Source organism: Salmo salar, chromosome ssa11, assembly GCF_905237065.1.
Source record: "Salmo salar chromosome ssa11, Ssal_v3.1, whole genome shotgun sequence".
In the NCBI taxonomy this organism is placed as follows: domain Eukaryota; kingdom Metazoa; phylum Chordata; class Actinopteri; order Salmoniformes; family Salmonidae; genus Salmo; species Salmo salar.
In genome coordinates this window covers 67,042,604-67,114,692 of record NC_059452.1, presented here as the reverse complement: position 1 = coordinate 67,114,692, position 72,089 = coordinate 67,042,604, and positions in this window count along the sequence as shown.

The following is a 72,089-nucleotide window of genomic DNA, read 5'->3' as shown; positions in this document are numbered from 1 at the left end:
CTGTGCAGCAACGCTCCCCTTCCAACCTGACAGAAATTGAGAGGATCTGCAGAAGAGAATGGGAGAAACTTCCCAAATACAGGTGTACATAGTTTGTAGCATCATATCCAAAAAGACTCAATGCTGTAATCGCTACAAAAGGTACTTCAACAAAGTACTGAGTAAAGGGTCTGAATACTTATGTAAATGTGATGATTTCAGTGTTTAATTTGTAATAATTTAGGAAACATTTCTAAAGACCTGGTTTTGCTTTGTCATTATGGTGTATTGTCTGTAGATTGATGAGGAAAAAATAACAATTTAATCAATTTTAAAACAAAGTGGAAAGACTTGAGGGGTCTGAATACTTTCTGGGAACTTGAGTCAACTTGATACTTTTCTTAAGCTTCCTATACACAAGTGTACATAGAAAGACTATGGGACTTGTGTAGAGTGTGATGGCTTTTCACTGTTTGAGCTCAAGGTGACCTCCAGGGGAACAGCAGTCATTTTGGAATGGGTGAGATGTCCTTACAGCCCAACTATTCCCTAGAATTATATATTTGTCCTGTTGAGACTTTAGCCATTGTTCTAACATCTCAGTGAAATGCCTCGTTAGCTTTGTGCTTGACTTGAATTGTGCAAATGGTTTCTGTCATGATGGCTACGTTTTAGATTTATTTAATATTTCTTTCCTGTCCACTTTCTCCCCTGCTCAGTTTTGCCTTCATGGTCACAGACTTTGGAAGTGGAACTCACAGCCCACCTTCAAGTACGATATGCAGGCAGGTAACTTCATGATGGCAATCAACATTATGATTTCTGGAAACAACTACGCCAAGATTGCACTACTTTTCAAGTTAATGAACATGGGAAGTTTTGGGGGAAGCCGAGGGTTGACTTCATTGACCGCCTGTGAACAACGGACCATGGTGTTGTCCTTGGTGAGATTTTGATGTTCATGTGTCATCCATAATGAAGCGGTACTAAACTCAGCAAAAAAAGAAACGTCCTCTCACTGTCAACTGCGTTTATTTTCAGCAAACTTAATATGTGTAAATATTTGTATGAACATAACAAGATTCAAGAACTGTGGCATAAACTGAAAAAGTTCCACAGACATGTGACTAACAGAAATTGAATAATGCATCCTGTGGCCACCAGCTGCATTAAGTACTACAGTCCATCTCCTCCTCATGGACTGCACCAGATTTGCCAGTTCTTGCTGTGAGATGTTACCCCACTCTTTCACCAAGGCATCTGCAAGTTTCCCGGACCTTTCTGGGGGGAATGGCCCTAGCCCTCACCCTCCGATCCAACAGGTCCCAGACCTGCTCAATGGGATTGAGATCCGGGCTCTTCACTGGCCATGGCAGAACACTGACATTCCTGTCTTGCAGGAAATCAGTCACAGAATGAGCACTATAGATGGTGGGATTGTCATGCTGGAGGGTCATGTCAGGATGAGGCTACAGGAAGGGTACCACATGAGGGAGGAGGATGTCTTCCCTGTAACGCACAGCATTGAGATTGCCAGCAATGAAACAAGCTCAGTCCGATGATGGTGTGACACACTGCCCCAGACCATGACGGACCCTCCACCTCCAAATCGATCCCGCTCCAGAGTACAGGCCCCGGTGTAACGCTCATTCCTTTGACGATAAATGCGAATCTGACCATCACCCCTGGCGAGACAAAAAACGTGACTTGTCAGTGAAGAGCACTTTTTGCCAGACCTGTCTGGTCCAGTGACGGTGGGTTGTATAGGCGATGTTGTTGCCGGTGATGTCTGGTGAGGACCTGCCTTACAACAGGCCTACAGGCCCTCAGTCCAGCCTCTCTCAGCCTATTGCAGACAGTCTGAGCACTGGTGGAGGGATTGTGCATTCCTGGTGTAATTCGGGCAGTTGTTGTTGCCATCCTGTCCCACAAGTGTGATGTTCGGAAGTACCGGTCCTGTGCAGGTGTTGTTACACGTGGTCTGCCACTGCGAGGACGATCAGCTGATGTCCTGTCTCCCTGTAGCGCTGTCTTAGGTGTCTCACAGTATGGACATTGCAATTTATTGCCCTGGCCACATCTGCAGTCCTCATGCCTCCGTGCAGCATACCTAAGGCATGTTCACATAGATGAGCAGGGACCCTGGGCATCTTTCTTTTGGTGTTTTTCAGTGTCAGTAGAAAGGCCTCTTTAGTGTCCTAGGTTTTCATAACTGTGACCTTAATTGCCTGCCATCTGTAAGCTGTTAGTATCTTAATGATAGTTCCACGGGTGCATGTTCATTAATTGTTTATGGTTCATTGAACAAGCAGTGTTTAATCCCTTCAGAATGAAGATCTGTGAAGTTATTTTGATTTTTACAAATTATCTTTGAAAGATAGGGTCCTGAAAAAGGAATGTTTCTTTTTTTGCTGAGTTTATATTTTATGTCATCAACATAGTATTATATTTGCAATGTATTTTGTTCTGGCTTATTACTTTCGATGTTTCATTCTCTGATTACTGAAAAAAAAATGGTGTGTGTATGTGACATCCACACTGCCACGGTGGATAAGCGGGAGACGCAGAGGCACTCTGTCGTGATGGAGAAGCAGGCCTTTATTAGGACAATTAACCAGCTCCTCTTGGAGGTATAGTTGAAGGAGGTCTGCACTGACGCACATATGCAGATTTCGGCCCTAATGAGTAGGTGCTTCAACAAAGTACTGAGTAAGGGGTCTGAATACTGATGTGAATGTGGTATTTCAGTTTTCTAAAAACCTGTTTTGCTTTGTCCTTATTTGCTATTGTATGTAGATTGATGACAAAAAAAAACATTTAATCCATTTTAGAATAAGGCTGTAACGTAACAAAATGTGGAAAAAGTCAAGGGGTCTAAATACTTTCCGAATGCACTGTATGTATAGTGCATATACAGTAATGCAAACTCAATCAATATTGCTGATTATTCTGTGGTCTCCGAAAGAGTCATTGATTTTGTCCAACCCTACATTAAGAGATAAAAGCATTGCAATGTAAGTGAGATGACTGTGCTGTTATGCTCTGATAGTAGACTTAATCGTTAGCACATGGTTCTGATTTTGACATTGTCATTTAAACAGTTTGGAATACTCCTTTCCTTGTTATGTAAATTGCATATTTTAATCATGAGCAGTATGATGATTGTGGGCCAATAGCTGCTGATGTTTGTCTTTGTAAACACAAACTATATTCATACCAGGCACTTAATAACATTTCATTAGTAATGCCGATTTGTTTTGGTGGTGTCTGGGTAGAAGGGTGCTCATGTGTACTGGACTTTCTCTCCCTGGCAATGTCTGTGTCACATCTGCTCCTGCCACGCCCTCTATTGCTCATCCAGTGTCTCCTTGACCTGCCGCCACTCCCCCAGTGCTCTCTCCCACTCACTCTCTCTCTGTGTGTGTGTGTGTGTCTGTGTGTGTGTGTGTGTGTGGAGACAGGTGTGCTGAAGTCAGAGCAGATCCCCACCAGCTGCAACCTGTTTCATAATAAAGACCTCTACAAATACTCAGTCCTGCCACTTCCACACGGCAAGATCATAATCTCTAGCCGCTCTGACTCTGTACCCTGTCTCCAGTCCGAATTCTCATCAGTCCTGCTACGCTGTCCTGGATTCCCCACTCTATGCTCCTTTGGATTCCCCTCCGGACCTGCTTACCCTGTCCCCACACCACTCGCTCCAAACTCAGCCTCCGCACCTGGTTTCCAGCAACCCGCCCGAGCTTCCCCTGGCCTGCACTCAATCTTCTCCCCGTGTTTCAATAAATACCTTGGTTACCTCATCCCAGTTTCTTCTTCTGAGTCTGCTCTTGGGTTCACCTGTTCCACTCCGCGTGACAGTACGATCTGGCCCAAGACCATGGACTCAGCAGACTCTGATCCTCTCCACCAAACCCTCGCCGGCCAAGGTGCCCTGCTCGAGCAACATGACCAAACCCTGAAAACCTTTCTGGAGCACATCAAAGAGTTTTCACGGAGCCTGCCTAACCTGCAGGGCCGAAACTTCCACCGGAGCTCACAACCAGCCCCTAGTACGCCTCCTGCCCCGATTGTTACGATGGCAACCTCGGAGCTTGCAGCGCCTTTTTGTTACAATGTTCGCTGGTAAACGAGCAACAGCCATACACTTATGCTAGCGAACGGGCCACGTTCCTTCCTGATTGGCAGCCTTTGTGGAGCAGCGTTTTCTTGGGCCACGGCTGTGTGGGAGAAACTCCTCCAGCTTCACGGAGGAGATGAGGAGAGTCTTCAACCACCCTGTCTGCGGTAAGGATGCTGCAACTCCTGTCCCTCCATCAAAGCTCCCATAGTGTCACTGAGATGGCGATCGGGTTTTGCACCCTCGCCGCTAAGAGTGGTGGGAGCATTCCAGAACGCTCCCACCAAAACCATCAAGGATCAGTTGGTGTCCAGGGATGAGTCTGATGGACTCGAGGAGCTCATCTATCTCGCCATCCGCATCGACAACCGTCTCCGTGAGCGTCGGAGAGAGAAGGCAGAACCCAAACCCATACGGCTCGATCGGGCACGTCTCTCTCCTGAGGAGAGGCAGCAGCAAGTCAGCACTAGGAGCTGCCTATACTGTGGCCAGGTTGGTCACTTTGTCTTCACCTGTTCACTGAAGCCAGCTAAAGGGGGTGGCTCGGCTGTTGTGGGGGATATACTGTTGAGTCAAAGCGCCAGTCCATCTTCCCCCAGATCATTGCTAGGCGGCACTCTTGTATGGCAAAGCCAGGCTTTTTCTCTACCTGCCCTCATCGACTCGGGTGCTGACGAGAGTTTCCTGGACTGAGGTGTTGTTACCCAGTTGGGTCTGGACACTTCCACTCACCCATCGATGCCAACGCTCTCAATGGACAGCTCCTCGCCTGTGTCAGTGAGAGAACCGTGCCGGTCATCCTGTGTCTCTCTGGGAATCACCAGGAAAGGATCAGTCTCCACATAATCGACTGCCCTCGCTCTCCAAAGGTTCTTGGCCATCCTTGGTTAACCTGTTGGGGATAGGGGGCAGTATTTGCACGGCCGGATAAAAAACATACCAGATTTAATCTGGTTACTACTCCTGCCCAGTAACTAGAATATGCATATAATTAGTAGATTTGGATAGAAAACTCTAAAGTTTCTAAAACTGTTTGAATGGTGTCTGTGAGTCAGAACTCATATGGCAGTCAAAACCCTGAGACAAATCCTAACAGGAAGTGGAAATCTGATGTGTGGAATCACTTTCAAGCCTTTGCCATTGAAACACACAGGGACTTATTAATCATTTAGCACTGCCTAAGGCTTCCACTAGATGTCAACAGTCTTTACAAAGTGGTTTGAGTCTTCTATGGTAGAAACTGACCCAAAGAGAGGCTTGGGAAGTTGGTCACAGGGGGAGGGCCATTACTACTATGACGCGGGCGCCCATGGGAACCCTTTTGTTCCGAAACGTTTAGTAAGACAATGCAATCGTTCGCCTTGAATATTATTGAAGCTCTGGTTGAAAAAGGCCCTAAAGATTTATGTTATACAACGTTTGACATGTTTGAACGAACGTAAATATATATTTTTTGCACATTCGTGATGACAAGTAAGCGCATGTATTGCGCTTCAGTACGTTATGAGTAGCCTTCGGAACGCGCTAACAAGAAGGAACTATTGGGACATAAATTATTCACTTTTTCGAACAAAACTACATTTGTTGTGGACCTGGGAATCCTGGAAGTGCCTTCTGATGAAGATAATCAAAGGTAAGGGAATATTTACAATAGTATATTTGATTTTAGATGGTTCCAAGATGGCGCTAACATGTATCGCCTAGCCTATTTTTCTGAGCATACCACGTCGTTAATTGCAAAGTGTGATTTCCCAGTAAAGTTATTTTTAAATTTGGCAATGCGGTTGCATTCACGAGATGTTGATCTATAATTCTTTGAATGAAAATATTACATTTTAACAATGTTTTCAAATAGTAATTTTGTAAATTGTAGCGCTAATTCACCGGAAGCATTTGAGGGAAAATATTTTCTGAACGTCACGCGCCAATGTAAAATGCTGTTTTTATATATAAATATGAACTTTATCGAACAAAAAATGCATGTATTGTGTAACATGATGTCCTAGGAGTGTCATCTGATGAAGATTGTCAAAGGTTAGTGCTGCATTTAGCTGTGTTTGGGTATTTGTGATGCATGCTAGTTGCTTTGAAAATGGCAGTGTGATTTTTTTTGGCATGGTACTCTCCTAACATAATCTAATGTTTTGCTTTTGCTGTAAAACCTTTTTGAAATCGGACAACGTGGTTCGATTCAGGAGAGGTATCTATAAAATGGTGTAAAATAGTCATATGTTTGAAAAATTGAAGTTATAGCATATAGAGGTATTTGTATTTCGCGCGATGCGATTCCACTGGCTGTTGACTAGGGTGGGACGCAAGCGTCCCACGTTACCAGACAGGTTAATGACATTCTGAGGGATGTGATTGGATGCTTCGTTTTTGTCTATATGGATGACGATCACATTTTTTCTAAGGACCCTGAGGCTCACCAGCAACACGTTCACCTAGTTCTCCAACAGCTATTGGAGAATAAGCTTTTTTTAAGGCTAAGAAATGTGCATTTCATGCATCCTCTGTATCCTTCCTGGGTTACATAATTGCACAAGGACAGTTATGGATGGACCCTGCCCAGGTCAGGGCCGTCACAGAGTGGCATGTGCCCTCGAATCTGAAGCAGCTACAGCGTTTCCTGGGGTTTACCAATTTTTACAGACGTTTCATTTGTGATTACAGCCATTTGGCAGCCCCTCTCACCACTCTCACCTCCACTGGTCCCCTGAGGCAGAGGCAGTGTTCCAGGAACTCAAGCGTTGCTTCACTTCCGCTCCAATCCTCACCCAGCCAGACCCAGAACTCCATTTTGTCGTCGAGGTGGACGCCTCCGAATCCGGGGTAGGTGCTGTTTTGTCTCAACATTCCCCCTCTGATCAGAAGCTCCACCCATGTTCTTTCTTGTCCTGCAAGCTCTCACCTGCAGAAAGAAATTTTGACATAGGTAACCGGGAATTTCCTGCTGTGAAGCTAGCTCTTGAGGAGTAGTAGCATCGTTTATTTACATATTAGGGTAACTGAGGATTGATTTGACTTGTTTGGATGAAGTTTATTGGTAACTTTTGGGATTCCTTTGTATGGTAACTTCCTTTTGGATTCCTTTGTATCAGCCTGCTTGGTCTGTGCCCGGAACAAAACCTCCACCAAACCCAATTCCGGTCTGCTTCACCCTCTTCCCACACCCAGTCGCCTCTGGTCACACATAGCTCGTCACTGGCCTTCCCCCATCTAACGGTAACTCAGTCATCCTCACCATTATCGACAGATTTTCTAAAGCATCTCACTTCATTCCCCTCTCCAAGCTTCCATCCTCCAGGGAGACTGTGGACCTGCTGGTATCCCATGTGTTTCGGCTGCATTGCATTCCCACTGACATTGTTTCTGACAGTGGACCCCAGTTTACATCCCAGGTATGGAGATCCTTCTGTTCAGCACTTGGTATTAATGTTAGTCTTTCATCTGGATATCACCCCTAGACCAACGGCCAGACCGAACGGGCCAACCAGGAGCTGGAGACTGCCCTACACTGTGTGACTTTGGCTAACCCTTCCCCCTGGCGTGCTCAGCTACCCTGGGTGGAATATGCCCACAACACCCTCGTCAACGCCTCGTCAGATATGTCACACTTTGAGTGTGCTCTGGGCTTTCAACCCCCCTTGTTCCCTGCCCAAGAGGTCGAGGTAGCGGTGCCCTCAGTCCATGATCACATGCGCCATTGTCATCGCACCTGGAGGGCCCGGGCTGCCCTTCACCGTGTCTCCGCCAGGACCCAATCCCAAGCTAAATTTCGCTGTGCCTCAGCTCCAGTCTACACTCCAGGCCAAAGGGTATGGCTCTCGTCGAAGGACTTGCCCTTGAAAATGGCTTCCAGGAAACTTGCCCCCGATTCATTGGTCCCTTTGAGATTGATCGTGTCATTAACCCCTCTGCTGTGCACCTGAGACTCCCAGGCTCTCTAACCTCTTACATCTAGACGTTCCGCTAGCGGAACACCACTCCAATATCCAATGATAGGGCGTGGCGCGAAATACAAACTGCTCGAAAATCCGAAAACTTCAATTTTTCAAACATATGACTATTTTACACCATTTTAAAGACAAGACTCTCCTTTATCTAACCACACTGTCCGATTTCAAAAAGGCTTTACAACAAAAGCAAAACATTAGATTATGTCAGCAGAGTACCCAGCCAGAAATAATCAGACACCCATTTTTCAAGCTAGCATATAATGTCACAAAAACCAAAACCACAGCTAAATGCAGCACTAACCTTTGATGATCTTCATCAGATGACACTCCTAGGACATTATGTTATACAATACATGCATGTTTTGTTCAATCAAGTACATATTTATATCAAAAACCAGCTTTTTACATTAGCATGTGACGTTCAGAACTAGCATTCCCACCGAACACTTCCGGTGAATTTACTAAATTACTCACGATAAACGTTCACAAAAAACAAAACAATTATTTTAAGAATTATAGATACAGAACTCCTTTATGCAATCGCGGTGTCCGATTTTAAAATTGCTTTTCGGTGAAAGCACATTTTGCAATATTCTGAGTAGATAGCTCGCCATCACGGGCTAGCTAATTTGACTATAAGAAAATTTAACTATAAGAAAAATTGGATTACCTTTGCTGTTCTTCGTCAGAATGCACTCCCAGGACTTCTACTTCAACAACAAATGTTGGTTTGGTTCCAAATAATCCATAGTTATATCCAAATAGTGGCGTTTTGTTCGTGCGTTCAAGACACTATCCGAAGGGTAACGAAGGGTGATGCGCGGATGCGTGTCGTGACAAAAAAATTCAAAATATTCCATTACCGTACTTCGAAGCATGTCAAATGCTGTTTAAAATCAATTTTTATGCGATTTTTTTCGTAAAATAGCGATAATATTCGGACCGGGAGTCGTTGTTTTCGTTCAAAGACTGAAAAAGTTAAATGGACTCTTCACGTGCACGCGCACGCCCGTCTCATTGTTCTCAGATCGACCACTTACCAAATTCGCTACTGTTTTTCAGCCAGTAACTGCAGAGTCATCATTCAATGTTCTGGCGCCTTCTGAGAGCCTATGGGAGCCTTAGAAAGTGTCACGTTAAGGCAGAGATCCTTTGTTTTGGATAGAGATGACAAAGAAGTCCAAGAAATGGTCAGACAGGGTACTTCCTGTACAGAATCTTCTCAAGTTTTGGCCTGCCATTTGAGTTCTGTTATACTCACAGACACCATTCAAACAGTTTTAGAAACTTTGGAGTGTTTTCTATCCAAAGCTACTCATTATATGCATATTCTAGTTTCTGGGCAGGAGTAATAACCAGATTAAATCGGGTACGTTTTTTATCCGGCCGTGAAAATACTGCCCCCTATCCATAACAAGTTAAGATCCACCCAACCTTCCATGTGTCCCTGATTAGCCTCTTTTGGCTAGACGTGCCACTAGCAACACACCTCAATAACATCCGGTGAAATTGCAGAGAGTGAAATTCAAAATACCAAAATTGTAATATTAAACATTCATGAAAATACAAGTGTCTTACATTTACGTTTAAAAAGCGTAACTTCTTGTTAATCCAGCCGCTTTGTCAGATTTCAAAAAGGCTTTACAGCGAAAGCATACCATGCGACTATCTGAGGACAGCGCCCCGCGTACAAAAGCATTAAAAACATTTTCCAAACCAGCAGAGGCGTCACGAAAGTCAGAAATACCAATAAAATAAATCCCTTATCTTTGAAGATCTTCCTCTGTTTGCAATCCTAAGGGTCTCAGCTACATAACAAATTGTAATTTTGTTCGATACAGTCCTTCTTCATATCCCAAAAAAGTAAGTTTATTTGGCGTGCTTGATTCAGTAATCCCCGTTCCCTTCATTCAAAATGCATACAAAGGAATCCCAAAAGTTACCAATAAACTTCGTCCAAACAAGTCAAATCAATCCTCAGGTACCCTAATATGTAAATAAATGATACAATTTAAAATGGTGAATAGTATGTTCATTATTGGAGATAAATAACGAAGTGCGCGCCCACATCCACGCACGCCACAAGACTACAGTCAAAATGAGAGCCACCTAGAAAAACTACAAATTCTAGCTCGTTTTTCAAAAAACAAGCCTGAAACTTTTTCTAAAGACTGTTGACATCTAGTGGAAGCCTTAGGAACTGCAATCTGGGAAGTATTCCTTTGATTTTCCCATAAACAATAATTTGAATGGGCAGACACCTAAAAAAAAAATTATCCTCGGGTTTTTGCCTGCCATATCAGTTCTGTTATACTCATAGACATTTTTAACTTCAGAGTGTTTTCTATCCGGTACTACCAATTATATGCATATCCTAGCTTTTGGGCCTGAGTAACAGGCAGTTTACTTTGGGCACCTCAGTCATCCGAACTTCCGAATACTGCCCCCTATCCCGAAGTGAACAGGTCATTAATTAATCTAATAATGGAATCAATACTGGAATACCTATTATCATGCTATTACACACACAGACACAGTCATATTTTTACACCCACGCACAAACCTTCTCCATCTTTCAAAAACCAGCTGATTTCTGAATATTCACCATATACCTTCCACTCCCATACTCTCATTGCGCAGCAGTGAACATCATCATTAGTCGGACCCCAGTCCAATACCTATAGTGCATTCGGAAAGTATTCAGTCCCTTGACTGTTTTCACATTTTGTTATGTTACAGCCTTATTTTAAAATAGATTATATTAAATGTTTTATTCATAAATCTACACACAATACCCCATAATACACCAGTCTATATAAAGTTCTACAGTTGACAGTGCATGTCAGGGCAATAACCAAGCCATGAGGTTGAAGGAATTGTCCGTAGAGCTCAGGACTGTGTCAAGGCACAGATCTGGGGAAAGGTGACAAAACATTTCTGATGCATTGAAGGCCCCCAAGAAAACACTGGACTCCATCATTCTTAACCTCTTATGGCTAGGGGGCAGTATTTTCACGGCTGGATAAAAAACGTACCCAATTTAATCTGGTTACTAATCCTACCCAGTAACTAGAATATGCATATACTTATTATATATGGATAGAAAACACCCTAAAGTTTCTAAAACTGTTTGAATGGTGTCTGTGAGTATAACAGAACTCAAATGGCAGGTCAAAACCTGAGAGATTCCTTTACAGGAAGTGGCCTGTCTGACCATTTCTGGAACTTCTTTGCCATCTCTATCTTTTACAAAGGATCTCTGCTCTAACGTGACACTTCCTACGTCGTCCATAGGCGCTCAGAGCCCGGGAAAAACCTGAATGTCGTCATCCCAGCCCCAGGCTCAAACACATTATCGCCTTTCTCAAGTGGCCAATCAAGGGACTGTGGGCTTAGGCGCGTGACCTGGCCGCCCCCGTCTTTGTGATTTTTTCCTCTGTTTGCCGAAAAGGAGATTCCCGGTCGGAATATTATCGCTTTTCTACGAGAAAAATGGCATAAAAATTGATTTTAAACAGCGGTTGACATGCTTCGAAGTACGGTAATGGAATATTTAGAATTTTTTTGTCACGAATTGCGCCATGCGCGCGACCCTTCTTTACCATTCGGATAGTGTCTTGGAACGCAGGAACAAAACGCCGCTATTCGGATATAACGATGGATTATTTTGGACCAACCCAACATTTGTTATTGAAGTGGCAGTCCTGGGAGTGCATTCTGACGAAGACAACAAAATGTAATCAAACTTTTATAATAGTAAATCTGATATTGGTGAGTGCTAAACTTGCCGGGTGTCTAAATAGCTAGCCCGTGATGGCTGGGCTATGTACTTAGAATATTGCAAAATGTGCTTTCACCAAAAAGCTATTTTAAAATCGGACATATCGAGTGCATAGAGGAGTTCTGTATCTATAATTCTTAAAATAATTGTTATGCTTTTTGTGAACGTTTATCGTGAGTAATTTAGTAAAATGTTAGCAAATTCCTCCGGAAGTTTGCGGGGGTATGCTAGTTCTGAACGTCACATGCTAATGTAAAAAGCTGTTTTTTGATATAAATATGAACTTGATTGAACAAAACATGCATGTATTGTATAACATAATGTCCTAGGTGTGTCATCTGATGAAGATCATCAAAGGTTAGTGCTGCATTTAGCTGTCTTCTGGGTTTTTGTGATATTATATGCTAGCTTGAAAAATGATTATTTCTGGCTTGGTACTCTGCTGACATAATCTAATGTTTTGCTTTCGCTGTAAAGCCTTTTTGAAATCGGACAGTGTGGTTAGATAAAGGAGAGTCTTGTCTTTAAAATGCTGTGAAATAGTCGTATTTTTGAGGAATTTGTAATTCGCGCCACGCCTATCATTGGATATTGGAGCAGGTGTTCCGCTAGCGGAACGTCTAGATGTAAGAGGTTAAATGGAAGAAGTTTAGAACCACCAAGACTCTTCCTAGAGCTTGCCACCTGGTCAAACGGAGCAATCAGGGGAGATGGGCCTTTATCAGGGAGGTGACCAAGAACCTGATGGCCACTCTGACAGAGCTCCAGAGTTCCTCTGTGGAGATGGGAGAACCTTCTAGAAGAACAACCATATCTGCAGCACTCCACCAATCAGGCCTTTATGGTGGAGTGGCCATTCTCTTTGCTCATTTGAGCTGTTCTTGCCATAATATGCACTTGGTCTTTATATCTTCTGTATACCACCTGTACCTTGTCACACTGATTGGCTCAAACGCATTAATACTTCTTATGGATGGGTGGCAGTATTGAGTAGCTTGGATGACTGATGTGCCCAGAGTAAACTGCCTGCTACTCACGCCCAGAAGCTAAAATATGCATATTATTAGTAGATTTGGATAGAAAACACTCTGAAGTTTCTAAAACTGTTTGAATGATGTATGTGAGTATAACAGAACTCATATGGCAGGCAAAAACCTGAGAAAAAATCCAACCAGGAAGTGGTTTGTAGTTTTTCAACTGATTGCCTATCCCAACTAAAGTGTCTCTGGGGTCATTTTGCACTTCCTAAGGCTTCCACTAGATGTCGACAGTCTTTAGAACCTTGTTTGAGGCTTCTACTGTGAAGTGGGGAAGAATAAGAGCTCATTGAGTGAGTGCACTGCCAGCAGGGCATTAGCTTCAGACATGCGCGCGCCTGTGAGAGGTTGCTCAGTTCCATTGCATTTCTGAAGACAAAGGATTTCTCCGGTTGAAACCTTATTGCAGATTTATGATAAAAACATCCTCAAGATTGATTCTATACATCGTTTGACATGTTTCTACGAACTGTAATGGAATTTTTTTAGTTTTCGTCTGACCTGGACGTTGTGAATTTGGATTTGTGAACTGAAGACGCGAACAAAAAGGAGGTATTTGGACATAAAGGATGGACTTTATCGAACAAAACAAACATTTATTGTGGAACTGGGATTTCTGGGATTGCATTCTGATTAAGATCATCAAAGGTAAGTGAATATTTATAATGCTATTTCTGACTTCTGTTGACTCCAACATGGCGGATATATTGTATGGCTTGTTTTTGTGTCTGAGCGCTGTACTCAGATTATTGCATGGTGTGCTTTTTTGGTAAAGCTTTTTTGAAATCTGACACAGCGGTTGCATTAAGGAGAAGTTCATCTAAAGTTCCATGCATAACACTTGTATTTTCATCAACATTTATGATGAGTATTTCTGTAAATTGATGTGGCTCTCTGCAAAATCACCGGATGTTTTGGAGGCAAAACATTACTGAACATAACGCGCCAATGTAAACTGAGATTTTTGGATATAAATATGAACTTTATCGAACAAAACATACATGTATTGTGTAACATTAAGTCCTATGAGTGTCATCTGATGAAGATCATCAAAGGTTAGTGATTAATGTTATCTCTAGTTCTGCTATTTGTGACTCGTCTCTTTGGCTGGAAAATGGCTGTGTTTTTTGTTTATAGGCGCTGACCTAACATAATCATATAGTATGCTTTCACCGTAAAGCCCTTTTGAAATCAGACACTGTGGCTGGATTAACAAGAAGTAAAGCTTTAAAATGGTGTATAATACTTGTATGTTTGAGGAATTGTAATTATGAGATCTTTGTTGTTTTGAATTTGGCGCCCTGCACTTTCACTGGCTGTTGTCATATCGATCCCGCTAACGGGATTCCAGCCATAAGAAGTTTTTAAGAAGGAAAGAAATTCCACGAATTAACTTTTAACAAGGCACACCTGTTAATTGAAATGCATTCCTGGTGACCACCTCATGAAGCTGGTTGAGAGAGTGCCAAGAATGTGCAAAGCTGCCATCAAGGCAAATGGTGCCAACTTTGAATAGTCTCAAATATAAAGCATATTTTGATTGGTTTAACACTTTTTTGGTTACTACATGATTCCATATGTGCTATTTCATAGTTTTGATGTCTTCACTATTATCCTACAATGTAGAAAATAGTAAAGAAAAACCCTGGAATGAGTAGGTGTGTCCAAACCTTTGACTGGTACTGTACATTAGGCCATTTTCTACCCCAGGTAGAACACTATACCATAACCATGCCCTAATTTTTTGAGAATATAGTATGAACATGGTGGCACTGCAGAAACATCGCTGCACTCCTCACTAAAAGGTTGCTAGTTCAAATCCTCAAAGAGTTCATTTATAATCTAAGTCCTTCAACACTGCTCGGGTTATGTTTGTGGTGATAATCTGACAATTATTTACTTGATTTTGGGCAACTTTTAGCAAAGTGCAGAAATTCATTCTTGCCAATAAGTTTGTGGCCATTTCTCTTTCACACTCACAGATTGAGTGCTGTAGCTGCATTGTAGCTGGACATATCCGGTTGTTAGCGACCAAGAGATTATGAGTTACCATTTCTTGGATTGCTGACCACCATAGGCTCCCTCCCTCCCCCTGCCGGTTTTATTACACTATGATCAGAGCCGGCTGCAGACAATATTAGCTAGTGGAAAATCCGATTTTCAACATTTTGATGCCATATTGATAATTATATAAAATATATGCAACAAGTTTTCCACAAACAGGTTTCTGTGCCAAGTGCTGTCACAGTACAAAATTATACAATATTGTTTTACACAGCCTGTCATTTTATAGAAATAACACCATTAAGTTGTTGTATATATGAACTTTATTTTTACTGCAACTTTAGGCAAAGTGCAGACATTTATTCTTGCCAACCTCCATTATATACACTGACCTGGTGTTGCAGCAGGAACTTCAGGTAGCTAGTAACCAAACGGTTGTGAATTCAAGTCCCAAGGGAGGTTGAGTCCCAAGTAAGCAGCATAGGATATGCATATACCAATTATATGCATATCCTAGCTTCTGAGCCTGAGTAACAGGCAGTTTGCTTTGGGCACCTAAGTCATCTGAATTTCCGAATACTGCCCCCTATCCCTAAGAAGTTTTAAACCTGTCTACTCCAGTCTCCTGTCTCCTCCTGCAGCAGCTCCTCCACCCCCTCGGCTCATTGAGGACCATCCTGCCTATACCATCTGGCGGCTTTTGGATGTGCGCCGTTGGGGTCGCGGATGGCAGTATCTGGTGGACTGGGAGGAATACGGACCTGAGGAGCGCTGCTGGGTGCCCGCCGTCACATTCTGGACCCCTCTCTCTTACGGGATTTCTATACCTCACACCCAGATAAGCCTGGTCAGGTGGTGCCCTTGGAGGGAGGGAGGGAGGGAGGGTGGTACTGTCACATACTAATTTTGCCTTCCTATTGAACATACTACTTTCCGTATGAAATATTATAGTATATTTACATTTCAGAGTACCTGAGGATTAAATAGAAACATCGTTTGACTTGTTTGGATGAAGTTTAGCGGTAGCTTTTTGGACTCCTTTGTCTGCATGTTGAACGAGTGGATTACTGAAATCGATGGAGCCAACTAAACAGACTTGTTGGGATATAAAGAAGGATTTTATCTAACAAAATGACCATTCATGTTGTAGCTGGGACACTTGGGATTGCAAACAGAGGAAGATTTTCAAAAGTAAGTGATTTATTTAATTGCTATTTGTGATTTTGTGAAGCCTGTGCTGGTTGAAACATATGTTGCTGTGGGGCGCCATCCTCAGACAATCGCATGGTATGCTTTCGCTGTAAAGCCTATTGTAAATCGGACAACGCAGTTAGATTTACAAGCTTTTAAATTATATAAGACACTTGTATGTTCCTGAATATTTAATATTACAATTATTTATTTGAATTGTGCGCCCTCCAATCTCACCGGATGTTGTCGACAGGTGTCCCGCTAGTGGGACGCCTATCCATAAGGTTATCTTCAAATAGGTTTTATTAGGGTGTAATCATCTGCCTCTGATTCCAAAGGTTCAAGTTCAAATCCAGCTATAAAAAGTTGTTTTTGAGATTCTTGTTTTAAGCCTATCCCAAACTTTAACCCTAACCTTTACCATTCAGAAATAATGCCTAACCTTAAACACTTTGACATTTGAGAAACATGTATGAACATCTAATTCTGACTTGAGACTGTGAGCGCTAGTTTACAAAAGTGTCAGTGCTCAACAAGTTGACAGCACTCACTGTTGCCCCTAGGGGTCGGTTTCCACGTCATCTTCCAATGTCGTCAGACATGGATGGACTTCAAATACTGACTTGTATCACGGGTGACCTGGCTGATTTTTGTAGCTTTAATAAGGCTTACACAAGAGTATGAGTTCTGTAAGTGCCTATGCATATTCCAGTGTTGGGATAGATACCGCTTAAAAATAAATACAATTAATAACATTATTTATGTTAAAATATGTGCGAAAATATAGATGAACATTGACATTTTGGATGAACATTAATTACATTTACTTTCACAGGTGGTCCAATAAAACTATCTGAAAGCCACAACCCCAATAGACCATGCCTTTGGATGACCAAAACATGGGTTAACCTAAACATTAACCCCAGCAGATGGGTCTTTTTTAATGTAATCCATAAATTATTTTAATTCCTATTCATCATATTATGTTTCTACACTGCAAATTCAAATGTGCCTACAATATTTTTGTACATTACATAACAAATTGGCAGCTATCCCAAAATTGGTATGCACACAGGCACTTGAGGTGGACCGTCGTTGTAAAATTTAAATTTGTACTTAATTAAAAAAATAAATCTGTACTTATGTAAGCCTCATTAAAATACAAAACGTTCAGTATTTAACGTTAACATATGTAGACAATACAACAGAACAGATTAACCTCTCTGGGGAATGTGGGACGCTAGCATTTCAACAGCCAGTGAAATAGCAGGGCGGCAAATTCAAAACAACAATCTCATAATTCAAATTTCTCAAACATACAACTATTATATCCCATTTTAAAGATACACTTCTCGTTAATCCAACCACATTGTCCGATTTCAAAAAGGCTTTACGGCGAAAGCATAACATTAGATTATGTTAGGACAGCACCTAAACAAGAAAAACACACAGCCATTTTCCAAGCAAGGAGAGGCGTCACAAAAAACAGAAATACAGCTAAAATTAATCACTAACCTTTGATCTTCATCAGATGGCACTCATAGGACTTCATATATGTTTTGCTCGATAAAGTTCATATTTATATAAAAAAAACATTTTACATTGGCGTGTAATGTTCAGAAATGTTTTGCCTCCCAAAACTTCCGGTGAATGAGCACATCAATTTACAGAAATACTCATCATAAACGTTGATAAAATATTCAACAGTTATTTAAAGAATTATAGATACACTTCTCTTTAATGCAACCGCTATGTCAGATTTCAAATTTTGCAATAATCTGAGTACAGTGCTGGCAAGTCATATAAATACCCGCCATTTTAGAGTCAACAGAAATGACAAAAATTACATTATAAATATTCACTTACCTTTGATGATCTTCATCAGAATGCACTCCCAGGAATTCCAGTTCCAGAATAAATGTTTGTTTTGTTCGATAAAGTCCATAATTTATGTCCAAATACCTCCTTTTTGTTTGCGCGTTTAGTCCACTACTCCAAATGCAGGAAGCGCGCACAAATTGTCACGACAAAAAGTCAAAAAAGGTTATATTTACTTTTGTAGAAACATGTCAAACGATGTATAGCATCAGTCTTTAGGATGTTTTTATCATACATCTTCAGTAATATTCCAACCTTCAAAAAAGAAAAGGAACACAGCTAACTCATCTGAGCGTGCGCCACTGAACTCATGTCATTTTCTCAGTCGTCTACTTCTCTCCCTATTCACAGTAGAAGCATGAAACAAAATTCTAAAGAGTGTTGACATCTAGTGGAAGCCTTAGGAAGTGCAAAATGAACCCTAAGTCACTGTATACTGTATAGGCAATCACTTGAAAAACTACAAACCTCAGATTTCCACACTTCCTGGTTGGATTTTTCTCAGGTTTATGCCTGCCATATGAGTTCTGTTATACTCACAGACATCATTCAAATAGTTTTAGAAACTTCAGAGTGTTTTCTATCCAAATCTACTAATAATATGCATATCCTACTTTCTGAGCCTGAGTAGCAGGCAGTTTACTACGGGCATGCCTTTCATCCGGACGTCAAAATACTGCCCCCTACCCTAGAGAAGTTAACCAGAATTACAATCTCTCTCACGGGTGGCCAAACATAACTATCTGAAAGCCACGCCCCTACTAAGCCATGCCTCAGTCTTCTGACCTTACCTCAATAAGACAACTAAGTGACCCAACTTGCTGGGTCAAAAATAACCCAACGTGTGTTCTGCCCACCATTTACCCAGAGCTGTGTTATTTTTGACCCAGCATTTGTGCGTGTGTGTGCGTGCGTGCTTGTTAATATGATAGGACTGAGGTACTGATTGGATTGATCCCACAGTCTGTCCTGTACACTGTAAACCCTAGGGCATTTTTTACTCAAATACGTCTAGTAAGTTGAAGTTGAAGTCAAAGTCAATGAAAAGTCATTATTACTTAAAATGTTTTTGTGGGACCTTTGCCTCTCCCGAGCCCAGTGGGGAGTTTCAGCGATGAGACAAGATCAGAATTGGATCGTAATAGGATATCAGGAATTTGTGGAGAAAAATGGGGTAAAATACAAAAATAAAAAAATAAAATGTTTTTGTGGTACCGACTAAAACTAAATCCCTCAACTAAAAAAATTTAAGTTATGATGGCAATTGTTTTTAATATGTGCTTTTGCATGTACATTGAGTGATTGATTAGTCTTATGCTACACAAAGATAAATACCTAATCAAATCATTTTGTTAGATTTTTTGCACCCGTGACTGATATGATTCTTCCAGTTTAAATGCTGTAGTTAGTCTCCTCACACTGTTCCTAACCCTGGCAGTCTATGAAGAAAGGTTGGGGGTGAATAACAATTTGAAATGTTGAATAGCTGAACTCCGGCTGGATTCCAATAGGAATAACACATTTTCCAGAAATACTGGTTGGAAGAGTCCTGGAATTTGAGGATATTTACTGGAATTTTGCAAAACTTCTTGCAGGCCTGATGTGGACTGTAAACAATGTCAGAGTGGCATTGACTAGAATGCAGTAGAATATAGTGTATTATATATATATATATATATATATATATATATATATATATATATATGAAACGTGTAAAACAGTATGTAAACATTAGTAAAGTGGCCAGTGTTCCATTATTAAAGTGACTAGTGACTCCATGTCTATGTACATAGGGCAGCAGCCTCTAAGGTGCAGGGTTGAGTAATCGGGTGGTAGCCTGCTAGTGACAGTGTCTAAATTCAGGTCAGGGTACTGGGCGGAGGCCGGCTAGTGATGGCTATTTAACAGTCTGATAGCCTTGAGATAGAAGCTGTTTTTCAGTCTCTCAGTCCCAGCTTTGATGCACTTGTACTTACCTTGGCTTCTGGATGATAGCGGGGTGAACAGGCCGTGGCTCGGGTGGTTGAAGTCCTTGATGATCTTTTTGACCTTCCTGTGACATCGGGTGCTGTAGGTGTCCTGGAGGGCAGGCAGTGCGCCCCCAGTGATGCGATGGGCAGACTGCACCACCCTCTGGAGAGCCCTGCGGTTGCGGGCGGTGCATTTGCAGTGCCAGGTGATAATATAGCCCAACAGGATGCTCTCAATGGTGCATTTGTAAAAGTTTGTGACGGCCACGCAGTCATGGGTGAACAGGCAGTACAGGAGGGGCCTGAGAACACACCTTTGTGGGGCCCCTGTTTTGAGGATCAGTGTAGTGGAGGTGTTGTTTCCTACCTTCACCACCTGGGGGAGGCCGTCTGGAATTCCAGGACCCAGTTGCACAGGGCGGGTTTTAGACCCAGGTTCCCGAGCTTATTGATAAGCTTGGAATGTACTATTGTGTTGGAGGCTGAGCTGTAGTCAATGAACAGCATTCTTACATAGGTATTCCTCTTGTCCAGATGGGACAAGGCAGTGTGCAGTGCGATGGCGATTGCATCGTCTGTGGATCTATTGGGGCGGTATGCAAATTGAAGTGGATCTAGGGTGTCAGGTAAGGTGGAGGTGATATGATCCTTAACTAGTCTCTCAAAGCACTTCCTGATTATAGAAGTGAGTGCGACATTGATGTTACGTTTGATACTGGAACTCCGAGGCATGCGTCGAAAATTGCTAAGCAGTTAACTGCAAAGCAGTGTGCTGACGGGTCTATCACTTTATCGGAAGTACAGTACCAGTCAGAAGTTTGGAAACACCTACTCATTCAAGGGCTTTTCTTTATTTTTGCTATTTTCTACATTGTAGAATAATAGTGAAGACACCAAAACCATGAAAAAACACATTTGGAATCATGTAGTAACCAAAAAAGTGTTAAACCAATCAAAACAATGTAATATTTTAGTTTTTTCAAAGTAGCCACCTTTTGCCTTGATGACAGCTTGCACACTTTTGGAATTCTCTCAACCAGCTTCACCTGGCATGCTTATCTAACAGTCTTGAAGGAGTTTCCACATATGCTGAACTGAGCGCTTGTTGGCTGCTTTTCCTTCACTCTGCGGTACAACACATCCCAAACTATCTCATTTGGGTTGAGGTCAATTGATTGTGGAGGCCAGGTCATCTGATGCAGCAATCCATCACTCTCCTTCTTGGTCAAATAGCCCTTACACAGCCTGGAGGTGTGTTTTGGGTCATTGTCCTGTTGAAAAACAAATGATAGTAGCACAAAGTGCAAACCAGATGGGATGCCGTATTGCTGCAGAATGCTGTGGCAGCCATGCTGGTTATGTGTACCTTGAATTCTAAATAAATCACTGACATTGTCACCAGCAAAGCACCCAAACACCATCACACCTCCTCTTCCATACTTCACATTGAGAACCACACATGCGGAGATCATCTGTACACCTACTCTGCGTCTCACAAAGACACGGCATTTGGAACCAAAAATCTCAAATTTGGACTAATCAGGCCAAATAACATATTTCCACCAGTCTAAAATCCATTGTTCATGTTTCTTGGCCCAAGCAAGTCTCTTCTTATTATTGGTGTCCTTTAGTAGTGGTTTCTTTGCAGCAATTCAACCATGAAACCGTGTTTCACACAGTCTCCTCTGCACAGTTGATGTTGAGATATGTCTGTTATTTGAACTTTAGGACCATATATAGACAGGTGTGTGCCTTTCCAAATCATGTACAATCAATTGATTTTAACACAGGTGCACTCCATTAAAGTTGTAGAAACATCTCAAGGATGATCAATGGAAACAGGATTCACCTGAGATCAATTTTGAGTCTCATAGCAAAAGGGTCTGAATACCTATGTAAATGTGCTATTTCTGGGTGTTTTTAACCATTTGCAGACATTTCTACGAACCCGTTTTTGCTTTGTCATTATGCGGTATTGTGTGTAGATTGATGAGGATACTTAAAAAAAAATACATTTTAGAATAAGGCTGGAACTTAACAAAATGCGGAGAAAGGCGTCTGAATACTTTCCAAATGCACTGTAGGTTACTAAAGCCAATGACTTACCTCTGAGCCATGGAGTTTTGATGAAAACAGTGGTAAAAAAAACCTGTCTATCTGATAATCACACGCTGCTATTTATAGCTGACCATCATATGTCACTAATGTGCATTGTAAACAGATAATGAAGCTCCTAGTAATAAACAGTTTTCGGCACAATTTGGTGAAAGTGCCGCCACCTTCAGAAAACCTCGGTTTCCCATCACTACTGATTTAGACCTGGGACACCAGGTGGGTGAAATTAATAATCAGGTAAAGCAGAAAACTAGCAGGCTCTGGACCCCGTAGGGTAAGAGTTGAATGTCACTTTGACCCTGTCGGGCAGGGGTAATCTGTTTGAGTAATGACTACAAAATCACTTTAAGTAACTATACTCAAATATTCTATGTGCAACGAGTTTCGAGTAATGACAGCCCCGATGCACTGTAAACCCCGATGTGCTGTCATTACAATTTTTTTTTGAGGAAACCTGTTGGAATCCAGCCAGAGTTAAAAAATTGAGCGGTAACCTGTATTCATAATAACTGCCAGGGTTAAAAACAGTGTGAGGAGACTACCTAAGCTATTTAAACTGGAACAACCATTTCAGTAACAGGAGAAAAAAAATCTACTAAATGACTGGATAGGTTTAGAAGAATGTATGTTGTTTATATTTGTGTATCATAAGATTAATCAATCTATCACTCAACACAGATTTAAAAAATGTATTGGGGTTTACAGTGTGGGGGACAGAGAGGGGGGAGACTGTGGGGAGATTCGGGGAGTCAGGAGGGAGACAGGATAAGAGCCCATGGTGAGCGTTTGTATAGGCTTTTTGCACACAGACGCCTAGCTAATAGAGCAGATCGATCAAGTGCAGCTGGAACAAATCGTACCTCCACCCCCTCCTCTAACCTCAGCTCTCTCTTTCGCGCTCTCTCTCGTCCTCTTTTCCTCTTCACTCTCCTCATCTCACCCTATCCCCCACCTCATCTCTCCTGCCATCCCATACCTCGTTCCTTCTATCCTTCTCTCCATATTGCAAACCTCATCTCTCCCCTCCATCCCTTTCTTTCTTACTCTCTCGCATCTTCTGTGAATGCAATCCCATCCCTCCTTCCTCATCTTTTCCTGTCTTCTATTTAATGGCAGATTAGCCAGTGAGATGTAGAGAGGTAAAGAGATGAGGTTCTGTGCTGATGCTTTACCCCTCTGTAATAGTAGCACTAATGCTATGCATTATCACTTTCATTCTGTACCATTTCCTCTTCTCCCTCTCTCTTTCTCCCTCCTCTCCTCCTCTCTTCATTCCTATCCTCGCTCCTCTCTTCTCTCCCTCCTATTCTATCATCTCCCCTCTTTCTTTCCTTTCCTCTACACTCCTCTCTCTACCACTCATAATGTTCCAATAATTCCCTTCTCTCTCCCATCCACCTATCTCCACTGCCCCTGTTCAAGGGTACCGTGGTCGTGATAAGTGCTTAGATAAGCTGTACTTTGTCACAGCCCCGTTTTTACTATCTCAGTGTGAGATATATTAGAGAAACTACAGATACATTATCAGGCTCTCATTATGTGTCAAGCTATGAGAGACGTACCCTCTCTCCTTTAATCCATTCATCCGTCCTTCCCTCTCGCTCCCTCTCCTTTCTCTCTCCATCCTCCCTTCCTCTCCCTCACTCCATCCCTCTCTCCCAAGGGGTTTAATAATTAATAGAGATTGATTGACATTGTCTGGCTAGCAGTAATTCGTGGAACTGCTGAAGGAATCCTTGTCCCTTGTAGGCTATGTTAGTAATGGGTCAGTGTTATAAGATGGCTGTCCTGTCCTTGCCTGGCTGTGGCTGAGCTCTAGTCTACTGCTTCAGGGAGAAAGGACAGACTCAGGCTGCTTCTGAAATGGCACACTAGTCTCTATATAGTGCACTACGTTTGAACAGAGCCCTGGTCAAAAGTAGTGCACTATATACACAAAAGGGTGGCATTTTCTGACTCTGAAGCCATAGCATTACAGTCAGACCTGATCTCAATGGACTTGTTGCATTTAATTATCCATTATGTTCCATCTTGTAATGACAAAGATATTAGGCTACATAATTCATGTATTCTTTTTATTTAACCTTTATTTAACTAGGCAAGACAGTTAAGAACAAATTCTTATTTACAATGACAGCCTACACCAGCCAAACCCGGACGACACTGGGCCAATTTTGCGCGCCCTATGGGACTCCCAATCACAGCCTGTTGTTATACAGCCTGATATTAAACCATGGTGTCTGTAGTGATGCCTCAAGCACCGAGATGCAGTGACACACACGGTGACACACAATTGGCTCAGCGTCGTCCGGGTTAGGGAGGGTTTGGTCGGCAGGGATATCCTTGTCTCATCGTGCATTAGCGACTCCTGTGGCGGGCCGGGCCCAGTGCACGCTGACCAGGTTGCCAGATGTACGGTGTTTCCTCCGACACATTGGTGCTGCTGGCTTCCGTGTTGGATGTGCATTGTGTACATTAGAATGTGCCGTTAAACCTTTTATAACGACCTAGTTAATCATGTGAGTAGAATGTGAATTAGCATCTATTAATAACTCTAATTTACATTAGTTTTGTTTGCATCCCAAATGGCACACCGTTGCCTATAGTATGGAGTGCACAACTTTTGACCTGAGCGCTATGGGCCCTGGTAGAAAACAGTGCACAACATATAGGCGGCTGTTTGGGATGCAGCTCAGTTGTGTGATAGGATCATTACTCAGATTATACACACACAAACAAATTGTTCTAAATTGTACCAGATAGGGGTTCTTTAGCTTGTAACCATGGGTGAGAAGCGATTCAGGGAACAGAACTGAAAACTGGAAAATAATGAATTTATTTGAGGAACAGAACCCGATGCTAAAACAAAAGTGATGTATACTGTTCTGGAACATAACTGTTATTATAAATAATGGGATCCGGTCAATAATGTTATTTTACGTACCAGGCATTTTTTTCCAGTCCCACAAAAATCACAACAGAAGTGTTTTTAATTCTAGTGCTGCCTACATAAGCTTGTTATTAACTAGCTAGCTAACATTTGCTCTGGTCCAATGTTAAACCAACTCAGAAGTTCAAAGACATTCAAAGTTCCTCCATAGAAGCCGCTCCTCCGTAGGTACAATTCTGTGGGCCTAATTCAGCGCGTGAAGGCAAGCTTTCTCCATCCTCTATCGTTCTCTCCTCACCCTCAAAATTTCAGTTGCATCTCACACCCCTACACTGTGACTGTCAGCACATTGTATGTGTTTGATTTTTATTATGATTAAACCACGCTGTTAGGGCAAAATACTATTTGCTCTTAATGACTTTCCTATTCAGATTAAATAGCTTACTTGCTCCACAGCAAGCTGCTCTATCCCCGCTGATTGTTGAAGTAATTTGAAGTCGAGCTTAATGTAAAAAAAATAAAAATATTTCAGAGGTTTAAAAAAGAACAGAAAGGAATGATATAAACCGGTATTTTTTTTCTGTTCTAACCGGTTCAGTGCTTTATTTTGTTGGTCGGAACAGTGAAACAAAACAAAATAAATTATGGTTCTGTTCAGAACGAAACAATTGCAAAATAATTTTTGTCCAACCGCTGCTTGTAAACATAGCGGCAACCTTTTTGGTGCTATATAGAACCCTCAAAATCAATTTGTTTTCATGAAATTAGATCTACGTATGATTGTAACTAACATCGGAGAAGGAATATTTGCAGAGGTGTGTGGTTTTATTTTGACTCTGAGGTATCAGACATTTGAGTTATTTAGCAGACAGTCTTATCCAGACTGACTTACTGGAGCAATTAAGGTTAGGTGCGTTGCGCAAGGGCACAAACAGATTTTTCACATAGTCGGCTCGGGGTTCAAATCGGCGACCATTCGGTTACTGGCCCAACACACTTAACCACTAGCCTACGAACACTGTAGGTGTCAACAAACATAGTTCAATGTTTAAACTATTCAATTTATTGCATGAAATGATTTTACTGCAACCCTGCTTACTGCATCCAAGTTTCTTGACATAGGCGTTTTAAAAACCTGTCAGTCAAGGTGAGCTCATGAATATAACGTCCCCGCCAACTCAGACTGTCTTTTCAAACATAGTTATTGTTAGCCATGAGAGAAATGTTTCTCCAATTTTTAGCAATTCCCCTCAAAAAGCTATTTTACATGGCAATCAGAATGACTGTTCAGGACCTTTTAATAAAGAACCATACTCATAAGGTTCTAAATGGAATCTGTAGGGTGCTATAAAGAACCCTTCCTATGTTTCTATGAAGAACCGTTTAAACAGGATCTATATAGCTCCAAACAGGATGCATCTAAGCTCAATTTCGAGTCTCATAGCAAAGGGTCTGTACATGTGATATTTCGGTGTTTTATTTGTAATAAATTAGTAAACATTTCTAAAAACCTGGTTTGCTTTGTCATTATGGGGTATTGTGTGTAGATTGATGAGGAAAATTATATTTTAAATCGATTGTAGAATAAGGCTGTAATGTAACAAAATGTGGAAAAAGTCAAGGGATCTGAATACTTTCCAAATGCACTGTATGACTCTTTTTTTATGATTATTTATAGAACCTTTATGGAGAATGGTTCTATAAAGAACCTTTCTCAATCTGAAAGGTTCTTTGTAGATCCTTTTGAAGAATCATACAGGTTTTTAAATTCTGGTCAGCCATATTGTGTTAATTAGCAAGTTGAATCAAGTGAGCTACATCTGGAACAGCTGGGGGTCCCTAAGAAGGCAACCATTCTCAATTAACACAAGGTCATTTTATTAGTTTTTTCCTAAATTCATTACAGTTTAAAATGTTCAATCAGTTTATTAAAAGGAAATTCACATTATTAAGGTACATTTCAAAATAAAAGACATTTCAAACAGTAAGTAATCAATCCAACTTTGGCTAATCAAATGATTAAATACTAAGAACAAAACAAATATTTGTGTTGGTTGGAAGGGGAAGGGGTGGGGTCTGGGCTGTCAGTTGCTGGATGGAGGTGGCAGTTATGGTTGGTTGGTGCTGTGTCCAGGGTTGGTGTTGTGGCTGGGACTGGGAAAACCTGAGTTCGTACTGGTGTTGGGGCTAGGAGAGGTTGTCGTGCTGGTAATTGGACTGGTGCTGGTACTGTGGACCGGGAACAAGGAACCGGGAACTGGGGATACTGCAGGTGCTGGGTCATGATCTGGGTCTGTAGAGGGGAGGAAGGGCAACCGGGGGAGCAAGCTGACACACCAAGGAGCCCCAGACCCAATGGTAGTCAATGGTAGTACTCCGCTGTGGCCTGCTCGCATCCGGGTGAAGGTCTGATCTGGTCCATCCTTGTCTGGTGCTGGGACTGGTTCTGGAAATCGGGATCTCTATTGGGGCTGGGACTGGATCTGCAGAGGGGAGGAAGGACAAGCTGAGGAGCAGCAGGCACACAACAGAGCCATTTTCCCGGGGGTCAGTGGTGGCACTCCCATGTGGTCTGCTCGCTCAGAGTGAAGGTCTGGTGTTTGGTCCCTCCTCTGTAGCCTCTTCCGGTGTTCTGGTGCTGGAACTGGGTCTGGTGCGAGAACTGGTGTTGGATCTGCAGCGAGGAGGAAGGACAACCTGAGGCATGAGCAGGCACACTTGGAAGCCCAGGACAGAGTGGCCAGTGATGGTACTCCCCTTTGGCCTGCTCACTTCGAGTGTAGGTCTAGATTTTTGGTCCTTCCTCCATGCCTCTTCTGGTGTGGTGACAAATGGTTCCTGGTTCTGATCTGGTTCTGCGAGAGGGATAGGTGTAGAGGGAGGAAGGGGGAGAGAGATGGAGAGGGAAAAAAGGGGTGGTGGATGGTATGTCCATCGGCCTGGGCTGGTGCTGGAGGAGGAGCGATGCAGTGGCAAGGCAGGATGCTGGAGGACAGAGGTAACAACATCTAGTGGGTTATTTGTGTTGTTGGGTGGTTCTTGGCTATTCACTGGTATTGGCATGCCTCCCCACTGACTTCCTGTTGGCCCAATGTACTGACTTGGGGATGATGGGAGGGGTGAAGGCGGTTTGGAGGGTCCAGGGGGTCTGGACTGAGGCTGGCTGGATTTGCTGCTGGGAGGGCTAAGGGGTGTCTGGGTTGATAAATAGCAGGGGGGATGAGTCAGGGGCATTAGGGGGTATGGGAGGGGGGTCAGCGGCAGTTGTTGGTGGGAGGTGGGGGTCAGGGACAATGAGGGGCGGGGATGAGCGATCAGTGGTAGTAATGCAGGGCCATAATTATAATATATACTGGGGGGGACACATACCCCCAATATTCAAATATGCTCAAAATGCCCCCCCCCCATATATTGAGATATATATCTATATAAAAAATTGCTATGCTATGACAGGCAACCATGCACCGCCATCCAAAATAATAATTAGCAAAGGTAATCATAATCATAACTAAACATAACAAATTGCCATTATTATTACTACTGGCTCTAGTATTACGGTGTACTACAGTTCTGCGTGTGGTTGTCCAAGTGGTGTTGCTGTACCCCAGCAGATGCCATTGCTTGACTGCTGTGGGCAGGTACAATCAACGTCAAACACTGTACTGTCTCTCTATTTCATTACTTTCAAATGTATTAAAAAGTGGAAAACTAGAATGTAATATGAGTGTTACGTAGGCTATATCACTGTCGATTGTGATAGTTTTTACGTCAATACATCCTTTTGCGCTGGAACTGTAATTGTGGAAATCCAAAATATTTTGCTAATAAGTGTCAGTAATTGCATAGAGTGGAAACAAATGTTTTTGGTGAAAACGCGCCGATTTGCGAGTGCCAATTAATCAACCATCACTAACGTTAGCTATCATAGCTAAGTTATCTGGAAAGTTAATTAGCCACACATTCACCCAGCGACCAACAATGGTGCTCACGGGCGTATTCAACTAACGTTAATGTATTTATTACGTAATATTTGTCAGAAAGCCCACGTGAAGTTTGGGTAAAGTGTCAATCATTTATGTTGCGCTGCATGTGTAATTTATGTAGACAGTAGTAGCTTTCATTTATTGCATGTTCATATAGTATACTGTATAGCTGTACTTGCTTATGATTAATAGCATTAGCATTATTAGTGTTTATTTGATTAAAGTGCAAGCAGTTTTATTACAGTCAGCTTTCAGTCAGTGAGTGTCATCATTAACAAGAGGAAGGGTGGCAGTGGCATTCGTCACTTTTTTGGGCAGCATCAGAAATAAGAGCAGTGAGACAATGTGTACCAGTCAGATGATAGAAGTATACAGTAGTACAAGAGATGAGTCAATGTTTCTTGATATAATAAGACGAAAACCTTGACAACACCACAGTGCCTACTTGCTAAAAGTCTGGCAATGTTCCAAGCATCAGCTCAGAGACATCAAGGGTAATTCATGTCAAAACACAATAACAAATCGATGAAAACATTTTGTACAGACATTACTAATGATGACTTAACTTCATTAAGTGTGTGTGTACGAGAGAGAAAAATACAGTATGTGTGTGTAAGTGTGTGTGTGTGTGTGTGTGCGTGCTTGCGCGATTGCTTACTTGTGTGGACTTGGCTTGAGTCTGGCAGTATTAACATAATAGGATAACTATAATCAGATTCCAGGCTGTTGTTTTTCTCACCGGTTACTCTTAATACATCCTAAACTCATTCAGCTTCCGAAGTATTGTGGCAATCATCAGAATACAACTTTGTACTATTCAAATAATTTAACTTTTAATGAATTTGTTTTACTTATACAATTCAGTCAGTCTGTGTAGGTCATCATCTGTATGCTCACTAATTTATCAACTAAATAATTTATGCCTTTAGAAATATTGACAAAAATTGCTTTCACACATAAAAAATGCTGGGTTAAAAACCACCCGTGCTGTGTAAATAGAGGACAAAACACACATTGAGCTATGATCCAATGGGGTACGCAGGGTACACCAAATAAAAATGTGATTTTCTTCACATTTTCAAACAATCCATTTATATTTTCCAATGGGGCTATACATTTGGGTGAGGTTTTTTTCTCACCTGAGTAGCCTTGTTTCACTGCCTAAAATAAAATTAAACCATCTAGTGTTCAGCAAAATAACAACACAATGTCAAATACAGGTAACCTAGTCAAATAATTAACATCCAATCACATTAACCGTTGCTCTCTCGCGGGAATTCCACTAACGGTCCGTATGTAGCCAAACGTAGCTGCTGCTCATGTTGGTATCTGTACTGATGGCACAAAACCCATGATATCGAGAGATAGTGGAGTGGTAACGCGCGTGCAAGCAGTTCCTCCCGATGCCACTTGGGTACACTGCAGCATCCACTGAGAGGCTCTTGCTGCAAAGGGAATGCCTGACAGCTTGAAAGATGTTTTGGACACTACAGTGAAAATGGTTAACTTTGTTAAAGCAAGGCCCCTGAACTCGTTTATTTTCTGCACTACGCAATGATATGGGCAGCGACCATGTAACGCTTTTACAACATACAGAGGTGCGCTGGTTATCAAGGGGCAAAGAATTGACACATTCTTTTTAATTGAGAGACGAGCTTAAAGTTTTCTTTACTGACCATCATTTTAGCTTGTCTGACCGCTTGCATGATGACGAGTTTCTCACACGACTGACCTATCTGGGTGATGTTTTTTCTCGCCTTGAATGATCTGAATCTGTCATGAGCGTCGTAAAGATTGGACCAAGGTGCAGCAGGTAAAGTGCTCATCTACTTAATTTATTACAGAACACTCAAAACAAAATAAACAAATGACGATAACAGTTCCATAAGGCTCCAACATTTGTTATTGAAGTAGCAGTCCTGGGAGTGCATTCTGACGAAGACAACAAAGGTATTGAAACTTTTGTAATAGTAAATCGGAGTTTGATCAGGGCTAAACTTGGTCGGTGTCTAAATGGCTAGCCGTGATGGTTGGGCTATCTACTGAGAATATTGCAAAATGTGCTTTCACCAAAAAGCTATTTTAAAATCGGACATATCGAGTGCATAGAGGAGGTCTGTATCTATAATTCTTAAAATAATTGTTATGCTTTTTGTGAACGTTTATCGTGAGTAATTTAGTAAATTCACCGGATGTTTGCGGGGGGTATGCTAGTTCTGAACGTCACATGCTAATGTAAAAAGCTGTTTTTTGATATAAATATGAACTTGATTGAACAAAACATGCATGCATTGTATAACATAATGTCCTAGGGTTGTCATCTGATGAAGATCATCAAAGGTTAGTGCTGCATTTAGCTGTGGTTTTGTTTTTTGTGACATTATATGCTAGCTTGAAAAATGGGTGTCTGATTATTTCTGGCTTGGTACTCTGCTGACATAATCTAATGTTTTGCTTTCGCTGTAAAGCCTTTTTGAAATCGGACAGTGTGGTTAGATAAAGGAGAGTCTTGTCTTTAAAATGCTGTGAAATAGTCATATGTTTGAAAAATTGAAGTTTTAGTATTTTTGAGGAATTTGTAATTCGCGCCACGCCTATCATTGGATATTGGAGCAGGTGTTCCGCTAGATGTAAGAGGTTAATTTATTAAAGAACACTCAAAACAAAATAAACAAACGACGATAACAGTTCTATAAGGCTCCCAGGCTATACAGAAAATAACCACCCACAAAACGCAAGTGAAAACAAACCCAACTAAATATGGCCTCCAATTAGAGACAACGACAACCAGCTGCATCTAATTGGAGGTCATTGCCAAAAACCCAACATAGAAATAGAAAACTAGATAAACACAAAGAAATAGAAAATATAGAACATAAACCAAAAACACCGAACCACACAAAACAAAAACCCCTGCCACGCCCTGACCAAACTACAATGACAAATAACCCCTTTTTCTGGTCAGGACAGAATCTAGGATTACAGGGACTAACTAAATACATTTAAACACAGTTTTTCACAATGCCTGACATTTAATCTTAGTAAAATATCCCTGTTTTAGGTCAGGTAGGATCACCACTTTATTTAAGAATGTGAAATGTCCGAATAATAGTAGAAAGAATGATTTATTTCAGCTTTTATTTCTTTCATCACATTCCCAGTGGGTCAGAAGTTTACATACACTCAATTAGTATTTGGATGCATTGCCTTTAAATTGATTAACTGGCGTCAAATGTTTCGGGTAGCCTTCCACAAGCTTCCCACAATAAGTTGGGTGAATTTTGTCCCATTCCTCCTGACAGAGCTGGTGTAACTGAATTAGGTTTGTAGGCCTCCTTTCTCGCACACACTTTTTCAGTTCTGCCCACAAATTTCTATAGGATTGAGGTCAGGGCTTTGTGATGGCCACTCCAATACCTTGACTTTGTCCTTAAGCCATTTTGCCACAACTTTGCAAGTATGTTTGGGGTTATTGTTCATTTGGAAGACCCATTTGAGACAACTTCCTGACTGATGTCTTGAGATGTTGCTTCAATACATCCACATCATTTTCCTCCTTCATGTTGCCATCTATTTTGTGAAGTGCACCAGTCCCTCCTGCAGCAACGCACATGATGCTGCCACCCCTGTGCTTCACGGTTGGGATGGTGTTCTTCGGCTTGCAAGCCTCCCCCTTTTCCCTCCAAACATAACGATGGTCATTATGGCCAAACAGTTCTATTTTTGTTTCAACAGACCAGAGGACATTTCTCCAAAAACTGCTATCTTTGTTCCCATGTGCAGTTGCAAACTGGTTTTCATTAGCAGCTTTGAGAATTTCCTTGTATATTATGCTCTCCCATCAGAGGGTTCTGGCTTTGTAGGACCAACCCTGCCAGGCAGGCTCAGAATCTTGAGGGTGGGCAGTGCTGCTGTAGTAGGTCTCTGACCACATTTATCTTTCTGTTTTAGCTGCATATAGGCAGCTTACAGCAGACCAATAAACAGATACTGTAGGGACTTCTCTTTAGTGTATGGGTCGTTCAGGTGGGTGTCTAGGGTATAGGGTTACCCCCTAGCCCAGACAGGTTAACAGATCGCTTTCAACACTTACCAGTCCCAGTGGTGAAAAGCACAAATCGTTTGTATCCATCGAGGAGTCACATTTTCTTTTGGAAATTGATTCTCCACGTTTACTCTCCATCATGTTTGGGTGTTGCTTGTTTTCATAATATTTGTCGATACATTTCTCTAGCCTTATGACTGAAGCTGGAATGTGAGTTAGCCATTGACGAGGCAAACAAGGAAGCCGCATCAAGGAAACACATGCCAGCTTCAGTCTGTCATGCTGTGAGAGCATCCACTCATCCAGTGTTAATGCACCATCGCCGCCAGGCTCATTCTCAGTCTGGAAGTCAGGCGGCAACCTTTGGGTCTCCGGCGAACATTTGATAAAATGGTGGGTAGACAGTCGAGCTGTGGAACGTGGCTGTTGTAGGCCATTATCAGCTCAAGTGTAACGGCTGTCTTCTGAAATGAACCAAGGCGCAGCAGGTATGTGAATACTCAATTTTTAATTACCCAACAAAAGGAGTAAAGCATCCACAGGAAACAATAAACGTGACAGCAGCAACAGTTTGCAGGCTAAAAAACGCAGTGCAAAACAACCACCCACAACCTCAAAGAAAAACACGCACACCTATATAGGACTTCCAATCAAAGGCAACTCAACACACCTGCCTTCAATTGGAAGTCCCAATCAACAATACAAACATACCCAACACAAACATGCCACGTCCTGACCAAAACTAAAACACTAGCTCCATCTGCTGGTCAGGACGTGACAGTACCCCCCCCTCAAGGTGCAGACCCCAGAATGCACCTACCAACAGAAAAACACCAACAAAAACCCATAAACAATAACCCCTAAACAATAAGGGAGGGAAGGGAGGGTGGCTGCCGTCACGGCCTGCTACACCCTCCCTCCCCAACCCACCTATCCTGGAGGTGGCTCAGGTGCAGGTCGTGGACCTCGCTCCACCTTCGGCGTCGCCCACTTTGATGGCGCCGATAGCTGCGCCGGGCAGACGGGCCACTCGGGCTGGGCCGGAGGGCAGGAGGGCCACTCGGGCTGGGCCGGAGGGCAGGAGGGCCACTCGGGCTGGGCCGGAGGGCAGGAGGGCCACTCGGGCTGGGCCGGAGGGCAGGAGGGCCACTCGGGCTGGGCCGGAGGGCAGGAGGGCCACTCGGGCTGGGCCGGAGGGCAGGAGGGCCACTCGGGCTGGGCCGGAGGGCAGGAGGGACACTCGGGCTGGGCCGGAGGGCAGGAGGGACACTCGGCCTGGGCCGGAGGGCAGGAGGGACAGTCGGGCTGGGCCGGAGGGCAGGAGGGCCACTCGGGCTGGGCCGGAGGGCAGGAGGGCCACTCGGGCTGGGCCGGAGGGCAGGAGGGCCACTCGGGCTGGGCCGGAGGGCAGGAGGGCCACTCGGGCTGGGCCGGAGGGCAGGAGGGCCACTCTGGCAGTTCAGGGCAGGAGGGCCACTCTGGCCACTCTGGCAGTTCAGGGCAGTCTGGCCACTCCGGCAGTTCAGCGCAGTCTGGCCACTCCGGCAGTTCAGCGCAGTCTGGCCACTCCGGCAGTTCAGCGCAGTCTGACCTCTCTGGCGACTGTTGACTGGCGGGCAGCTCTGACGACTGTTGACTGGCGGGCAGCTCTGACGACTGTTGACTGGCGGGCAGCTCTGGTGACGGTTGACTGGCGGGCAGCTCTGGCGACTGTTGACTGGCGGGCAGCTCTGGCGACTGTTGACTGGCGGGCAGCTCTGGCGACTGTTGACTGGCGGGCAGCTCTGGCGACTGTTGACTGGCGGGCAGCTCTGACGACTGTTGACTGGCGGGCAGCTCTGACGACTGTTGACTGGCGGGCAGCTCTGACGACTGTTGACTGGCGAGGCTGGGTTGACACACTAGACTCCTGATGCGTGGGGCTGGTATAGGACGTGCCAGCCAGGAGACACGCACCTCCATGCTAGTGCGTCTGGCGGGAAACACCGGACCGAAAGGGCGCGCTGGCGGTCTTGATTGTAGGGTTGGCATCACCCCTTCTGGCTCGATGCTCCCCTTGCCCTGGCACCTGCGGGGCGCTGGTACTGGGCGAACTGGGCTGTGCGTCCGTATCGGCGAGATGGTGCGTACCACAGTGTAATATGGCGCCCTCCACCTCAATTGCACCTCCCTGTAGTCACGGGTAGCTGGCTTACGGCTCTTCCCTGGCCTGGCCAAGCTACCCGTGTGCCCCCCCAAAAATTTTTCTTGGGGGTGCCTCTCGGGTTTCCTTAGCTCCCTTAACTTGTCCGCCCAGAATTTTCTTTCGTCCTGCCAGGTCCATTCCTCCATTTTCCTCTCCTGTGGCTTCCTCCTCTTCTGCTGATTGGTCCTTAGGTGGGTGGTTCTGTAACGGCTGTCTTCTGAAATGAACCAAGGCGCAGCAGGTATGTGAATACTAATTTTTTAATTACCCAACAAAATGAGTAAAGCATCCACAGGAAACAATAAACGTGACAGCAGCAACAGTTTGCAGGCTAAAAAACGCAGTGCAAAACAACCACCCACAACCTCAAAGAAAAACACGCACACCTATATAGGACTTCCAATCAAAGGCAACTCAACACACCTGCCTTCAATTGGAAGTCCCAATCAACAATACAAACATACCCAACACAAACATGCCACGTCCTGACCAAAACTAAAACACTAGCTCCATCTGCTGGTCAGGACGTGACATCAAGCAGATGTCTTTCAATCTTCTTTTATTGTTGTCAGGCAAAGCCCTGAGCATCTCGTGCATGGTCCTATTGAATCACTTGCAGATTATGTTCCCCTGGGGATGGTAGAGAGTTGTTCTGCTTTGGGAAATTCCATACAGAGAGCAGAGCTCATTAATAACACTAGCCTCGAAGCTCCTCTCCTGATCTGAATGTAGGCGGGCTGGACATCCATAATAAGCAAACCAATGCTTCACCAGTGCCTGAGCTGTTGCTCTTGCAGTGTGGTTGCATGTGGGAACTGCCACGGTGAGTCTGGTGAACATATCACTTAGAACCAGTACATTTTCATGGCCCTCGCAGGGATCCAGTAATGTGTAAACCATGGACAGGACTTAACGCAGGGCGCAAACTTTGGAACAGGTGAGGTGTGTCCTGTTCTTAGGAATAACATCAAGTGCAAGCGTGCAACACTGCTGGATCCACTTCTGAACATCCAGATTCATTCTGACCCACTAGTATTTTCTCTGTAGTCTCTCAAGCGTACCCTTCAGGCCAAAATGACCATGGCATGCTTCAAACACTGCAACTTTCAAGGTCTCAGGCACAACCAGTCACATAGTATCCTGTCACTCTTTTGGTTGAATAATACTTCTGTTCTATACCCCCTGTTTTGTGGGTAACCTAAACCACTCTCTGTGCAGTCAGGTCCATTTAGGGGTGAAACTCCTAACCTCTGACCATTTTGTCTTTACACCACATTCCACAGCTTTGAACAATGGTGCAATGTTGGGATCAACAAGCTGGAGGTCATGAAAGGGATTTCAATGAGTAGCCCATCTCCTTCACCTCTTGGTCACATTCCAACCTGGTTGTTGTTGTATCTTCTCTTTGTGGCCACAGACGAGCTCGAACCTCCCTTGGTTGAATTATGATGAAATCTCCTCCAGCATAGCCTCAGGCTCCACTGGGTTCTGTAACCTTGACATTGTGTCTGCATTCTGAGTGATTCTTCCTGGTTTGTAATGGATCTCAAAATCAACCTCAGCCAGCTTGGCAGCCCATCTCTATTTGGTCAGGTTAACACTGTCTAGATACTTGAGAGAATTGTGATCTGTGTATGCCACAAACTTTGAGCGCAAGAGGTATTCCCTGAACTTACTAGTCACAGTCCATAAGGGCATAAGGCTCCAATTTGAAGTCCCCGACTGCTGTACGCCAATACACTCTCTACTCCATCTTGCTGTTGGCTTAACACAGCACCCAGGCCATTTAAGATTGCATCTGTGTTCAAGATTAGGGCTGTGCCAGTCTCACAGTAATTGACTGATAATTAACATAAACACATTTAGCATCTCCTGGCTTCCATGTATAGCCTGTAAGCCACTGATGCAGACCTTTGGAACATCTACATTTAAAAAGAAAGTCTAAATCCACGTAATATAGCCTACACCATCACAATAAATCCCTTATTCATTTTAGACAGGTTTAAAGAAACATGATATGAAGAAAATGTAGTCTATTTCACAAGAACAGAGTAGTATTCTCTGAGTTGTCCTTATGTTAGGCCCTGATCTAGCTATGCCATATGGCTGTGGCCTACACTTGTTCATTTAGCAGACAAGATTTGCTTAGAATTCCGTGCATTATTTTATAGTATGAAGAATACTATTGAACATAGCTGAAAAAAATAGCAAGGACCTTTTCTCCAAATGATTCGAGGGAGTGCGCACATGCCGCTATTCTCTGTTGTGTGGATAACAAAGAAACAGGTTGTCCTATATGCTTAATTTAGAATTATTTATGCAGCGTTAGTTGTGATACAAATGTTGGGCCAGTTGCGTAGCTTCAGCCGGTGCAGTCGCACCAGGGCCCACGACATACTGAAGGGCCCGGATCTGCAGTGCCACAGGCCCCCTATGCAATTTCAATACCACCGCACCATGCCCAAGTATTAATTGTTGACGCGGGTCCATCACGTCTATAATTAGACGAGAAGATCTTTCTTTAACATAAACTATATGATAAATGATCCCTCTAATAGTTTCGCCAACAAAATGTTTTTTGGACACTACATAAGTTAGCATGATATTTTAGTGCGTTGGTGACAATAAATCAAATTAATTTGCTAAATAAATCCTATTATTCAATAGTTTTAATACCATGAAATAATAATAATTAATAATTAATGATAATGAAATGCATTCTGGGATTCATTGTGCAAATACTTTCTTCAGGATAGGGTCTATTTTTCTCCATTTCCACCTGATTGACGTGCCCAAAGTAAACTGCCTGTTGCTCAGTCAGGCCCTGAAGCCAGGATATACATATAAAAAACACTCTGCAGTTTGTAGAAATGTTTAAATAATGTAGAAGACTATAACACAATAGATATGGTAGGAGAAAATCCAAAGAAAAAACAACCAGATTTTTTTTTGGAGAGAGCCGATGCTCTTCCAATGGAACGTATACCGTAATTTCCGGACTATAAGCCACAACTTTTTTCCCACACTTTGAACCTCGCGGCTTAAACAATGACGCGGCTAATATATGGATTTTTCCTGCTTTCAATTTTTTTTCTCCAAAAAAACACATTCTGTGACGTGCTCAGTTTTTTGGCGGCATGAAGCTTTCATTAGACCAATGAAATTGCCGAACGGGTTAAGGTCAAACAACTTCTTTGTTTACTGTTTAGATTAAATCGAGCGCTCTCAAACTTCCCATCATTCTGATTACGGTAGTCATTTTGTCACCCTTATCATGGCAAAGACACGGAGAAATGCATATGATGCAGCTTTCAAGTTGAAGGCGATTGATCTGGCTGTTGGAAAAGGAAATAGAGCTGCTGCACGGGAGCTTGGTCTTAATGAGTCGATGATAAGACGTTGGAAACAGCAGCGTTAGGAATTGACTCAGTGCAAAAAGACAACTAAAGCTTACTGCAAATAATTTTTTTGTTACAAGCCGTGTTTCGTTAAAGCCTATTTATTTTTGTTACAAGCCGTGTTTCGTTAAAGCCTGTGTAAAGTTAATTTGTTTCAATGTACCGGTAGGCACCTGCGGCTTATAGACATGTGCGGCTTATTTATGTTCAAAATAATATATATTTTTTAATTCAGTGGGTGCGGCTTATATTCAGGTGCGCTCAATAGTCCGGAAATTACGGTAGGTAAAAAATGATATCTAGCTCCCAGTATGCAATTCCTATGGTTTCCACTGGATATCAGTAGTTTTTGTTCAAGGTTTCAGGCTTGTTTCTTCCCAAACGAGGAAGAATAATGAGTTTTGATACAGGGACACGGACTTAGAAATCAGTGTATGCGCGCGATGAAGAGGACACGCACCTGCTAATATTGTTTTCCTATTGAACATACTTCTTTCCGTATGAAATATTATAGTTTATAACATTTTAGGCTATCTGAGGATTAAATAGAAAAAGCATTTTGACTTGTTGAAACAAAGTTTAGCGGTAGATAGCGGATACCATTCTCTGCATGTTGAACAAGTGGATTACTCAAATCGATGGTGCCAACTAATCGCTATTTGTGAATTTATGAAACCTTTGCCAGTGGAAAAATATTTTGATATCTGGCGCCATCCTCAAACAATCACATGGCATGCTTTCACTGTAACGCCTACTGTAAATCGGACAGTACAGTTAGATTAACAAGAATTTAATCTTTTAACCGATATAAGACACTTGTATGTACATAAATGTTTGTTTTATGATTATTTATTTGAATTGCGCACCCTCCAGTTTCACCGGAAATTGTCCTGCTAGCGGGACCCCTAGCCTTAAGAAGCAACAGTTGAGCTAGCTATCAAGAGACAAAGGTCAAAAAAATAAAGAGAGAAAGTCGAGAATAGAAAATTACGGATTTAAAAATCAGCAATGTATCAACACAAAAGTGGAGCCCAAAAGAGGAAGGCCAAAAATGAGAAAGCAAAGGAGGTATCAAAGTTAGTTAAATTAGATTCATTTTTCAAATGCAGTTCAAGTGCAGCCATTGCTAGCACAAGCAATGTAGCAGGACCAGAAAAGGATGTAGGTTTATCATTGCCAGCAGCAGCTTTTAGTGGATCCAGTGAGCCAAGGCCAAGCTGTTCCATCGTGCCAGAAGAAGCAACTTTGACAGAGGAGGATACGACCCTGAGCACAAGCCAGGCCGGACAAATTACCCCCCGGGCCGGGCGGGGAGGAAGAGGCGCAGGGCGAGGCTAGAATCGTGGCGGCTGAGGAAACCGGTGGAAGTGGGACAGACGGCCTTTTTACCTATCCAACTGATGGGGCATTATGCAACAAATGTGGATGCAAAAGTTAAACGGCACGTTATTGCATTAGGCTTGTGTAAGCCTACTGGCCCATTCCCAAGAGATGACGAAAGGTGGTGTTTTTCCGAGTCGTATTACACCACTACAACCAAGGCTGGAATCAAATTACCACGTACATTGCTATATTATTCGGCCAAGCTAGATTGCGTGTATTGTGAGCCTTGCTGGATGTTCGGAGATCGGAGTGCCCCTTTCTTCTCTGATGCATGGGTGAATGGGGTGAGAAATTGGCACCATCTAACATCCAAAATAGCATGTAATGAGACATCCCAGATTCACAATGGTGCCTGTTTGGTATATGAGCAATGGAAGCTCAATGGCACCATTGAAGCAGAAATGGAAAGAGGCGTGCGTAACGCAGCAAATACCTGGCGACAGGTGTTGGAGTGCATAGTTAATGTAATTCTCACACTTACATCATGTAATTTGGTGTTCAGAGGGCACCGTGAAAATCTTGGGCAGGCCAACAGTTGGAATTTTCTCAGTATAATTGAACTGCTGTCATTTTACGACCCAGTTCTGAAATAACTTTTAGAACGCCCTGCAGGATCCGTTAGCTATCCCAGTCCTCAAATCCAAAATGAGCTGATTTATATCTTAGCCGAGCGAGTTTTTATTTTATTTTTTTATTTCACCTTTATTTAACCAGGTAGGCTAGTTGAGAACAAGTTCTCATTTGCAACTGCGACCTGGCCAAGATAAAGCATACCAATATCGACACATACAACTACACAGAGTTACACATGGAATAAACAAAACATAGTCAATAATACAGTAGAACAAAAGAAAACAAAAAGTTATATACAGTGAGTGCAAATGAGGTAAGTTAAGGTAATAAATAGGCCATGGTGGCAAAGTAATTACAATATAGCAATTAAACACTGGAATGGTAGATGTGCAGAAGATGAATGTGCAAGTAGAGATACTGGGGTGCAAAGGAGCAAGATAAATAAATAAATACAGTATGGGGATGAGGTAGGTAGATAGATGGGCTGTTTACAGATGTGCTATGTACAGGTGCAGTGATCTGTGAGCTGCTCTGACAGCTGGTGCTTAAAGCAAGTGAGGAAGATATGAGTCTCCAGCTTCAGAGATTTTTGCAGTTCGTTCCAGTCATTGGCAGCAGAGAACTGGATGGAAAGATGACCAAAGGAGGAATTGGCTTTGGGGGTGACCAGTGAGATATACCTGCTGGAGCTCGTGCTACGAGTGGGTGCTGCTATGGTGACCAGTGAGCTGAGATAAGGCTGGGCTTTACCTAGCAGAGACTTGTAGATAACCTGTGTGACAAGTGTGACATTCAGGGAGAGATGCAGGAAGCCCCATTTTTTTCTATTACTATGGACACCACACCGGATGTATCCAAAATAGACCAGTTAAGCCAAGTTTATTACTATGTGAGAATGATAAGGGATGCAAATTATGTCGCCACAGATCTGACCATCACAGAGTCGTTTTTGGAAGATTTCTGGAGACTGCTGACACATCAGCAGCTGAGCTTCAACATAAGGGGGTATGATGGAGCTGCTAACGTGAGTGGGGTCTATTCGGGTGTGCAGGCCAGAATAAAGAGCCGCTTGCTGTTTTTGTGCATTGCGCAGCGCACAATCTTAACCTGGCTCTCACCGACTCTGTCAAAAATGTGCCAGAGATTAAACAGTTTTATGATACTGTTGAACTGTTATACACCTTCGTCAGGAATAGCATAAAGAGATGGTCAATGTTGAGTTGTATATTTGATTTTGCATCAGAAAAAGAAAATGTAACTCTAAAATGACTGTGTCTCACCCGCTGATCATCTAGATTTGAGTCCCTTGCCGCCCTGAGATACAGATATGTGGACGTAATGAAGGCCCTCACCAAGAAGGACGAGAGAGATGATGCAGCAGCACTGAAAAAGAAAATGGAAAAATGTACTTTTATTTTTTTTGTCATTCTGCAGATAACGGTTTTAGAAAATGTGAACGTCGTCTCCAAAATGCTACAGGCCAAAGACCTGCACAGGGCAGTCAGCAAATATATATATATATATATCGTATTGCAAAATGTGCTTTCACCGAAAAGCTATTTTAAAATTGGACACCGCGATTGCATAAAGGAGTTCTGTATCTATAATTCTTAAAATAATTATTATGTTTTTTGTCAATGTTTATCGTGAGTAATTTAGTAAATTCACCGGAAGTTTTTGGTGGGTATGCTAGTTCTGAACGTCACATGCTAATGTAAAAAGCTGGTTTTTGATATAAATATGAACTTGATTGAACAAAACATGCATGTATTGTATAACATAATTTCCTAGGAGTGTCATCTGATGAAGATCATCAAAGGTTAGTGCTGCATTTAGAGCTGTGGTTTTGGTTTTTGTGACATACATGCTAGCTTGAAAAATGGGTGTGTGATTATTTCTGGCTGGGTACTCTCCTGACATAATCTAATGTTTTTCTTTCGTTGTAAAGCCTTTTTGAAATCGGACAATGTGGTTAGATAAAGGAGAGTCTTGTCTTTAACATGGTGTAAAATAGTCATATGTTTGAAAAATTTAAGTTTTTGCATTTTTGAGGTATTTGTAATTCACGCCACTCTATACCATTGGATATTGGTGAGGCGTTCCGCTAGCGGAACGTCTGTCCCTAACAGGTTAAAATAACTCGCACTCTTTCACAGTGCAGCCGGTTCATGCTAGGTTACTGACCTTGTCTGGTATCTACAGAGTTTCTCTGAGATAGAAATGACTGGGGTACTCAGTTTCATGCACTCAGTGAATGTGCAGAGAACCAAAATATTAAATCCACATTTGTTTTACATGTAGACATTCTCTCTGTCCTCTACCATCACACCAAGATGGAGATGGTTCCGCAACAGTCATAACAATGTTAGGCTTCATGCATGAAAACTGACATCCTCAAACTGCCCCCACTCTCTGTGATCTGTACCTCTGGGTGTGCTGGTTGGACTTGGTGTACATAACTCATCATAATCCTCCCACTCTCTCACAGTGCAGCAGATTCATGCTGGTTACTGTACATCTGGTTTATCTGGCCATTCCTCTGAGAAAGGGAGCACGAGAAAGAGAAGGAGAGAGAGAGAGAGAGAGAAAAGGAGAGATATTGTAGAGCGAGAGATACACAGTGAGAGGGGGCAAAGAGAGACATACAGAGACAGAGAAACAGAGCGATACAGAGAGAGAGATGAACAGAGAAAAGGAGAAAGGTGGCAGATAGAGAGATATAAAATACAGAGATGCTGAGTAATGAATTAAAGAGGATTGAGGGCCTTCTTCTCCTAGCTCAGATGAAACAAAGGATCTGTACATACAAATCGCCTGTCTCCCCCCATATCAGCACATTCATCAGGTCCTCTAGGATCACAGCTAACAACCATGTCTGCCGTAGGGTAATACCAGAGAAATAACGAAATGAAGAGAGTGAGTAGGGAGAAAGGTAGAGGGAAAGAGAGGGAGGGGGAGGGAAAGGAAGAGCGACGAGTTAATATATACAGTAAACCTGTTGTAAAACGAAAAATAAGCTATGGTGTGTCGTCAGGCAAGGGGGAGTGGGCCTGGGTATCCAGAAGAGAACCCTCCTGAAAGTTGAAATGTATCTGTAGACGAAACACTGACCCAGATCCAGTGTGTGAATCTCATTGTGAATCTCGTAACTCCACCACAGAATCCCACGCCCATAATAGAACAGAGAAGAACAGAAGAGAAGAGAGAAAGGGACAACAGGGGTATAGCTAAATGAAGGGCTGTGTGATTAAGAGGTCACGAGAAAGGAGGGCAAGAAAAAAAACACAAAGGAGGAAGAAAAGTTGGGTATCACAGGAGAGAATAAGAGAGAAGAGAGATAAGGTAAGAAAAAGAGAAGGTTTTATGATAGACCACCCTGTGAGTGTGGTTTAAAGCAGCCACAAACCACCTTAATGTTAATGCTGATCAGTTCCACTCTACAGGGACCACATTATACTATAGACCTTGTTTACACCAGGTTTCTCTCACTCACTCACACACACACACACACACACACACACACACACACACACACACACACACACACACACACAGTCTTGTACAGTTAACCTTGTGGGGACACACAATTCAGTCCTATTCAAAATCCTTTTTTCCCTAACCCCCAGACCCTAAACCTAACCCATACTCCTACCCTTACTCTAACCCTAACCTTAACCCTAACCCTAGCTCCTAACCCTTAACGTAATTCTAACCCTAACACTAATTCTAACCTTAACCCTAAACCCCCTAGAAATAGCATTTGACCTTGTGTTGGTCAAATTTTTGTTTGTTTATTGTTCTTGTGGGAACTTCTGCTCCCCACAAGAATAGTTAAACACGGCCGTGCACGCGCACATGCACACACGCACACGCACACACACACACACACACACACACACACACACTTCTCTCTCATACCAGCACTAATGATCAATCTAACAAGGCAATCAGAGGGTGGGAGGAAGTCCACACATCTGCCTGGTATTCAAATGCATCCCATGACAATATGTGAGATGGTGAACCACATCATTAATTTAATGTGTTGATGTGTCGTTATTCCCACCGCTGCCATTATGATTTGGTGGTTCAAAATCCAGACTAACAAGGTAGGGAGTGGCAGTAGCCACTGAAGTCTGTGGAAAACAAGTGCTGAAACTTGTTTGACTTTTGATTTAACCTTTTCATGTGTGTGTTCCAAATATCTCTAACGGTCGCCCCAGTGTGAGTTTTTTTTACACCACAGGACTAAGGATCCGCCCCTTTTAATACATTTTCGCCAAAAATGACATACCCAAATCTAACTGCCTGTAGCTCAGGCCCTGAAGCAAGGATATTCTTGGTACCATTTGATAGGAAACACTTTTAAGTTTGTGGAAATGCGAAAGGAATGTAGGAGAATATAACACAATAGATCTGCTAAAAGATAATACAAAGAAAAAAACAACTGTGCCCAGGTGCAATTTAGATTTTGGCCACCAGATGGCAGCAGTGTATGTGCAATGTTTTAGACTGATCCAATGAACCATTGCATTTATGTTCAAAATGTTGTATCAAGACTGCCCAAATGTGCATTATTGTGCACTCTCCTCAAACAATAGCGTGATATTCTTTCACTGTAATAGTTACTGTAAATTGGACAGGGCAATTAGATGAAAAATAAATTAAGCTTTCTGCCAGTATCAGATATGCTATGTCCTGGGAAATGTTCTTTTTACTTACAACCTCATGCTACTCGCATTAGCCTATGTTAGCTCAACCGTCCCGTGGACAGGGCATCGATCCCGAAGAAGCACGCTGCCCTCAAACCAAAGCACGCTACCTGCTAATTATCTATAGGCTATGTTTCAACAAGATTTATTTTCTAACAGTTTTAATTGAGGTGTGTTCCGCCTCTTCATTAATTCACATAGAAGTAGCCCATTTCACTGTTGTGAACAATTTATGTTTGAGGCTTTACTGAACCTTTCAAACTTCTCTCATCGAGGAGAGCCCAAGCACTGATCAAGTATGCACACATTTGTGCAGTCTGGCACAATCGTTTTCCCCCGGCACATTTTCTGGCTGGCACTCGCATTGCCTTCATTGTTGTTTTCCTTATAAATAATAACAGTGTGCCTTATTTTCTGTATATTGTTTTGTTATTTCTACTGAAGCATACCAGTCAAAAGTTTGAACACACCTACTCATTCAAGGGATTTTCTTTATTTTTACTATTTTGTAAATTGTAGGACAATAGCGAAGACATCACAACTATGAAATAACACATATGAAATCATGTAGTAACCCAAAAAGTGTTAATCAAATAGATTTTAGATTATTCAAACTAGCCACCCTTTGTCTTGATGACAGCTTTGCACAATCTTGGAATTCTCTCACGCATCTTCATGAGGAATGCTTTTCCAACAGTCTTGAAGGAGTTCCCACATACAGTTGAAGTTGGAAGTTTACATACACTTAGGTTGGAGTTATGAAAACTCATTTTTCAACCACTCCACAAATTTCTTGTTAACCTCTCTAGGCTAGGCGGGACGAATTCGTCCCACCTACGTAACAGCCACTGCTATCCTGTGGTGCGATTTTCAAAACCTTAAAAATCCTATTACTTCAATTTCTCAAACATATGACTATTTTACAGCCATTTAAAGATAAGACTCTCGTTAATCTAACCACACTGTCCGATTTCAAAAAGGCTTTACAACGAAAGCAAAACATTAGATTATGTCAGCAGAGTACCAAGCCAGAAATAATCAGACACCCATTTTTCAAGCCAGCATATAATGTCACCAAAACCCAGAAGACAGCTAAATGCAGCACTCACCTTTGATGATCTTCATCAGATGACAACCCTAGGACATTATGTTATACAATACATGCATGTTTTGTTCAATCAAGTTCATATTTATATCAAAAAACAGCTTTTTACATTAGCATGTGACGTTCAGAACTAGCATACCCCCGCAAACTTCCGGGGAATTCGCTAACATTTTACTAAATTACTCACGATAAACGTTCACAAAAAGCATAACAATTATTTTAAGAATTATAGATACAGACCTCCTCTATGCACTCGATATGTCCGATTTTAAAATAGCTTTTGGTGAAAGCACATTTTGCAATATTCTAAGTACATAGCCCAGGCATCACGGGCTCGCTATTTAGACACCCGGCAAGTTTAGCACTCACCATAATCATATTTACTATTATAAAAATGTCATTACCTTTTGTTGTCTTCGTCAGAATACACACCCAGGACAGCTACTTCAATAACAAATGTTGGTTTGGTCCAAAATAATCCATCGTTATATCCGAATAGCGGCGTTTTGTTCGTGCGTTCCAGACGCTATCCGAAATAGTAAAGAAGTGTCACGCGCTTGGCGCAATTCGTGACAATAAAATTCTAAGTATTCCATTACCGTACTTCGAAGCATGTCAACCGCTGTTTAAAATCAATTTTTACAACATTTTTCTCGTAGAAAAGCGATAATATTCCGACAGGGAATCTCCTTTTCGGCAAACAGAGGAAAAAATCCCAAAGGCGGGGGCGGTCGGGGTCACGCGCATAAGCTAGTGTCTCTTGATGGGCCACTTGAGAAAGGCGATAATGTGTTTCAGCCTGGGGCTGGAATGACGACATTCTGTTTTTTCCCGGGCTCTGAGCGCCTATGGACGACGTGGGAAGTGTCACGTTAGAGCAGAGATCCTTAGTAAATGATAGAGATGGAAAAGAAGTTCAACAAATGGTCAGACAGGCCACTTCCTGTAAAGGAATCTCTCAGGTTTTGACCTGCCATTTGAGTTCTGTTATACTCACAGACACCATTCAAACAGTTTTAGAAAATTTAGGGTGTTTTCTATCCATATGTAATAAGTATATGCATATTCTAGTTACTGAGTAGGAGTGGTAACCAGATTAAATCGGGTATGTTTTTTATCCAGCCGTGTCAATGCTGCCCCCTAGCCCTAAACTATAGCTTTAGCAAGTCGGTTAGGACATCTACTTTGTGCATGACACAAGTCATTTTTCCAACAATTGTTTACACACTGATTATTTCACTTATAATTCACTATATTACAATTCCAGTCGGTCAGAAGTTTACATACACTAAGTTGACTGTACAATTAAACAGCTTGGAAAATTCCAGAAAATGATGTCATGGCTTTAGAAGCTTCTGATAGACTAATTTACATAATTTGAATCAATTGGAGGTGTACCTGTGGATGTATTTCAAGGCCTACCTTGAAACGCAGTGCCTCTTTGCTTGACATCATGGGAAAATGAAAATAAATCAGCCAAGACCCAAAACATTGTAGACCTCCACAAGTCTGGTTCATCCTTGGGAGCAATTTCCAAACGTCTGAAGGTACCACGTACATCTGTACAAACAATAGTACGCAAGTATAAACACCATGGGACCACGCAGCCCGTCATACCGCTCAGGAAGGAGACGCGTTCTGTCTTCTAGAGAGGAACGTACTTTGGTGTGAAAAGTGCAACAGCAAAGGACCTTGTGAAGATGCTGGGGGAAACAGGTCCACAGTAAAACGAATCCTATATCGACATAAACTGAAAGGCCGCTCAGCAAGGAAGAAGCCACTGCTCCAAAACCGCCGTTAAAAAGCCAGACTACGGTGTGCAACTGCACATGGGGACAAAGATCGTACTTTTTGGAGAAATTTCCCCTGGTCTGATGAAACAAAAATAGAACTGTTTGGCCATAATGACCATTGTTATGTTTGGAGGAAAAAGAGGGAGGCTTGCAAGCCGATGAACACCATCCCAACCGTGAAGCATGGGGGTGGCAGCATCATGTTGTGGGAGTGTTTTGCTGCAGGAAGGACTGGTGCACTTCACAAAATAGATGGCATCATGAGGGAGCAAAATTATGTGGATTGATTGAAGCAACATTTCAAGACATCAGTCAGGAAGTTAACCTCTCTGGGCTAGGCGGGACGAATTCGTCCCTCCTACGCAACAGCCAGTTGAATCCCGTGGCGCGATTTTCAAATACCTTAGAAATGCTATTACTTCAATTTCTCAAACATATGACTATTTTACAGCATTTTAAAGACAAGACTCTCGTTAATCTAACCACACTGTCCGATTTCAAAAAGGCTTTACAACGAACGCAAAACATTAGATTATGTCAGCAGAGTACCAAGCCAGAAATAATCAGACACCCATTTTTCAAGCTAGCATATAATGTCACCAAAACCCAGAAGACAGCTAAATGCAGCACTAACCTTTGATGATCTTCATCAGATGACACACCTAGGACATTATGTTATACAATACATGCATGTTTTGTTCAATCAAGTTCATATTTATATCAAAAACCAGCTTTTTACATTAGCATGTGACGTTCAGAACTAGCATACAACCCGCAAACTTCCGGGGAATTTACTAACAATTTACTAAATTACTCACGATAAACGTTCACAAAAAACATAACAATTATTTTAAGAATTATAGATACAGAACTCCTTTGTGCAATCGAGGTGTCCGATTTTAAAATAGCTTTTCGGTGAATGCACATTTTGCAATATTCTCAGTAGATAGCCCAGCCATCACGGCTAGCCATTTAGACACCGACCAAGTTTAGCCCTGACCAAAGTCAGATTTACTATTACAAAAGTTTGATTACCTTTGTTGTCTTCGTCAGAATGCACTCCCACGACTGCTACTTCAATAACAAATGTTGGTTTGGTTCAAAATAATCCATCGTTATATCCAAATAGCGGCGTTTTGTTCGTGCGTTCCAGACACTATCCGAAATGGTAAATCAGGGTTACGATCATGGCGCAATTCGTGACAAAAAAATTCTAAATATTCCATTACCGTACTTCGAAGCATGTCAACTGCTGTTTAAAATCCATTTTTATGCCATTTTTCTCATAAAAAAGCGATAATATTCCGACCGGGAATCTCCGTTTAGGTAAACAGAGGAAAGAAAACAAAGCTTTCGGTCGACGCGGGCACAAGCCTGAGTCTCACAGTACTGTAACCAGCCACTACCCAAACGCGCTACTTTTTTCAGCCAGAGCCTGCAAAGCCACGATTCAGCTTTTTGCCGCCTTCTGAGAGCCTATGGCAGCCGTAGGAAGTGTCACGTAACAGCAGAGATCCTTTGTAATGGATAGAGATGGCAAAGAAGGCCAAGAAATGGTCAGACAGTAGTAACCAGATTAAATCGGGTACGTTTTTTATCCAGCCGTGTCAATACCTGGTCAATACAGGTTAACCTGTTAGGGCTAGGGGGCAGTATTTGCACGGCTGGATAATTTTTTTTTACCTGATTTAATCTGGTTACTAATCCTACCCAGTAACTAGAATATGCATATACTTATTATATATGGATAGAAAACACCCTAAAGTTTCTAAAACTGTTTGAATGGTGTCTGTGAGTATAACAGAACTCATTTGGCAGGCAAAACCCTGAGACAGATTCTGACAGGAAGTGGATATCTGATGTGTTGTATTACCTTTAAACCTATGCCATTGAAAAACACGGGCTGAGGAATATTTTGGCACTTCCTATTGCTTCCACTAGATGTCACCAGCCTTTACAAAGTGTTTTGAGTCTTCTGGAGGGAGATCTGACCGAACAAGAGCCATGGAACGATGATGTCCCATTAGACACCTGGCGCGCGAGTTCATGTTGGGTACCCTCGTTCCAATACGTTATAGAAGAGAATGCATTCGTCCACCTTGAATATTATTCATGTTCTGGTTAAATAAAGTGGTGATCCTAACTGACCTAAGACAGGGAATCTTTACTTGGATTAAATGTCAGGAATTGTGAAAAACTGAGTTTAAATGTATTTGGCTAAGGTGTATGTAAACTTCCAACTTCAACGGTATGTGACCCATTTCAGGAAACTAGGCTTATATCGCAAGTCACGACTTCACAGGAGAGACATTTTCAAGTATTGTTTTGGAGCTGAAATACCTTCTGGAACCTGTGAACTTTCATGTGCCTTAATAACAAACTTGTATGCCATCTGTAAAAATGAATAAAGTTGGGCCTTGTTGGTTAAGCCACAGAAAAAGCTAGCAATCTTCCTATTAGCCATGATTAGCTGAGATAATGAGTGGGCTGGACATGCTGAGAGAGGAGTTTGGATTGGTCTGCCATATTGAAGGCTTCTGTCTATTTGAGCTGGTCTGTCTGTGGTGGTAATCTTGTTGAACACAGCTTTTTTTTAAATGTATCATGTAGTGGAGCTGCATACGTTTTTTTTGTTGTTTTGTTTTTTGGAGCTGCATAAGTGTTGCTCTCCACTTTCTGGAGGATTAAACCACTGTAGGAAATAGTAAAAAATAAAGAAAAACCCTGGAATGAGTAGGTGTGTCCAAACTTTTGACTGGTAGTGTATGTATGGAGCATAATCTATTTACAGTTTTAGTAATGTGTTCAAGTACTGGTGACAAATCATGCATTCCGATTATTGCGTAGATTGTAATTGCTATTAGCTAATTCAATTTGTGGTTTCTAGAGAGTTAACTAAATATGACCGATTGTGTTACTTAGTGCTAGGACTAATGTAGCCTTGATTTTCCAGTTTTGATTATGTGTTATGCTGTCTCTACTTCTGTGAATGTCTGCATCCAAAAATAAACTGGTCACATTCCGTACATAACTTTGTAAGGACTGTGTTTATGCAAAATGTTTCAGTGAAAAGAAAGTGTGGCCAGCTCAAACGCTGAATGCTGCGTCAATCGAAACTGGATGTTCTAAATAAGCTTTCTAATCACACCAGTTTAAGCGAACGCTGCAGGGACCACTGTGGAATGATCACTCCCGTTTGTTGGTACGTGTCAAAGGGTTAACCTGTTGGGGATAGGGGGCAGTATTTACACGGCCGGATAAAAAACGTACCCGATTTAATCTGGATACTACTCCTGCCCAGTAAGTAGAATATGCATATAATTATTGGCTTTGGATAGAAAACACCCTACAGTTTCTAAAACTGTTTGAATGGTGTCTGTGTGTATAACAGAACTCATATGGCAGGCAAAAACCTGAGAAGATTCCTTACAGGAAGTGGCCTGTCTGACAAGTTCTTGTTCATCTTGGCTCTGTTTATTGAAGACTGAGGATCTTTGCTGTAACGTGACACTTCCTACGGCTCCCATAGGCTCTCAGAACCCGGGAAAAAGCTGAATGATATCGAGGCAGCCCCTGGCTGAAACACATTAGCGCGTTTGGATAGTGGCTTGTCAGAGGACCATCAGACTGGGGCTCGTGCACGAGGGCACGAGATGTTTTTATTTTCTCTCTCTTTGAACGTAAACACGCTTTCCCGGTCGGAATATTATCGTTTTTTTACGAGAAAAATGGCATAAAAATTGATTTTAAACAGCGGTTGACATGCTTCGAAGTACGGTAATGGAATATTTAGAATTGTTTTTGTCACGAAATGCGTCGTGCTCGTCACCCTTCTTTACCATTCGGATAGTGTCTTGAACGCACGAACAAAACGCCGCTGTTTGGATATAACTATGGATTATTTGGGACCAAACCAACATTTGTTATTGAAGTAGAAGTCCTGGGAGTGCATTCTGACGAAGAACAGCAAAGGTAATAACATTTTTCTTATAGTAAATCTGACTTTGGTGAGTGCTAAACTTGCTGGGTGTCTAAATAGCTAGCCCTGTGATGCCAGGCTATCTACTGAGAATATTGCAAAATGTGCTTTCACCGAAAAGCTATTTTAAAATCGGACATAGCGAGTGCATAGAGGAGTTCTGTATCTATAATTCTTAAAATAATTGTTATGTTTTTTGTGAACGTTTATCGTGAGTAATTTAGTAAATTCACCGGAAGTGTTCGGTGGGAATGCTAGTCACATGCTAGTCACATGCTAATGTAAAAAGCTGGTTTTTGATATAAATATGAACTTGATTGAACAAAACATGCATGTATTGTATAACATAATGTCCTAGGTGTGTCATCTGATGAAGATCATCAAAGGTTAGTGCTGCATTTAGCAGTCTTCTGGGTTTATGTGACATTATATGCTAGCTTGAAAAATGGGTGTCTGATTATTTCTGGCTTGGTACTCTGCTGACATAATCTAATGTTTTGCTTTCTCTGTAAAGCCTTTTTGAAATCGGACAGTGTGGTTAGATAAAGGAGAGTCTTGTCTTTAAAATGCTGTGAAATAGTCATATGTTTGAAAAATTGAAGTTTTTGTATTTTTGAGGAATTTGTAATTCGCGCCACGCCTATCATTGGATATTGGAGCAGGTGTTCCGCTAGCGGAACGTCTAGATGTAAGAGGATATATGCAACAAGTTTTCCACAAACGGGTTTCTGTGCCAAGTGCCGTCACTGTACAAAATTATACAATATTGTTTTACACAGCCTGTCATTTTATAGAAATAACACCTTGAAGTTGTTGCATATATTTACTTTATTTTTACTGCAACTTTAGGCAAAGTGCAGACATTTATTCTTGCCAACCTCCATTATATACACTGACCTGGTGTTGCAGCAGGAACTTCAGGTAGCTAGTAACCAAAAGGTTGTGAATTCAAGTCCCAAGGGAGGTTGAGTCCCAAGTAAGCAGCATGCTGTCCTTTAGTATTTATATCTGAATTTAGCTGTAACAAATACAGTAGCTAGTTGTACATTTAGTATATTTTCACCGCAACTAGACAAAAACCAGCAGGGGACCTGGACATTCTAAGCACGTCCTAAAAACGTCCGTTGGGTTGTCCCTAGAACAAACCAGGAAACAGACAAAACCTGAGATGGACCGTGACTGTTTAAATTTAATTCATGTCTATTATGACTTTCAAAGTAATTATAAATGACATTTGACACCTTGGTTTACACATGTGTTATTTAATGTTATCATATGTTGACATTTTGCATCCTTATGTTGTCTTATTTATTTCACATGATATCATGTTCTCACGTGTAGTTTTATGTTACCACATGTTGCTTCACATGTTGTCACATTAAAGGGATACTTTGGGATGTTGGCAATGACACCCTTTATCGATAATTTTTATGTCTCTGCATCCAGTGTGAAGTTAGAAGTAGCAGTTACCATGCTAACAGTTACCATAGACTCCAGTCATTGCTCTAATGCTAGTTAGCAGTTGGGCTAAAGCTAGTTAGCAACTTCCTTCAAACTGCACGCAGAGACATAAAAATGGTATCCACGAGTTCATCTGACTCTGGGGAAGTAAAGGGCTTCATTGCAAAAATAATGAAGTATCCCTTTAAATCACGTGATCATGTGTTCACACAAATTTCATGTGGTATTTCCGTAAGGCGTCTTATTAGATTATCTACAGAATTAAACTGCACTGTACAGTAAGTAGTCAGGTATATTTGATTATATTAGACACTGTGTTATAGTGATTCATTACTTGTTACTATATTTACACATATAGCACATTTCATATCATTTGGGGTATAATTATGGATATTTCAGTGCTTGTTCATCCAATATTGTTAATGAACGTAGCAGTGACATCCCATTTTTTGTTGTTGATCAAGGGAATAATGTAGTCATCCACTGATGCTAAATCAATATTGACTATTTCCATAATTCTATGGGTAGCAGTGTTGCTGGCTCCAGTCCTCTTCTCTCACAGTAAAGTAGTGGGGTAATGAGCAAACAGCCAAGTGTTTATACTGTATGACTGCCAAGGACGAGGTAAGGCACCACATGCATAATCTGGAGGCGTAAGAAGTCTGTTAAAACGTGAGGCTGCATGGATCTTTCATTTAAAGACCCTTGGTCTCTTCGGTCTCAACATAGACTTTGATCTGAAGCCATTCTTGTGAGTATTGTGATTTTGCTATTCATTGTAAATGTTTGTTGGCCTATGTAGCCAAATTGTATCTATGATCGTAATCTATCCTTTCCTGTTTTTTGTATGTTCTATTTCTATCTGTTAATTAACCAATGATATCAAGCCACACCCGGCCATGATTACAGACACCTGTGTGTGTCCTTTGACACTATATAAACTAGTGAACCGCAGTGTTTGTCATTATACCCTGATGAAGACAGCTTGTCTGTCGAAACATTGGTTATTAGGTTATTAAAGTATTGCATTTGAGCTCTTAGAGTATGCGGCTCTCCTTTTCTTTTTCAAGGGCACCACTTGCACACAGACACAGATACACACACTTAGAGACATATGCGCACGCACGCACGCACGCACGCACACAGACACAGACACAGACACAGAGAGAGAGCGAGCAGTGCTGCATCGAGAGCAAACAGTGGCCTAGTGATGGCTACAAATGATGACATCTTTGAGATGTAAAATCAAATATTAGAACTAATTACAACTGAGGAGATAGACATCCTCAGTAGCTTTAGAGCAGAGATGGGTACGTGGAGGCCCGCACCCCTTTTGTAGGCCTGCGGATAAATCCCCCCCCACCCACAAAAAAAAAACAATATTAGCTATAATTTTTTAGAGGAACTCAGTTGGGGTCTCAACTTATTGTTGAGAGTTGGTATAGTAGAACCACACAAGCTACCGCTAGAATGTTTTGCTCGCAAGGTGCAAATGTTGTGACTGATTATAGCAAATAGACTTTCTATGGTTCTCATTTACAAGTAGGATACTTTTTATTTTTTCTACACCACTAGAAGACTTCAAATCATTTTAATGCAGTGAAAATCGTGGTGTTACAACGTAAAAGTTGAAAAATACATCCTAAAGCTAAAGCTTGAGTTTTTGTGTGTGCGCCAAATATTTGCCAGAGTAAGTATCCTTTGTCTATGGAAGAATTTGAGTACAATTAAAATGGTGTTTTGACCACTGAAAAGTAGAAAAATGCTTCCTTAAGCTTGGGTGTGTGTATGTGCAAAATGTTTTGTTGAATTACTGACTGTTTCTTTGTCTATGTAAGTGTGTGCTGACAGTGGCAGAGCAGTGGGAATTCACACAAAAACTTCTCACCTGACAAAGACACAATCTGCAGGTGGAGAATAAAGTTATTATGACACCTCCATCGATGAGTGTGACTGAGAAAGTGTGTTTATGTTTAGTGTTAAAGTCAAGGTGAGCGAAACAGAGTGAGGTGTGACTCTTAGTTGTGACAAACATGTCCCCGTGTTTGGGGGGGTGGGGGGTAGAGAGAAAGAGAGACCACTGCTGGGACTCTAGGGTGGCTTTGCCTCAGTCGGAAAGAAAGATTCTTCTAATGTGCGATATGATATACAATCTCATTACGGACGGTTGCTGCTGTATAACAACAACAACATAAGAAAACAAGAAAATCACAAACATCAAGTAAAGTCATTGAATGTCATGGTACTGGAACTAATCTATAATTTCCATTCAATCCATTTTGCAATCATGCCATACAATTTTCCTCGTGCTCAGTGATTCATACAGAAATTATTCCATCAATTTCTTCTCCCTGTGTTGATAGCCCTTCTATGATTTTACACGGATAACTCCATCCCTTGCTCTGTGACTCTGTCGTCATATATTTGTAGAAAATCTGTTCATTTTCTCCTCTAACTCACTCTACAAGGTTACATGGTAACACAGGTGACAGGTTTACAGTTTTCCTGGGGAGGGGGAGCTTTTGGACCAAGGGAGTAATTCATCGACTGCTAGCCCCAATAGGACAACAGGGATGAGATGTAATTCATCCAGAGCAGAATCTAGCATCTGACACATCTCTTTGTTTTATTGCAGACGGAATGAGGCAAGGCAGTCAGCACAATAAATAGACTATGTCAATCTCAACAAACATAAAATACATACCTTGTAAGCTTTACCAGTATTGAAAGCTTGGCTTGACAATCTCCGAATGTAATTCAACTTTTTTGTGTTTTGTAACAGATGTCTCTTTCCATTCATCAATTGGCCACTGCACAGTTTGGATTGATTGATTTTATTTGTCAGTTAAAAAAATACATATGCAATTACATATTACATACAGCCTTCCCTGTGGCTCAGTTGGTAGAGCATGGTGTGTGCAACGCCAGGGTTGTGGGTTTGATTCCCACGGGGGGCCAGTACAAAAAAAATAAAAAATGCATGAAATGTATGTATTCACTACTGTAAGTTGCTCTGTCTGCTAAATGACTTAAATGTAAATGTAAATGTACATAGATACAAACATATTACAGCGATAGAGACAAAAAATGCTCAACCTCTAGATGAGTATGAGGGGGGAGCTTAAGTACAATTATTACAAGCTTGTTTGGCTGGTAGCTTGTCCTTTAGATGTTTGGGGCTGCTGGTGAACCATGATGTGCAAGGATAATCAAAGTGACACTGGACTAGCTCACTAGCTAGGTTTTCATCAAATTGGTGACAGATTTTCATGCAACAAAAAAACAACATATAAGGGTTCAGGGCCAAACCCAGATGCAGACACGGGAGGCAGATGGTTTGAGTGTTTGATATTTATTAGTTCCAAAAGGGGTAGGCAAGAGAATAGTCATGGACAGGCAAAAGGTCAAAACCAGATCAGAGTCCAGTAGGTACAGAGTGGCAGGCAGGCTCGAGGTCAGAGCAGGCAGACTGGTCAGGCAGGCGGGTACAGAGTCCAGAAAACAGGCAAGGGTCAAAACCGGGAGGACTAGCAAAAGAGAGAATAGCAAAAACAGGAGCACAGGAAAAACACGCTGGTTGACTTGAAACAGACAAGATGAACTGGCACAGAGAGACAGGAAACACAGGGATAAATACACTAGGGAAAATAAGTGACACCTGGATAGGGTGGAAACAATCACAAGGCAAGGTGAAACAGATCAGGGCCTGACACATTATGCCATTTCAGTTTCCTTTCGAAAAATTTGGCACCGGACAACATGATAGGGAAGATTTTAATTTACCGGACATTTGAGAAGTTTACCGGACATTCATATGCATTCAGATCTGACCTGGCGCAGCCAGCACCATCATATTGGGATATTGGCCAAATGAGCCACATTTACATGTCCTACAAAAAATTACAAAAACACTATTCCTTGTGTTTCGATGTGTAGCATATGCAAAACTTTATAGACATTTTTTAAATTGTTATTTAGGCTACTTTCCTAAAACAATAATTGACCACCTAACAGTTCAGCTGTCAGATTTGAGCACTAAATGTATCAGGGCATTGCATGCATAGGGCTATAGGCTTAGGTTTCTACTGTATGATCTTAACATTTTAATAAATATATACAGTATATACTGTGTCTTTTATTGCAATATCCTACAATCCACCGGGATTTAGAAAACCCTTCATTTTTATGCTATTTTTTATGCTATTTCCATTGTGTATCTGTATATTGTTTGAAAATGATTGACAGTAAATGTGTGAGTGTGTGTCGTGTGTGTGTGTGTGTGTGAGAGACAGACAGAGATGATGATTACAATAACGTAGCTAGTTAGCCTACAGTGCATTCGGAAAGTATTTAGACTTTTTCCACATTTTGTTACGTTATAGCCTAAATAAATATAGCCTTCTAAAATTCATGAAATTGTTATTTTCCCTCATTAATCTACACACAATATCCCACAATGACAAAGCAAAAACAGGTTTTTCCAAATTTTGGGGAATTCAAATTAAAAAGGACCCATCACATTTACATAAGTACTCAGACCCTTTACTCAGTTACTCATAGCTGAGACTTGTCCCCAAGTCACTCCTGCGTTGTCTTGGCTGTCTGCTTAGGGTCATTGTCCTGTTGGAAGCTGAACCTTCGCCCAAGTCCTGAGCACTCTGGAGCAGGTTTTCATCAAGGATCTCTCTGGACTTTGCTCCGTTCATCTTTCCCTCGATCCTGACTAGTCTCCCAGTCATTGCCATTGAAAAACATCCCCACAGCATGGTGCTGCCACCACCAGGCTTCACCGTAGGGATGGTGCATGTTTCATCAGACCAGAGAATCTTGTTTCTCATGGTCTGAGGCCTTTATATAGACAAGTGTGTGCCTTTCTAAATCATGTCCAATCAAGTTAATTTACCACAGGTGGACTCCAATGAAGGGTCTGAATACTTATGTAAATAAGGCATTTCTAAAAACCAGTTTTTGCTTTGTCATTATGGGGTATTGTGTGTATATTGACGAGGGACATTTTTTATTTAATCGATTTAGAATAAAGCTGTAAAATTACAAAATGTGGAAAAAGGGTCTGAATACTTTCAGAATGCACTGTATATAGGTTGTTTATTTGTATGTGTTGGGCTTTAACTGAGATTATTCTTTACAGAGTCAAGTGTATTTATCCAAGCCTCGAGTGTTCCTTGACTAGAACCAATTCATTCTCGCTGTCGATAATTCTAACATTATACCTTATACCTAATAGTAACTGGTTCCACTGGTGAATTGAGAGAGAGAGTGAGGTAATTGCCATCAAAGAGCCAAAATCTTTTTTTTTGCGGTATTGGTCCCTTCCAGAAGTAAACATCTCTGATTAATTGCGAGATTCAAGGAGCTATCAGCATTAAGTAACATAGCAAATGCAAAGCCTTGAATATTTACATTCATGCACTTCGAAAGGATTTGTGTCCCAGAAGCATTTAACATCAGGGCAGTCCCACATCATATGAAGGAAAGTGCCTACCTGATTTAGGGGACACATTGAACAGTTGGGAGTTGGGGCCAATTTCATCATAAAATGTTTCATTGGGGCGGCAGGTAGCCTAGCGGTTAGAGCATTGGGCTGAAAGGTTGCTGGATCAAATCCCTGAGCTGATAAGGTTAAAATATGTCATTCTGCCCCTGAACAAGCCAGTTCCCTTGTAGGCTGTCATTGTAAATAAGAATTTGTTCTTAACTGACTTGCCTAGTTAAAGAAAGGTTAAATATATATACTGCTCAAAAAAATAAAGGGAACACTTAAACAAGACATCCTAGATCTGAATGAAAGAAATAATCTTATTAAATCCTTTTTTCTTTACATAGTTGAATGTGCTGACAACAAAATCACACAAAAATAATCAATGGAAATCCAATTTATCAACCCATGGAGGTCTGGATTTGGAGTCACACTCAAAATTAAAGTGGAAAACCACACTACAGGCTGATCCAACTTTGATGTAATGTCCTTAAAACAAGTCAAAATGAGGCTCAGTGGTGTGTGTGGCCTCCACATGCCTGTATGACCTCCCTACAACGCCGGGCATGCTCCTGATGAGGTGGCGGATGGTCTCCTGAGGGATCTCCTCCCAGACCTGGACTAAAGCATCCGCCAACTCCTGGACAGTCTGTGGTGCAACATGGCGTTGGTGGATGGAGCGAGACATGATGTCCCAGATGTGCTCAATTGGATTCAGGTCTGGGGAACGGGCGGGCCAGTCCATAGCATCAATGCCATCCTCTTGCAGGAACTGCTGACACACTCCAGCCACATGAGGTCTAGCATTGTCTTGCATTAGGAGGAACCCAGGGCCAACCGCACCAGCATATGGTCTCACAAGGGGTCTGAGGATCTCATCTTGGTACCTAATGGCAGTCAGGCTACCTCTGGCGAGCACATGGAGGGCTATGCGGCCCCCCCAAAGAAATGCCACCCCACACCATGCCTGACCCACCGCCAAACCGGTCATGCTGGAGGATGTTGCAGGCAGCAGAACGTTCTCCACGGCGTCTCCAGACTCTGTCACGTCTGTCACGTGCTCAGTGTGAACCTGCTTTCATCTGTGAAGAGCACAGGGCGCCAGTGGCAAATTTGCCAATCTTGGTGTTCTCTGGCAAATGCCAAACGTCCTGCACGGTGTTGGGCTGTAAGCACAACCCCCACCTGTGGACGTCGGGCCCTCATACCACCCTCATGGAGTCTGTTTCTGACCGTTTGAGCAGACACATGCACATTTGTGGCCTGCTGGAGGTAATTTTGCAGGGCTCTGGCAGTGCTTCGCCTGCTCCTCCTTGCACAAAGGCGGAGGTAGCGGTCCTGCTGCTGGGTTGTTGCCCTGCTACGGCCTCCTCCACGTCTCCTGATGTACTGGCCTGTCTCCTGGTAGCACCTCCATGCTCTGGACACTACGCTGACAGACACAGCAAACCTTCTTGCCACAGCTCGCATTGATGTGCCATCCTGGATGAGCTGCACTACCTGAGCCACTTGTGTGGGTTGTAGACTCCGTCTCATGCTACCACTAGAGTGAAAGCACCGCCAGCATTCAAAAGTGACCAAAACATCAGCCAGGAAGCATAGGAACTGAGAAGTGGTCTGTGGTCCCCACCTGCAGAACCACTCCTTTATTGGGGGTGTCTTGCTAATTGCCTATAATTTCCACCTGTTGTCTATTCCATTTGCACAACAGCATGTGAAATTTATTGTCAATCAGTGTTGCTTCCTAAGTGGACAGTTTGATTTCACAGAAGTGTGATTGACTTGGAGATACATTGTGTTGTTTAAGTGTTCCCTTTATTTTTTTGAGCAGTGTATATTATTTATTGGTCATCAATTGATGGTTCAGATTACGGGATGACAAAGTCATATTTTTCCATATGCTGTTCCAAATGAAGGGTTTTTCAGATACACTTAGATTTGTGGACTATACTTTTTGAATGGTTAGCTCAGAAAATAAGCTTTCCAAAAGTATTTTATGTTGTATGTATGTACAGTGAGGGAAAAAAGTATTTGATCCCCTGCTGATTTTGTACGTTTGCCCACTGACAAAGAAGTGATCAGTCTATAATTTTAATGGTAGGTTTATTTGAACAGTGAGAGATGGAATAACAACAACAAAAATCCAGAAAAACACATGTCAAAAATGTTATAAAATGATTTGCATTTTAATGGGGGAAATAAGTATTTGACCTCTCTGCAAAACATGATTTAGTACTTGGTGGCAAAACCCTTGTTGGCAAGACGTTTCTTGTAGTTGGCCACCAGGTTTGCACACATCTCAGGAGGGATTTTGTCCCACTCCTCTTTGCAGATCTTCTCCAAGTCATTAACCTCTATGGGCTAGGTGGGACGCAAGCGTCCCACCCGTGGTGCACTCCATCAACAGCAGGTGCATTTCAAGAGCGGCAAATTTGAATCCAAATAAATGTCAAAATTCAAATTTTTCAAACATACAACTATTTTACACCCTTTGAAAGATAAACATCTCCTTAATCTAACCACGTTTTACGATTTCAAAAAGGTTTTACGGCGAAAGCATAAATTTAGAGCATGTTAGGACAGTACATTTACAAGAGTTGTGTGTAATGTTGTGCCAATTCAAAGATAGGCGTCACCAAAACCATAAAATCAGCTAAAATTATGCACTAACCTTTTACAATCTCCAACAGATGACACTCCTAGGACATTATGTTAGACAATGCATGCATTTTTAGTTCTATCAAGTTCATATTTATATCCAAAAACAGCATTTTACTGTGGCGTTGATGTTCAGGAAATCGTTTCCCTCCAATAACCGGCATTCAAGTCAGCGCCACAAATTAAATAATTAAAATTAGAAAACATTGGTAAAATATTATATTGTCATTTAAAGAATTATAGATTTACATCTCTTGAACGCAATCAACTTGCCAGATTTAAAAATAACCTTACTGGGAAATCACACTTTGCAATAATCTGAGCACTGCGCCCAGAAAAATACGCGTTGCGATACAGACTAGCCGCCATGTTGGGGAGATCTAAAATCGAAAATACTATGTAAATAATCCATTACCTTTGATTCTCTTCATCAGATGTCACTTCCAGGTATCACAGGTCCATAACGAATGTAGTTTTGTTCAAAAAAGCTAATCATTTATGTCCAAAAATTTCCGTCTTGTTAGCACATGATCTAAGCCCGCCGGACTTCACTTCATGAACGAGGGGAAAAAATATATTTACGTTCGTTCAAACATGTCAAACGTTGTATAGCATAAATCATTAGAGCCTTTTTTAACCAGAACATGAATAATATTCAAGGTGGACGAATGCATTCTCTTTTATAACGTATTGGAACGAGGGTACCCAACATGAACTCGCGCGCCAGGTGTCTAATGGGCCATCATCGTTCCATGGCTCTTGTTAGGTCAGATCTCCCTCCAGAAGACTCAAAACACTTTGTAAAGGCTGGTGACATCTAGTGGAAGCAATAGGAAGTGCCAAAAATATTCCTCAGCCCCTGTGTTTTTCAATGGCTTAGGTTTAAAGGTAATACAACACATCAGGTATCCACTTCCTGTCAGAATCTGTCTCAGGGTTTTGCCTGCCAAATGAGTTCTGTTATACTCACAGACACCATTCAAACAGTTTTAGAAACTTTAGGGTGTTTTCTATCCATATATAATAAGTATATGCATATTCTAGTTACTGGGTAGGATTAGTAACCAGATTAAATCGGGTACATTTTTTTATCCAGCCGTGCAAATACTGCCCCCTAGCCCTAACAGGTTAAGGTTTTGAGGCTGACATTTGGCAACTCCAACCTTCAGCTCCTTCCACAGATTTTCTATGGGATTAAGGTCTGGAGACTGGCTAGGCCACTCCAGGACCTTAATGTGCTTCTTCTTGAGCCACTCCTTTGTTGCCTTGGCCGTGTGTTTTGGGTCATTGTCATGCTGGAATACCCATCCACGACCCATTTTCAATGCCCTGGCTGAGGGAAGGAGGTTCTCACCCAAGATTTGATGGTACATGGCCCCGTACATCGTCCCTTTGATGCGGTGAAGTTGTCCTGTCCCCTTAGCAGAAAAACACCCCCAAAGCATAATGTTTCCACCTCCATGTTTGACGGTGGGGATGGTCATCTTGGGGTCATTGGCAGCATTCCTCCTCCAAACACGGCGAGTTGAGTTGATGCCAAAGAGCTCCATTTTGGTCTCATCTGACCACAACATTTTCACCCAGTTGTCCTCTGAATCATTTCAGATCTTCATTGGCAAACTTCAGACGGGCATGTATATGTGCTTTCTTGAACAGGGGGACCTTGCGGGCGCTGCAGGATTTCAGTCCTTCACGGCGTAGTGTGTTACCAATTGTTTTCTTGGTGACTATGGTCCCAGATAGCCTGCAGAGTTCTGTCCTACTATCTCTGCAGTAGATTGCAACACCGCCCCCTTTGGCCGTTCTATCTTGTCTGAAAATGTTGTAGTTAGGGATGAATATTTCAGAGTGTTTGGTGGACTTCTTAAGCCAGGATTCAGACACGGCTAGGACATCTGGGTTGGCAGAGTTTGCTAAAGCAGTGAATAAAACAAACTTAGGGAGGAGGCTTCTAATTTTAACATGCATGAAACCAAGGCTATTACGGTTACAGAAGTCATCAAAAGAGAGTGCCTGGGGAATAGGAGTGGAGCTAGGCACTGCAGGGCCTGGATTCACCTCTACATCACCAGAGGAACTGAGGAGTAGTCGGATAAGGGTACGGCTAAAAGCTATGAGAATTGGTTGTTTATGACGTCCGGAATAGAGAGTAAAAGGAGCAGGTTTCTGGGGTGGATAAAATAGCTTCAAGGTATAATGTACAGACAAAGGTATGGTAGAATGTGAATACAGTGAAGGTAAACCTAGGCATTGAGTGATGATGAGAGAGATAATGTCTCTAGAAACATCATTGAAACCAGAAGATGTCATAGCATGTGTGCGTGGTGGAACTGAAAGGTTGGATAAGGTATAATGAGCAGGGCTAGAGGCTCTACAGTGAAATAAGCCAATAAACACTAACCAGAACAGCAATGGACAAGGCATATTGACATTAAGGAGAGGCATGCTTAGCCGAGTGATCATAAATGTCCAAGTGAGATTCAGACAGCTAGCCGGGCCATAGGTAGCAAGCTGGCAGAAGATGGAGGGAGGTCTGTTTTTAGCCACCTCGTGCGTTTCCGTCTGTAGATTAGTGGGGTTCCGTGTGGTAGGGGGGACCAGTCCAATTGGCAAAATAGTTATAGTGGCCCAAGAAAATTGTCCGATTGACCTAAAAAGATAGCAGCCGATAAGACAGCTAATGATTAGCGGGCCGCAGATGGGCGTTCAGGTTATGTTGCGACGGAGGGGCCAGTTGGATAACTCCCTCGGGCAGATAACGTCGGTAGTCCAGTCGTGAAGGCCCGATGGGGCTCCGCATCGGCAGTAAAACGGGTCCGGATAGGTGATTGTAGCCCAGGAGTGGCTGATGGAACTCTTCAGCTGGCTAGCTCCGGAATAATTGATGTTAGCTCCGGGACCGACGTTAGCCAATAGTCACTCAGGTAGCAGCTAGCTAGCTGCAAGATCCAGGGGTAAATGTCCAGAGCCTGCGGTAGAAATCCGGGGATATGGAGAGAAAAATAGGTCCGGTATGCTCTGGTCTGAGTCGCGCTGTACAAAACTGGCGATAGCTTTTCGAGCTAAGGGATAGCTGATGACCGCCAACCGTGGCTTGCTGAACTCCAACGTTAGCCAGTGAACTGGCCAGCCTCTGGCTAACCTCTGGCTAGCTTCTGTTGTGGATTTCAGATTTGAGGTAAATAATACTTTTTTTAAATTGGTGAGGCGGGTTGCAGGAGAGTGTTTTGAAGTTTAATTTTTAGAAAAAAATATATATAGAAAGATATGTGAAGAAAAGATGTAAATATATATATAGACGGGACATGACAAGAGGAGGACAACGGACGTCTGACTGCTATGCCATCTTGGAAAAAACTATATGCAATCAGGGGCAGCTGGGGAAAAAAACATAAATAGCGAATGGAGGAAGCTTTACCCAGTGGTTTATTTTCATGCCAGCCAGCTAGTCTATACTCCTGTTGTAAATATAAGCAATGTGCTTAATATTAGGAAAGTTGAGAAATAAATATAGTAGGCCTAGCCTATATTAAGTTGATCCTCCTCTTTTTAGAAGAGGTTATCACTCTGTTTTCTCAAGCAAATGAAAATCCTATTGAAATGTTGCGCAACATGAGCTCATGGACTCTCATGAAGTGTCTGATTAGATTTTCAAATACATTTGCATTGATGTCAGAGTGATTAGAGGGACAATAGAGTGCTGAATTCCAGGCAGTTAGTAATGACCATCAGAAGCATCAGAGCTTGGAGAAGCCTAATTGTGACTCACCACCTGGATTCGTTCTTATGTAGCAAAATGTTTAATTGTGTTTTTTTAAATGATATAAAAGTAGAGACTCAGAGGCTACAAAATGGTATATCACACACTGCATTTGAGGAACAATGGGAAACTAATTCTGTTTTGAAAGTTGATCAACTTGTAAACTCACTTTTGAGAAAATCGCCTTTAAATGTTTTGCTATCTAGTGAAGAGCTCTTTTTTTGTCTACACCCATTCAGCATCGTTCACACCCTCACCCTGAGCTTTAGCCCCACCCATCTCGTTTCGCTCTCGAAGCGCACACTTGACACTCTGGCCAATGATTTGTTTACCTCTGGTTACCTCTGCTGGCAATAATTTCATTACGTTTTTTTGCAGACGTTTACTGACACCAGCCATATTCAACGGGTGTTGAACACACGTCACGTAACATTAACTAACGAGCCAGCCAGCCAACGTTAGCTAGTTAAATGATAAACAGTCCCAACAATGCCACAGTACTGGGAGCTAACCAACCATGTTCAATGTTAGCTAGCTAACATTAGGCTCTAACTAGAACAGCACACGGCTCTGGGAAACAAATAATTATGTCAGCTAGGGAGCCAGCCAGCTAACAGTACACTTTAGCTTAAGACATATAGCTTGCTAGCTTGGTAAAAATATGTACCTAGCTAGGTAAACAGTGTAAGTTCACACACGTCGCATAACGTTAGCTAATGAGCCAGCCAGCTAACGTTAGCTAGTCAAACAACAATGAACAGTGCCAACAATGCCACAGTGCTGGGAGCTAACAAACTATGTTAGCTAGCTAACATTAGGCTCTAACTAGAACAGCAAACGGCTCTGGGAAATGAATAATAACATCAGCTAGTGAGCCAGCCAGCTAACGTTAGCATGAAATTAAACCACTATCTGTCAAAATTAGAAAACGTGTAATTTCTGAACATGTAACGCTAGACTATCTTACCTGTATACATCATCGTGCATGGATGTGTCTCCCTGTCAGGAATACCATGCCACGGTTGCCCTTAGTTTGAAGATGAAATCCGGAGACAGGTGTTTCCTCTATCTCTTTAGCTACCATACTGTAATTCCACTGATTTCAAAACTTGATCCTCCAGAAAGTGGAGAGCCACACTTATGCTGTTCCACTACACAATACATTTCAAACAGAGCCGTGTTCGACAGGATTACCAACACAGACTGACGAGCTTCTACGGCAGACCAATCCGAACTCTTCTCTCGGTATCTCCAGCCCACTCATTATCTCAGCCAATCATGGAAAGGTTGCTAACTTTTTCTGTGGCTTAACCAACAAGGCTGGTAATTTAACAATTTTATTCGTATTTACAGATGGCATACGAGTTTGTTATTAGGCACGTGAAAGCATTTCTTCCAAAAACCGCATTTTGATTATAAAAAAATATTTGTTACGTTCAAACGGCTCTCCTGTTAAGTTGACATGCGACATATGACTAGTTTCCTGAATCGGGTCACAATTACCGTGACTACATGGTCACATGGAATTTGACTCCCTTCATGACTCGTGACAGCTGGAGTGACGGTAATATTGGCACCGCAATAGCCCTAGGTCCAGCAACATTAAGGCAGTTACAGTGCATTCGGAAAGAATTCAGACCCCTTTTTTCTCAGTTTGTTATGTTATAGCCTTATTCTAAAATTGTTTAAATGCATCTTTTTCCTCATCAATCTACACATGCCATAATGACAAAGCGAAAACAGTTTTTTAGAAATTTGGCTAATTTATAAAAATAAAAAAACAGCAATACCTTATTTACAGAAGTATTCAGACCCTTTGTTATAAGACTCGAAATTGAGCTCAGGTGCATCCTGTTTCCATTGATCATCATTGACATGTTTCTACAACTTGATTGGAGTCCACCTTGTGGTAAATTCAACTGATTGGACGGATTTGGAAAGGCACACACCTGTCTATATAAGATCCCACAGTTGACAGTGCATCTCAGAGCAAAAACCAAGCCATGAGGTCGAAGGAATTGTTCGTAGAGATCCGAGACAGGATGGTGTCGAGGCACAGATCTGGGGAAAGGGTACCAAAAAATGTCTGCAGCATTGAAGGTCCCCAAAAACACAGTGGCCTCCATGATTCTTAAATGGAAGAAGTTTGGAATCACTAAGACTAGAGCTGGCCGCCCGGCCGAACTGAGCAATTGGGGGAGAAGGGCCTTGGTCAGTGAGGTGACCAAGAACCTGATGGACACTCTGACAGAGCTCCAGAGTTTCTCTGTGGAGATGGGAGAACCTTCCAGAAGGACAACCATCTCTGCAGCACTCCATCAATCAGGCCTTTATGGTAGAGTGGCACGAGAGCCCACTTGGAGTTTGCCAAAAGACACTGAAAGGACTCTCAGACCATGAGAAACAAGATTCTCTGGTCTGATGAAAACAACATTGAACTCTTTGGCCTGAATGCCAAGCGTCACGTCTGGAGGAAGCCTGACACCATCCCTACGGTGAAGAATGGTGGTGGCAGCATCATGCTGTGGGGATTATTAATATTATATAATATTTACATTTTCAAGTATTTTTTTCGATTGATAAGATGAGTCTGTGAAATCAACTTTTGACGCCCGATGAGCTAACTAGCTACCAAGCTGAGTAGAATTAAAAGTAGAATCAGCTTGAAAGTGAGTTGACAATTTCTGAGGCAAAAGTTAATATCTGATCAATGACATCAGTATTTTTAAAGTACATGAAAAGCTCTATGAAGTGAATCCAAGATTTAAAAAAAAATCTCCTCAGATAATGTTAGCTATCTAACTAGATTGCTAGCTAGCCACCAGCTAACTATGATGGCTAGTTAGCCTGTGTTGGTCAAGTCAGTCATCCAAGATGGAGCAAGGTAGCCTACTTGATTTAGCTCGTCTTGTCTTTTTTATATTAATGTTTACTTCGATAACTGTACAAAATAAAATGCATTTGTTATTTGGTATTAGAGCATAAAAACTAACTGGATAGTGATTATATTTTGTCCCTAGCTAGCCAGCCAAAATAGAGAGGGGTGCTGTGAAGGAAAATTGGATGACTATATTTTACTAGCTAGTCAAATGCCAACAGCCATGTAGTCTTCCCCTGATGACTACATCTCATTAGGCGTCTTTATCTGTGATTTGATTCCTATAAAATATTAAGCCTTCTTGCTCTTGATTGCAAGAATGAATGTAACGTTATAACCCAAACCTTGTGATAATAGCTTATAAATAATGACTATGGTGGTCAGCTTGGTAACTAAATGTTCCTGGTCTAGCTGGTTTGTGACTTTGCTACTTATGAACAGCGAGTCATTCCTGCGGTAGGCCTGCAGGATGAGGAGGACCATGAAGGCATGGCCTTCTTAGAGGAAGATGCCTTTGATACTGAGCTACTCTTGCAAGACGAGGATGACGAGAATGAGATCAAGGAGACAGAGAAAGTTGAGGAGCCCCCACCTGAGGCTTCTCAGCCAAGCTCTTCAACTGGAAGGTAACTATAAATTATGTGTTATTGCATTGTGTTTTTCAGGCTATTAAGGCATGAATGTCCAGTTGGTTTAAATCTTGACAGTGTACGTCAGGCAGTTCGGTCGACCGCTCAGGATTAACTAAGGGAGATAGACTTCTTGTTTTTCACACAGGCATTGGTGGCAAAGGTTTGTGAGTTCACAAATAGTCAGGGTTGGGGTCTTGTTTTGGAGTGGCCGTCATATGGTGATTCCCTTGGAGCAAGGCTTGATGTTGCACCTACAGCATTCTACCAGTTTCTTTGACCGCTCATTTACATGAGATTTACCGAACTGCCTGACCTTCATCGATACTGGGGTAAAAGTATCTTCAGGGTTCTTGGGCTAGAGCTTTCATGTAACGTAACCGCTTCAAAGCTATATTGTTTGCTTTACAGGTAGTGGATCCTGCCACTCAAGATAATGCAGATAGGCTTAGAAAACTCTGGTACTTACTGGGCCACCTAAAACAGACTTGTAAGAAGCTGTATCAGCCAAACCCAAATGTAGCCATAGATGAGCACATGGTCAAATCAAAAGGGCAATCAGGATTCAAGCCGTATATGAAAGGCAAGCAGTTGGACGGTCGTGTGGTTGATCTAGCCAGGGAAGTTGTTGAGGCATTAGTTGTGTCTTATGCAAACCAGGGATACAATTTTTGGTTCAACAAATTTTATCCATCACCCATGCTCATAAGTAGTCTGAGAGTGCAGGTGTCACGGCTGTCGAAAGGAGCGGACCAAAGTGCAGCGTGGTTGTAGTTGCACATTTTATTAAATCCGTGAAACTTTGCAATACATAAATAACTGAATATGACAAAACAACAAACCGTGACGCAGAGAGAAACAAACACTACTCAAAATATAATAACTCACAAAACCCAGGAAGAAAAACCCCTACTTAAATATGGTCTCCAATTAGAGACAATGAGGACCAGCTGCCTCCAATTGGAGATCAACCCAAAAAACAACATAGAACTAGAACTAAACATAGATATAGAAAACATAGAACAAAACACAAAACACCCCCTGTCACACCCTGACCTACTCTACCATAGAAAATAACCTCTTACTATGGTCAGGACGTGACAGCAGGGGTTCAATGCACGTGGGACTTGTAGGGTAAACCAGAAACTGTTTCCTGATGCATTTAAGGACTTAAAAAAGTGGGAGTGTCAAACCAAGTTAGTGATTTAAATGTGTCTTAATTTTCAGGTTTGAATGAGACACTGTTTCCCCTAAGATTATTCTTTCAATAAAGTTCTTGTTTTATTAATATTATCACCTGTTTATGTCTTTCCTTATCATATGTAAGACTAAATGCTATTTGTTATTTGTTTTGTTGCAGATATGTGCTTAACCCCCTTCATATTGATATTCATCACCTAGATACCGTAACACCACGCCTACGTCCCAAATGGCACCCTATTCCCTGTCGGTCCAGGCCAGAAGTAGTGCATTATAGGGAATAGGGTGCCATTTAAGGTACAGTCCAACTATCCTACCTCACTATCAAAAAAAATCTAACGTGAAGAGTGTTTAGTATCAAAACTGTGGCTGCCTCAACTTCATATAGCCAGCCTCAGTCCAGCGAGTTACACTGAGTGTACAAAACATTAAAAACACCTTCCTAATAGTGATTTATAAAGCTCACCGCTTATGAAAAATGCAGCCAAGAGTGCCTTGCTGCTGGAGAGAGAAAGAGGAGCAAGCAGAGAAGACGAAGAGAGTCAGACGTCATCTCCTTCAGCTCACGTTGCTGTGAATACCCCCCCCGTTCACACTGCTTAATATTTAATAACCCTTTCACAAAAAGTTATATCTGCTAAAAATGAAATCAGAAAAATATAAAGATGATACATCCACGCTCTGTTGAAACATGAAAGTGTTTTTGGCCACTGTCAAGTTTAATTGCATTCTTCGAATTTGCTTCATCGATATTTGCTGCTGCAAAAAAAAAGATGATTGAATTGTATTATTTCATAAATGTAATACCAGTACATGCAAAGAAGAATTGCAAGACATAAAAAAAAAAAATCTGAAACCCGGACTACCCAGATAGCAGCAGTCTGCATCAGATCTCTCTCTTCCCTCACCCATATGTCTGACACACAGTATGGTGACAGGTATCAAAGCAGAGTGCCTTGTCAGAACATCAGTAAATTGAATCAGTGTCGCTCTAAGATTTGCCAATCTGTCATTATTATTTGATATCTCAAACATTTCTAGCTTTTATCCTGTCTGGCTGCCTCAAAATAAATTCAAACCACAGGGACCTAAACTAAGCATGTGCTTACTCACAGCGCATGCACAAGTACTCTCACACGCACACACACACACACACACACATCTGATAAAAGTGATGAATGTAGACTTGGATACAAATATCAAAAGGTGTCAGCAGGGGGTCTTGTAGGAAGTCAGATGTTTTAATACTTCATAATAACTGAAAGACCACAGATAGCAAGGAGAAAGATGTGGCTTTGAAATGTATCCAAGCTAATTGTGAGATGAGAAACAGAAACATTGTTTAAAGATTTTAGACTTCATCCTTCTAACCAAAACTCTTTGATCATAATATCTGTATTATAAGTATATTAAATATCTTCCTTCTGCCTGCATTATTACAATATTTTACAGTGAATGTCCAGCTTGAAGATTTGTGCATCTATGTATGTTGTGTGTACGTATGTGTGTCTGCGTTCGTTCGAGTGTGTGTGCGTGTGTTGTGAGTGCATATCTCTGTGTGCGTGTGTTTGCGTGCATGGGCGTGTTCGTGCTCGTGTGTGTGCCATTTGCGGTGGGAGTTGGCAGACAGTGTTCACCATGACTAAGCCTTGCTCATATTATGGCCATCTGGAGCCACCAATCACAAGGTAAAAACACACGCCAAAAACAGAAGATATCACAAAACAACAACAAAGTGAACGTGAAACAAATAGTGCAAACAGGGTCATGCTAAACAAATAACTTTCTCGCTTTCTTTCTCTCCCACCATCCTCCACCTCCTCCTCGGTTTTTGTTTGGGTCCTCGAGGAGCTCTCTGTCTGTAATTTACACAAGAAAGAAAACGCACTTCAAAATAACACGGATGCATCTCACACTCTTTTTCTTGCA